Source organism: Odocoileus virginianus, chromosome 3 (assembly GCF_023699985.2).
Source record: "Odocoileus virginianus isolate 20LAN1187 ecotype Illinois chromosome 3, Ovbor_1.2, whole genome shotgun sequence".
Taxonomy (NCBI): Eukaryota; Metazoa; Chordata; class Mammalia; order Artiodactyla; family Cervidae; genus Odocoileus; species Odocoileus virginianus.
In genome coordinates, this window is record NC_069676.1 from 11,847,156 (window position 1) to 11,919,244 (window position 72,089).

The 72,089-nt window shown below is 39.1% G+C and overlaps 2 protein-coding genes, 1 long non-coding RNA gene and 4 pseudogenes across 4 annotated transcripts; 1 reads left to right on the plus strand and 6 right to left on the minus strand.

Annotated features, from left to right (window-relative positions):
* Positions 1-12,181: 12,181 nt before the first annotated feature.
* On the minus strand, positions 12,182-25,482 carry LOC139029624 (olfactory receptor 7E178-like). Its single transcript, XM_070458616.1, has 2 exons — positions 25,252-25,482; positions 12,182-14,048 (listed from the first exon to the last, which is right to left on the minus strand). The coding sequence occupies exon 2, from the start codon at positions 13,914-13,916 to the stop codon at positions 13,080-13,082; it is 837 nt and encodes a 278-aa protein (XP_070314717.1). The 5' UTR covers positions 13,917-14,048; positions 25,252-25,482; the 3' UTR covers positions 12,182-13,079.
* Positions 25,483-30,114: 4,632 nt separating this feature from the next.
* LOC110130933 (uncharacterized) lies at positions 30,115-53,153 on the minus strand. 2 transcript variants are annotated; one of them, XR_002312028.2, is made up of 5 exons: positions 53,085-53,153; positions 52,914-52,988; positions 52,679-52,822; positions 39,886-40,030; positions 30,115-30,253 (listed from the first exon to the last, which is right to left on the minus strand). It is a non-coding gene; the product is annotated as an uncharacterized lncRNA (long non-coding RNA). The 2 variants fall into 2 exon arrangements; XR_011484702.1 differs by having other exon boundaries at positions 53,072-53,145.
* LOC110130934 (olfactory receptor 7E24-like) lies at positions 34,085-35,317 on the minus strand (annotated as a pseudogene).
* LOC139034587 (U2 spliceosomal RNA) lies at positions 40,230-40,439 on the plus strand (annotated as a pseudogene).
* On the minus strand, positions 47,694-48,791 carry LOC139032572 (olfactory receptor 7E178-like; annotated as a pseudogene).
* Positions 53,154-57,322: 4,169 nt separating the features above from the next.
* LOC139034437 (olfactory receptor 7E24-like) lies at positions 57,323-58,342 on the minus strand. Its single transcript, XM_070465681.1, has one exon. It carries the CDS (start codon positions 58,340-58,342, stop codon positions 57,323-57,325), a length of 1,020 nt encoding a protein of 339 aa, XP_070321782.1.
* A 9,427-nt stretch (positions 58,343-67,769) lies between these two features.
* LOC139034445 (olfactory receptor 7E178-like) lies at positions 67,770-68,639 on the minus strand (annotated as a pseudogene).
* Between the last annotated feature and the right edge of the window lie 3,450 nt (positions 68,640-72,089).

Sequence of the window (72,089 nt, forward strand, 5' to 3'; positions counted from 1 at the left end):
TCTATATTTCTGTCTTTGTGCCAGTACCATACTTTCTTGATGACTGTGGCTTTGTAGTAGAGCCTGAAGTCAGGCAGGTTGATTCCTTCAGTTTGATTCTTCTTTCTCAAGATTGCTTTGGCTATTCACGGTTTCTTGTATTTCCATACAAATTGTGAAATTATTTGTTCTAGTGAAAAATACTGTTGGTAGCTTGATAGGGATTGCATTGAATCTATAGATTGCTTTGGGTAGTATAGTCATTTTCACAATATTGATTCTTCCAATCCATGAACACAGTATATTTCTCCATCTGTTTGTGTCCTCTTTGATATCTTTCATCAGTGTTTATAATTTTGTATATATAGGTCTTTTGTTTCTTTAGGTAGATATATTCCTAAGTATTTTATTCTTTTCATTGCATTAGTGAATAGTATTGTTTCCTTAATTTCATTTTCTGTTTTCTCATAATTAGTGTATAGGAATGCAATGGATTTATGTGTGTTAATTTTATAGCCTGCAACTTTACTATATTCATTGATTAGCTCTAGTAATTTTCTGCTAGTGTCTTTAGGGTTTTCTACATAGAGGATCATGTCATCTGCAAACAGTGAGAGTTTTAATTCTTCTTTTCCAATCTGGATTCCTTTTATTTCTTTTTCTGCTCTGATTGCTGTGGCCAAAACTTCCAAAACTATGTTGAATAGTAGTGGTGAGAGTGGGCACCCTTGACTTTCCTGACTTTAGGGGAAATGCTTTCAATGTTTCACCAATGAGGACAATGTTTGCTCATCAAGAAACAAAGGGAGAAGAATCAAATCAACAAAGTTAGAAATGAAAATGGAGAGATCTCAACAGACAACACAGAAATTCAATGGATCATAAGAGACTACTATCAGCAGCTATATGCCAATAAAATGGACAACTTGGAAGAAATGGACAAATTCTTAGAAAAGTATAACTTTCCAAAACTGTGTCAGGAAGAAATAGAAGATCTTAACAGACCCATCACAAGCACGGAAATCGAAACTGTAGTCAGAAATCTTCCAGTAAACAAAAGCCCAGGACCAGATGGCTTCACAGCTGAATTCTACCAAATTTTAGAGAAGAGCTAACACCTATCTTACTCAAACTCTTCTAGAAAGTTTCAGAACCTAAACTCCCAAACTCATCCTATGAAGCCACCATCACTGTAATACCAAAACCGGACAAAGATGCCACAAAAAAAGAAAACTGCAGGCCAATATCACTGATGAACATAGATGCAAAAATCCTTAACAAAATTCTAGCAAACAGAATCCAACAACATATTAAAAAGATCATACATCACGACCAAGTGGTCTTTATCCCAAGAATGCAAGGATTCTTTAATATCCACAAATCAATCAATGTAATACACCACATTAACAAATTGAAAGATAAAACCATATGATTATCTCAATAGATGCAGAGAAAACCTTTGACAAAATTCAACGTCCATTTATGATAAAAAACTCTCCAGAAAGCAGGAATAGAAGGAACATACCTCAACATAATAAAGGGCATTTTATTTTAAATAGTTTTCATTTTCCTAAGTAGAAACGGACCACAAGACAGACTTTGTGTCTCCTTTCATGACTGAGTCAGCTGACGATAAGTATGGAGGAGGAGTGGACAGAGGAAGTGAAAGCCAGGAGGAGCATCAACAGAGACATCTCTAAAATTTCAGGTCCCAATTATTTCTATGGTTGTCTGTGATCTCAAATGTTCTTTCCATAGTTGATGCAGCAGGTGCTACCTAGTAACCTCCACTGTGTCCTCCAGAAAACTGAAAGGGGAAGGGCACAGTGAGCAGGGAGTCTCTGACAGGACTGACAGGGAAGGGACAGGACTGTTCAGGTGGCAGGGAGTAGTCTTCCCAGACGCCCTGTGTCTGGAGTCATTCTGCCAAGAATGACCGGCTTCAAACTTGGCTTTAACATCTTCTAACTCATGACCTGGTACATGTGACATAAAATGTTTCACTTCTCTGATAATGAGTGATGTTGAGCATCTTTTCATGTGTTTGTTAGCCATCTGTATGTCTTCCTTGGAGAAATGTCTGTTGAGTTCTTTGGCCCATTTTTTGATTGGGTCATTTATTTTTCTGGAGTTGAGCTGGAGGAGTTGCTTGTATATTTTTGAGATTAATCCTTTGTCTGTTGCTTCGTTTGCTATTATTTTCTCCCAATCTGAGGGCTGTCTTTTTTCATCTTATTAAAATAATAGAAATATGTGTACATACATTTGGGGAGAAATTCTGCAGATGTAATCAAGCAAAAAATATAGAACTTATACTTCAGAGCCTGACATTTAGACAGCCTTCCATAGCAGTACATGATTTTATGGCTCATGTCATTTTCCTCATCCTCAGTACCTCTCTCATAATGAACTGAAGTGCTCAGGGGAAAGGTTACAGAAACCCATTTGCTGCTCTGGTGGGAGAGATGCTAGTCAGAGCCAGACCACTGAGGGTGGAAGCAGGACTCTGAATGAGAGTTCTCACTCCCCAACCAGAACTAAGAACATAAACTTCAAAGGGCTCTATTCCAAACCCGTGTAGATTGGTGCCCTCTCATCTTTCTATACCAACCGTGATGTTCATTCTGCTTGAGGAGGAAATCATGCTCCCAACACTCCCTTCATCCCTTTCTGTCCCCCTTAGCACTTACTGGGCTGGGCTGCATCCCTGCTAGAGCATGACCAAGAAGCACAGACTCACTCCCCGTCTCCTTCCTGGAGTGTGATGAAGTTTCAGGGTCCTTCCTTAGCACAGGCAGGAAGACAGACTCAGGATGAAAACCTCTGATGCAGATTCCTACAAAGGATGGAAACATTTTTGTGGAGCCACAAATTCAGAATTGCCAAACTAAAGAAACAATAGAAGCAAATTAGTCATTTTAGTGATGAACATTTAACAGAGTTGGTTAACACATTATTGTAGGATGAAAGGCAAGAAAGAACAAAGAGGTAACAGCAATCACAACTGACTGAAGAAGCTATTCCACCAATAGCTTGAGGGGTGTAAAGGGATCAAGTGAGTTTTTAAAGCAAGGAGACATTGCCAGACCACTGTTGAAAGTATGTAAGTTGAATGCAAGATGCAACATAGAGCAGTGATTTCAAGCACTTCACTTGGAATTGAAGCCCATGCATACGATGTAGAGAAGCTATGTAAAGAAATTTATCAGAAATAATGGGAAAAACACATCACTTGTTGCTACATCAGGGTCTTCATATCGTCCCCCTTTGCCCTCTGATCTCTTCTGGATCTTCAACAATTGTACATGAGCAGTTAGGACCCAAGGCATAAAGTTCACCTTTGAAGGAAAGATCTGACCTGGATCAGTAGTTGACAACCTTGGCCACACACTAGAACCACATGAGCGCTTTTCAAAATCCTCATGCTCAGAACATGCCTTGTGCTTAGTCACTCAGTCATGTCCAACTCTTTGCCACCCCATGGACTGTAGCCTTCCAGGCTCCTCTGTCCATGGGGATTCTACAGGCAAGAATACTGGAGTGGGTTGCCATGCCCACCTCCAGGGTGTCTTCTGAACCCAAGGGTCAAACCCAGGTCTCCCTCATTGCAGGAAGAGTCTTTACCAGCTGAGCCACCAGGGAAACTCCAAAACACACCCAGATCCAGTTAAATCAGGATATCTGGTGGTTAGAACCAATGGTCAGTATTTTTAAGCTTCCCAGATGATTGCAATAAAACCCAAGGTTGAGAAGCAGTAGCATGCCTCCTCACACAAAACTTCAATGCAGACATTTGAAAAATAGAACTTACTGTGAAAAATATGTAAGGACTGTGACAAACTTGCAAATTTTCAATGTATTAAAAGGGGACATGAGTGTACCTATGACTGCTTCTTGTCGCTGTATAACATAAAACCACAAAATTCTGTAAAGCAAATATCCTTCAATTTAAAAAAATAACATGGCAGGGAGAGAACAAGATGGCAGAGAAGTAGGTGGACATGGAGTATATTTCTCTCCACAAATACATCAGGAATACACCTTCAGACACAGAAGTGCATGCAGAAAACCAGCTGAGAGTGGACAGAAGTACCTGACCAATGGAAAAGAATATATAGAACCATGCAAAATTTGGTAGGATGAAGGAATTAGGGGGAAAAAACAGGAGCATTAATAGGACTGGACCTGCCCTAGGTGGGTGGGGGAACTGAAGCAGGGCTCTGATCACCACATCAGGGCAACTGGCTAAGTCAGAGGAGAAACATTTAAGGCTGTGAGTGAAACAGCTGATCTGTGGCAGCCTAAGTGGAATGAGAATCAGGCTGTCCTTGCCACAGCTGTACATACCCTGGACAGGGCTGCAGGTCCCCTGGAAGATGTAGAGACTGGGAGCTGGAGTTTAAGGACTGTGGAGCAATCCCAGGGGGATTGAGGGAATATAAGGGAGGAGACTGTGGTAGGAAATGCCCATGGAAGAAAACCGGGCAGCCATGGAAGCAATGTGATACTGCTGAATCATGCATAGTGGGTGGAGCCATCATCATAGCCTCTCTCCCCTCATGCCAGCACTGACAGCTGAACAACAGAGAGGATGGCCCATCAAACGCCTGATTCACTGTTACAGAGTAGGACCCCACCCACGGTGCTCCTTTAAGTGCCTGACATGCTGATCTGCAGAGTAAGACGCCAGCTTGGGGGGGCCCCTCTATGTGTCTGATGTGCCAGATGATGAAGAAGGACCCCAGGCAATGGGAGCCCTCTAAATACCAGAATGGGCAGAGCTACAGAGAAGGACTGGCCCAAGAGGCCTTCTGATCACCAGCTACAAAAGGCTTGAAAAAAGACTGATATGGCCTTAACACCTGCAGTGGAGGCAGTCTGTGTCCCTGAACACTTGGCACTACCAGGGTCCCTGCAAGCCAAGCAGCTGTGCCACCTTCACACTCAATTCTCACTGGGGCGGAGCTGCCACAGGCAAAAAAAAAAAAGTCTTGTGTCTACACATACAGAGTTGCTTCGGTCATGTCCAGCTTTTTGTGATCCTGTAGACTGGCCTGCCAGACTTCTCTGTCAGGGGAGTTCACCAGGCAGGAATATGGGAGTGTATTGACCAATACTGGTTGCCATACCCTTCTAGAGCACTATATTTCCTGCTGTCCTAGCCGCTGACTCCCCTGAGTACCTGGTGCTGCCAGGATCCCTGCGACCCAAGCAGCTGCACCACCTCCACACCTGGCCCTCACAGGGGTAGACCCAAGTCCTCCAGGGGAGCCTCAGGAGCAAACCCCAGTGGATGACCCACATGCAGAGGTGAAAATAAAACAATTGAAATCCAGGGGCAGTGTTGCTAAGGAAAAAGAACCAAAACCTTTCCACTAGATGTACAAGCTACAAATTCTACATGATCAACTAAGCAGACTCTGTGTCTATGGACTATGTAAAAGGACATTGAGAACTCCCAGAAAAGAAAATGCACTAGTTCTGATAGCTGCGGACATTGGAGGCAAGAACACACAAGAGTAGGACTAGATTAGAATCTGAGCTGTCCCCGCAGCAGGTCCAGAGACCAGCATAGTGTTGGAGGACATCCTAGGGAGGTGAGGTGGACTGTGACTCCCAGTGAGGGAAAGGACTCTGACAGCAGTGACTCAAGAAAAACATTTATTATTCTTATGTTTTGACTTATTCTGTAGATTCTTTGTGAATTTTTTTTCTTTCTTTTATTACTTATTTTCCTCCCTCTGTTGTAGTTGATTTTACTGGCACTAAGAAATATAATTAAGTTTTTGAGCTTTTTTTTTTGTCTTAGTCACATTTTTTATTGTTGTTATAAACCTCTGCCTCTATGTTGGGTTTTTGCAGTTTTGTGGAATTTTCCTTTTTCTGTCTGTCTCTTTTTTTGTTTTAAATTTTTTAAATGTATTTTTATTTTTTCTACATTTGTTCCTTTGTTTGCTTTTCCTACTGTTCTTTTCCCCTTGCAGTTAATCTTTAATGTATATAAATCTTCATCTACCTCTATTTAACTTTGAATTTCTATTCTTTCTTTCTTTTCACTCATTCCTTTCCTTTCAACATATTTGTTAGTTTTGTTTGCATTAATTTATTCCCCAATTAGCACATTGCTTTAGTTTTGCTTTCCAGTTTGTGCTTAAGTTAGTTTTGTTCTTAAATGGTAAATATAATTTTTTATTTCCTTTGCTCACCAGGCCAATCTACTGTATTTTTGTTGAACTGCTTGACTTTGCTAGTGGCTGTATATGTGTATGTTCAACATTTTCATCATTATTTGCCTGATTTTGTAACTGCCGTTTGTCTGGGGTTCATTTTTTGTTTCTCATTTTTTGGCATTTGTTTTAATCCCACTTAAGGCCATAACAAACCACTTGTGGAATCTTTGTTCCTGACCAGAAATCAAGCCCTGAGCCTGTGGAGTGCAAGCACTGATGCCAAGACGCTAGACTACCAGAGAACTGACTCTAGGGAGTATCAAAGAGAGAGAACTCACACAAAGGAAACCACTTGAATAGAAGACCCGGCATCACCCAACCACCAGTAGCACCCTGTGCAGGACGCCTTATCTAAACAACAAACAATAAAAAAAGTACAAACCCACTCATCAGCAGACAGGATTACCACCTCACTCAACCTTGCCCATCAGAGGAAAAACAAACAAGCAAAAAACTCAGCACAAGTCTCACCCTATATGAAGCTTGTACAAACAACTGGACCAAGCTTATGAGGGCAGAAACCTAAAGGAAGAAAAAAATCAACCTTGAAGCCTGGGAAATGGACACCTCAAACACACTAAGTTAAAAAAAATAATGAAAAGGCAGAGAAATACTACACAAATGAGGGATCACACTAGAAACACAGATGTCCAAATAAATCAAGAGGAAATAGGCAAAATACCTGAAAAAGAATTCAGAATGATGATAGTAAAGATGATCAAAAACTTTGAAAACAAAATGAAGAAAATGTAAGAATCAATTAACAAAGACTTGGAAAAATTAAAGAATAAACATACAGAGACAAACAACACAATTACTGAAATTAAAAATACTCTGGAAGGAAACAATAGCAGAATATCTGAAGCAGAAGAATGAATCCGTGATCTGTAAGATAAAATGGCGGGAAAAACTTCTGAAGAGCAGAGTAAAATAAAAAGAATGAAAAGAACTGAGGATAGACTCAGAGACCTCTGGGAAAATATCAAATGCACTATCATTCAAATTATATGGGTCCCAGAAAAAGAAGAGAAAAAGAAAGGGTGTGAGAAAATTCTTGACGAGATTATAGTTGAAAATTACCCCAACATAAACAAGTAAATAGTCAATCAAATCCAAGAGGTGCGAAGAGTCCCATACAGGATAAACCCAAGGAGAAACACACCAAGATACATACTAATCAAATTAACAAAGATTAAATACAAAGAAAGAATATTAAAAGCAACAAGTGGAAAGCAACAAGTAACATACAAGGGAAACCCCATATGCTTAGCAGCTGATCTTTCAGCAGAAACTCTGCAGGACAGAAGGGAATGGCAGAATATATTTAAAGTACTGAAAAGGAAAAATCTACAACCAACATTATCATACCCAGCAAGGATCTCATTCAAAATTGATGGAGAAATAAAAAGCTCTTTGGACAAGCAAAAGTTAAGAGAATTCAGTGCCACGAAACCAGCTTTAAAACAAATGTTAAAGGGACTTACATAGTCAAAAAATACAGGAGAAGGGAAAAGTTCTACAAAATCAACCCCAAACAATGAAGAAAATGACAATAGGAACATATATATCAATAATTACTTTAAATGTAAACATATTAAATGCTCCAACCAAAAGACACAGACTGGCTGAATGGATACAAAAACAAGACCCATATATATGCTGTCTACAAGAAACCCACTTCAGACCTAAAGACACATATAGACTGAAAGTGAGAGGATGGAAAAATATATTCCATGCAAATAAGAAGGAAAAGAAAGCTGGAGCAGCAATCCTCATATCAGACAAAATAGACCTTACAACAAAGAAGATTACAAGAAATAAGGATTACAAGAGATCAAATTACATACTGATTAAGGAGTCAATCCAAAAGGAAGACATAACAATTGTAAATATCTATGCACCCAAAATAGGAGCACCTTAATACATAAGACAAACACTAACAGACATAAAAGGAGAAACTGACAGTAACACAATAATAATAGGAGACTTTAACACCCCCACTCACACCAATGGACAGATCATCAAAAGAGAAAGTTAATAAGGAAACACAAGTCTTAAATGATAGATTAGATGAGGTGGATCTCATTGATATCTTCAGGACATTTCATCCAAATGTGGAAGAATACACCTTCTTCTCAAGTTCACGTGAAACATTCTCCAGGATAGACCACATCTTGGATCACAAATCAAACCTCAGTAAATTTTAAAAAATTGAAATCATATTAGGCATCTTTTCTGAACACAAGGCTTTGAGACTAGATATCAATTTCAAGGGGAAAAAAACTGCAAGAAACACAAACACATGGAGATTAAACAATACGTTTCTAAATAATCAACAGGTTACTGAAGAAATCAAAAAGGAAATAAAAAAACTTCTAGAAACAAAGGAAAATGAAAACACGACAACTCATAACCTATAGGGTGCAGCAAAAGAAGTTCTAAGAAGGAAGTTTATAGCAATACAATCCTACCTTAAGAAACAAGAAAAACATGGAATAGACAACCTAACTTTACACCTAAAACAACTGCAAAAAGAAGAAGAGAAAAAAAACCAAAATTAGTAAAAGGAAATAATTTATAAAGATTCAAGCAGAAATAAATGAAAAAGAAATCAAAGGAACAATAGTAAAGATTAATAAGACTAAGAGCTGCTTCTTTGAGAAGATAAACAAAATTGACAAACTTTTAGCCAGACTCATCAAGAAAAAAGGAGAGAAGAATCAAATCAACAAAATTAGAAATGAAAAAGGAGAAGTTACAGCAGACAATACAGAAATACAAAGGATTATAAGAGACTAATATGAACAACTATATGGCAATAAAATGGGTAACCTGGAAGAAACGGACAGATTCTTAGAAAAGTTCAATCTTCCAAGACTGAACCAGGAAGAAATAGGAATTATGAACAACTCAATTACAAGCACTGAAATTGAAGCTGTGATCCAAAATCTCCCAGAAAACAAAAGCACAGGATCAGATGGCTTCACAGGAGAATTCTAACATTTCGAGAAGAGATAATGCCTATCCTTCTAAAACTCTTTCCAAAAATTGCAGAAGAAGGAACACTTCCAAACTCCTCATTCTACAAGGCCACCATCACCCTGATACGAAAACCATACAACGACAACAGACAAAAAAGAAAACTACAGGCCAATATCACTGATGAACATAGATACACAAATCCTCAACAAAATTTTAGCAAACAGAATTCAGCAACACATCAAAAAATTCACACACCATGATCAACTTGGGTTTATTCCAGGGATGCAAGGGTTCTTCAACATACACAAATCACTCAGGGTGATACACCATGTTAATAAATTGAAAGATAAAAATTGTATGATAATCTCAATAGATGCATAAAAATCCTTTGACGAAATTCAGCACCCATTTATGATTAAAACTCTTCAAAAAATGGGCATAGAACCTACCTCAGTATAATAAAGGCCATATATGATAAACCTACGGAAAACATTATTTTCAAGGGTGAAAAACTTAAAAGCATTCCCCTTAAGATCAGGAACAAGACAAGGGTGTCCACTTTCACCACTATTATTCAACCTAGTTTTGGAAATCTAGTACATCATTCAGAGAAGAAAAAGAAAGAAAAGGAATCCAGATTGGAAAAGAAGTAAAGTTCTCATTGCCTACAGATGACATGATACAGTACACAGAAAACTCTAAAGATACCATCAGAAAATTACTAGAGCTAATCAGTGAATTTAGTGAAGTTGCAGGATACAAAATCAATACACAGAAATCACTTGCATTTCTATATACTAACAATGAAAGAGAAATTAAGGAATCAATCCCCTTCACCATTGCAGCAAAAAGAACTAAATATCTATGAATAAACTTATCTAAGAAGACAAAAAAACTGTACAGATAAAATTATAAGACACTGATGAAAGAAATCAAAGACAACATAAACAAATGGAGAGAGAGTCTATGTCCCTGGGTCAGAAGAATCAATATTGTGAAAATACTATACTACCGAATGCAATCTACAGATTCAATGTGATCCCTATCAAACTACCAATGACATTTTTCACAGAACTATATAAAAAATTTTCACAATGTATATGGAAACACAAAAGACCCTGAATAGCCAAAGCAGTCTTGAGAAAGAAGAATGGAGCTGGAGTAATCAACCTTCCTGACTTCAGATTACCCTACAAAGCTACAGTCATTAAGACAGTCTGGTACTGGCACAAAAACAGAAATATAGAACAACGGAACAAAACAGAGAGCCCAGAAATTAACCTATGCACATATGGCTACCTTAGTTTTGTAAAGGAGGCAAGAATATACAATGGGGCAAAGACAGCCTCTTCAATAAATGGTGCTGGGAAAACTGGACAGCTACATATAAAAGAATGAAATTGGAACACTTCCTAACACCATATACAAAGATAAACTCAAAATTTATTAAAGACCTAAATGCAAGACCAGAAACTATAAAACTCTTAGAGGAAAACATAGACAGGACACTTGATGACATAAATCAAAGCAGGATACTCTATGACCCACCTCCTACAGTAAAGGAAATAAAAACAAAAGCAAACAAGTGGGACCTGATTAAATTTCAAAGCTTTTTCACAGCAAAGGAAACTATAAGTGAGGTGAAAAGACAACCCTCAGAATGGGAGAAAATAATAGCAAATGAAACAACTGACAAACGTTTAATTTCCAAAATTTACAAGTAGCTCATACAACTCAGTACCAGAAAAACAAACAACCCAATCAAAAAGTGGAAAAAGAAACCTAAACAGACATTTCCCCAAAGAAGACATAAGATGGCTAAACACATGAAACAAACATATGAAAAATGCTCAATGTTGCTCATTATTAGAGAAATGAAAATCAAAACTACAATGAAATATCACCTCACACCTGTCAGAATGGCCATCATCAAAAAGTCTACAAACAATAAATACTGGAGAGGGTGTGGAGAGAAGGGAACAAACACTATTGCACTGCTGGTTGGAATGTAAATTGATACAGCCACTATGGAAGACAGTATGGACATTCCTTAAAAAAAACTAGGAATAAAACCACCATATGACCCAGCAATCCCACTCCTAGGCATATACCCTGAGGAAACCAAAATTGAGAAAGACACATGTATCCCACTGGTCATTGCAGCACTATTTACAATAGCTAGAACATGAAAGCAACCTAGATGCCCATCAACAAATGAATGGATAAAGAAGTGTGGTACATATACACAATGGGATATTACTCAGCCATGAAAAGGGATGCATTTGAATCAGTTCTAATGACATGGATGAACCTAGAGCCTATTATACAGAGTGAAGTAAATCAGAAATAGAAAGATAAATATTGTATTCTAACACATATATATGGAATCTAGAAAAATGGTTCTGAAGAGTTTATTTGCAGGGCAGCAATGGAGAAACAGACATAGAGAATAGACTTATGGAAATGGGGAGAGGGGAGGAGAGGGTGAGATGTATGGAAAGAGTAACATGGAAACTTTCATTACCATATGTAAAATAGATAGCCAATGGGAATTTGCTGTATGGCTCAGGAAACTCAAACAGGGGTTCTGTATCAACCTAGGGGTGTGGGATGGGAAGCGAGATGGGAGGGATGTTCAAAAGGGAGGGGATATATGTATACCTATGGCTGATTCATGTTGAGGTTTGACAGAAAACAACAAAATTCTGTAAAGCAATTACCCTTCAATAAAATAATTAATTAATTTTTTTAATGTTTTAAAAAAGAAACAAAACCCAAAATAAAATAAAAAAAGAAAGAAAGAATCATGTGGTCTTGCGTTGTCCTGGTTTTAAGTAAAAATAAAAGACAATTTTCACTTTCATCAAAGAGTTTTATTGAACAACATATTCAATGCTTTGTTCTACTAATTTCTGCCATATTCCAGGCAACTTCATAATTAATAGTTGAATGATTATGAGTTTTCTGTTGACTAATTCTGGAGGCTTTTCATGGAGTACTGCTTTCAGTTGGTCTAACTGGGAGCATTAATTGTTGGAATTAATTATTTGGTTTTCTAGGAGGAGCTCATATTAATAACAGAGGACTCCTTTCAAATTCCACCATATACAACATCACCTTCTTTGGGTGACCACCACCCTTTGGTGTGGCTGGTGGTGATTCACTTCACTTGCACCATGATCTCTTCCATTCCACATGATTACAGTATCCACTGTACATTGCCTGTCACAATTTGTTTTAAAAACAACATTTTCACTACATTTAAGTAGAGAATCACAAGCAGAAATATGGCCAAGAGGTTTTTTCACTTATGTGAAATCCAGATATCAAAGCAGTAAACATAATCAAGCTGGTGCAAATTATATTCTCACCTAATATCTTGATTTGATCGCTATCAACTTCAACTCGTCTACCTAACCATGGAGCATCATCCAGTGAGTAATCTCCAGTACAGAACTTCACAAACCACTTTGGACATGTTCAATCAGTCACAGCACCTTCTACACAAATCCTTTTTCGTCTTTCAGTTGAGATTTTACCTTTCTTGAAATAATAAAGCACAATATGCCAAAAAATAAAAATAAAAAATAAAGTGGCCAAAAAAAGGAAATGATTCATCTTTCAAGGATGCTTGCACCACCAAAGAAAATTATTGAATCTCCATAGATATAATGAGATTCAGTCAAGGAGTGATTATGATACACAAAAGGTCCTCAGTGTCCCTACTGTCATGTTAAACCATGGAAGAGAAGCAATATTCAGGTGAAAAGCAAAGAAAGGCAAGGGGATCATAAGACTTACAAAAAACATGAGAGAGGTAGAATTTTTATATCTCCAGGTTTAGTTTTGCTACATTCTCAAGACTACACTCAAATGGGTGGCCAGGTCCTAAGAAGAGATTGTTCTTCTAAGGAGCCTCCACAAGGCCCTTTTGATGTCTTTGTTCCTCAGGCTGTAGATGAAGGGGTTCAGCATGGGAGTGACCACAGAGTACATCACCGAGGCTGCTACATTCTTCCTGGGAGATTGTGAAACAGCTGAGCTGAGATACTCACCTAGGGCTGTTCCATAAAATAAGCAAACAACTGTCAGGTGAGAACCACAGGTGGAGAAGGCTTTATACCTCCCACCTGATGAGGGGGCTCTCAGAATGGAGACAAGAATTTTATAGTAAGAGAAAAAGATTCCTGAGGTAGGGAGAAAACCAGACATGGCACCAATAATATACCTGACTGTACTATTTGTGAGTATGTCAGAACAGGCAAGGTTGAGGAGTTGAGAAGGGCCACAGAAGAAACTAGAAATTTCTACATTCTCGAAGCAGGGAAGTTGTAGCACAATCACATTGTGCACCTGGGAGTCCAAAAGACTAACCATAAAAGACACCAAAACTAAGCAGGAACAGGTGCGTGGGTTCATGATGACCATGTAATGCAGTGGGTGACAGATGGCCACAAACCTGTCATAGGCCATCACTGTAAGAAGAGTACAATCCATATACCCAAAAAGGATAAAAGTAGACATCTGTGTCAGGCAGCCTGTGTAGGAGATGACTCTGCTGTGACTTTGGATGTTCAAAATCATCTTAGGGATGGTGGTGGAGACGAAACTGATGTCAGCCAAGGACAGGTTGGAGAGGAAGAAGTACATGGGAGTGTGGAGGTGGGGATCAGAGGTGACAGCCAGGATGATGAACAGGTTCCCCAGCATGGTGACCAGGTACATGGACAGGAACAGGACGCAGAGCAAAGGTTGAAGTTCTGGATCATCTGAGAGTCCCAGGAGGAAAAATTCTGAGACACTTGTTAGATTTCTGATTCTATGTAGGTTGGATATCTTTGGAAAAAGAAAAGAGGACTGGAAAAATAGGAAATACACAAATGGTCATGAAGCACTGTGTCCACATTTTGGATTCAACTAACTTATTTATAAGTTTATATATCCCTGTTCCTTCAACAATATTTCTCACTGTGACAAATTTTATTTGCTTAGAATTTTTCCTCCTTGATTTCCTTGTTATACATGTCTGTCTATAAACTCTTCGATTATAAAACTTCACAGAAAAGTGAAAGGGAACAAGAACATTAGAGGTAATACATCCATGATCTCAGTTAAATACAGCCTACTTCTTTAGAAATAACCAGATCTGTTCTCAAGAGACACTTGTACCCCAATGTTCATCGCAGCACTGTTTATGATAGCCAGGACATGGAAGCAACCTAGAATCCCATCAGCAGATGAATGGATAAGGAAGCTGTGGTACATATACACTATGGAATATTGTTCAGCCATTGAAAATAATACATTTGAATCAGTTCTAATGAGATGGATGAAACTGGAGCCCATTATACAGAGTGAAGTAAGCCAGAAAGATAAACACCAGTATGGTATACTAATGCATATATATGGAATTTAGAAAGATGGTAATGATAACTTTATATGCAAGATAGAAAAAGAGACACAGATGTATAGAACAGACTTTTGGACTATATGGTAGAAGGCGAGGGTGGGATGATCTGGGAGAACAGCATGTATATTATCAATTATGAAACAGGTCGCCAGTGAAACAGATGCATGAGACATGTGCTCTGGGCTGGTGCACTGGGATGACCCAGAGGGATGGGATGGGGAGGGAGCAGGGAGTGGGGATCAGGATGGGAACACATGTAAATGTATGGCAAAAAACACTACAATATTGTAAAGTAATTAGCCTCCAACTAATAAGAATAAATGGAAAAAATAAATAATACAGAAAGAGAAATTCCCTTCCATTTAAGAAAAATTATACTTCAAAGAAATGAAATATTTGTATAAATCTTATTTTATTTAAATTCTATTCTAGATATTTCCTTCATTTGGAATAGTTTTTAAATCTCTATGATATGAAGGACTTGGTCATCTGGATTCTAAATTAAAAATGAATTTTCACAGTCAGAAAACATTTTTAGGTGATATTCAGAGTTTTATTGGTTTCTCTGTCTTCCCTCCTTCATGAAATAAGTGATTACTCAATTATCAGGGTTCTGTTTTAAAAATCACTTAGTATATACTTCAATTGACTTTGGTGGACTGAAAACTTTGATCAGCATGGTTTAATTAAGTGCACATGATCATAGAGCATCAGTGACTATAATTAGAGCTTTAGTGTACAGAGCATTGTCAATGAATAAATAATAATGAAATTTTAGAAATGCTCTTGAAATTTTATTTTTATCTTATACAGTGTTATTTGTTTCCATACCATCTCAGTTAAATGTCTAATGTGTGAGACCACTTTAGATTTTTTGGACTCTATTCTGTGTTGGTGAAATAATACTACCTTATTGTTTTGCTTTTTAGTTTTCAGTTTGTTGTGATTGACAAAATTGCATATATTTGTGTTGTGCCACATGAAGGTTTTGAAAAGATGTTTTGAAAAATGAAAATCATCATTAAAATGATGATTTAATAGAATACAAATCGTGAATAACTACCACAATCAAATTAATTAATGTGTATGTCACCTTACATAGCTTCTATTTGTGCTCACGCACCTATGTGGTAAGTTAGACAGACCTCTCATAGCAGATTTCAAGAACGCAATACAAAATTATTAGCTATAGTCATCAGACTGCATATTAGAGCCCCAGAATGTATTCATTTTATAACAAAAGTTTATATCCTTTGACCAACATTTCTCCACCTTCTCCACTAACAGTTCTCACAACTACAGCTCTTTTTTTTAACTTCTTATTTTATATTAGAGTATAGCCAGTTAACAATGTTGTGTTAGTTTCAGGCGAACAGCAAAGGAACTCAGCCATACATATAAATGTATCCATTCTGTCTCAAAATCCCCTTCCCTCCACACTGCCATGTAACATTGATCAGAGTTCGCTGTGCTATACAGTAAGTCCTTGTTGGTTGTACATGTGTACCTCTGGCCAAATCATGTTGATGCATGGCAAAAACCATCACAATATTTTAATTATCTTCCAGTAAAATAAATAAATCAGTTAAAAATATAAATGTAACAAAGAACAAAAAAAGCATATAGCAGAGTGTACATGTTGATTCCCTTCCTAACTATATCTCCCCTCATGGCTGAGTATTATCTCATTGTTTATATACACACCACATTTTCTTTACCTGTTCATCTGTCAACAGACATGTATTCATATTTTCACTATTTCAAATAATATTGCAATGACAAGTGAATGCACTGAAAAGATTTAAATAGAATAATCCCAACACATCTAGCAGTTTCCTTATCCATGAAATTATGATAGTAATTGAACCTACCGAATAGGACCATTCAAGAAAGCTTTTAAAAATCATTTATATAGATTTGACCAATGATTCTCACTTCCATTTCATCCGTTACTTATATGTGCTCATTTAAAAATGGTTAGTTACCCCAACTTCAGCCCAGAACCAATTTCAGGATCTCTAGTGGTGAGTATCTTGGTCTCCCTTCTGTGAACCAGGGCTTGATCAACACTGCCTTAGAATGAATATTGCCCAACACTTAGAAAAATCTCCATGAATATTATTGATTAATACTGTCATGAATACCCCATCTATTCTTTTTTTGTCATTTATTTTTATTAGTTGGAGGCTAATTACTTTACAATATTGTAGTGGTTTTTGTCATACACTGACATGAATCAGCCATGGATTTACATGTATTCCCCATCCCAATCCCCCCTCCCACCTCCCTCTCTGCCCGATCCCTCTGGGTCTTACTAGTGCACCAGCCCTGAGCACTTGTCTCATGCATCCAACCTGGGCTGGTGATCTGTTTCACCATAGGTAATATACATGTTTCTATGCTGTTCTCTCTGAACATCCCACCCTCGCCTTCTCCCAGAGTCTAAAAGTCTGTTCTGTACATCTGTGTCTCTTTTTCTGTTTTGCATATAGGGTTATCGTTACAATCTTTCTAAATTCCATATATATGCGTTAGTATACTGTATTGGTCTTTATCTTTCTGGCTTACTTCACTCTGTATAATGGGCTCCAGTTTCATCCATCTCATTAGAACTGATTCAAATGAATTCTTTTTAATGGTTGAGTAATATTTCATGGTGTATATGTACCACAGCTTCCTTATCCATGCATCTGCTGATGGGCATCTAGGTTGCTTCTATGTCCTGGCTATTATAAACAGTGCTGCAATGAACATTGGGGGTACACGTGTCTCTTTCAGATCTGGTTTCCTTAGTGTGTATGCCAAGCAGTGGGATTGCTGGGTCATATGGCAGTTCTATTTCCAGCTTTTTAAGGAATCTCCACACTGTTCTCCATAGCGGCTGTATTAGTTTGCACACCCAGCAACAGTGTAAGGGTTCTCTTCTCTCCACACCCTCTCCAGCATTTATTGCTTGTAGACTTTTGGATAGCAGCCATTCCAACTGGCATGTAATGGTATCTCATTGAGGTTTTGATTTGCATTTCTCTGATAATGAGTGATGTTGAGCATCTTTTCATGTGTTTGTTAGCCATCTGTATATCTTCTTTGGAGAGATGTCTGTTTATATCTTTGGCCCATTTTTTTGATTGGGTCATCTATTTTTCTGAAATTGAGCTGCAGGAGTTGCTTGTATATTTTTGAGATTAGTCCTTCATCTGTTTCTTCATTTGCTATTATTTTCTCCCATTCTGAAGGCTGTCTTTTCACTTTGCTTATAGTTTCCTTTGTTGTGCAAAAACTTTTAAGTTTCATTAGGTCCCATTTGTTTATCTTTGCTTTTATTTCCAATATTCTTGGAGGTGGCTCATAGAGGATCCTGCTGTGATTTATGTCAGATAGTGTTTTGCCTATGTTCTCCTCTAGGAGTTTTATAGTTTCTGGTCTTACATTTAGATCTTTAATCCATTTTGAGTTTATTTTTGTGTATGGTGTTAGAGAGTGTTCTAGTTTCATTCTTTTACAAGTGGTTGGCCAGTTTTCCCAGCACCACTCGTTAAAGAGGTTGTCTTTTATCCACTGTATATTCTTGCCTCCTTTGTCGAAGATAAGGTGTCCATAGGTACGTGGATTTATCTCTGGGCTTTCTATTTTGTTCCATTGATCTATATTTCTGTCTTTGTGCCAGTACCATACTGTCTTGATGACTGTGGCTTTGTAGTAGAGCCTGAAGTCAGGCAGGTTGATTCCTCCAGTTCCATTCTTCTTTCTCAAGATTGCTTTGGCTATTCGAGGTTTTTTGTATTTCCATACAAATTGTGAAATTATTTGTTCTAGTTCTGTGAAGAATACCGTTAGTAGCTTGATGGGGATTTCATTGAATCTATGGATTGCTTTAGGTAGTATACTCATTTTCACAATATTGATTCTCCCAATCCATGAACACGGTATCCACCTATTCTTAAAATATAGGCTTTTAATAGTATTGCTTCAGATCCCACATATTATAGAGATTTGAAACATTAATGATAAAATTCAACTTCTCTTGGAATCTCAGTTCTATCCCATTCCTGTGCATCAGTTCAGTTCAGTTCAGTTGCTCAGTCGAGTCCTTCTCTTTGTTACCCCATGAATCGCTGCACGCCAGGTATCCCTGTCCATCACCAACTCCCGGAGTTTACTCAAACTAATGTCCATCGAGTTGGTGATGCCATCCAACCATCTCATCCTCTGTCGTCCCCTTCTCCTCCTGCCCCCAATCCATCCCAGCATCAGGGTCTCTTCCAATGAGTCAACTCTTCGTTTGAGGTGGCCAAAGTACTGGAGTTCCTCTGCATACATGTCCCCAAAAGCAACTGGTGTGATGAACTTGATAGATGTTTCCTTGTAAATGTTTCCATAATGTCAATATTCATTTGACATTATGCATAACCAGCTTTAAAAACTTTTCCCTAAATAGAATACTATCCATATTGCCTCTGAATGTACTTCTTTACACAACATTTTGGTTAAGTATCTTGTGAAGTACATATAACTACATCAAACAATTTCCTGACACATGTTATTACATAAGGAAAGATACCATTTTATTCGGTTAGTAAATTTATATAAATTAATTTCACTTTAACAAATTTTACACATTTAAATGCAGTAATATATAATTTATTTTATATATTAAATAAGTATTCAGTTTACATTACATATATTATTTTTTATTTATATCAGTTTTTGCTTACAACAATCCTATGAAAGTTCTTGTACATCTCTCTGTTTCAGACAAATGGAAATTAGTATATAACATGTGAGTGGTGATTAGTTAAGTTCTCAAAATGGGTGCATAACCAGTTTGGTGTGTGCGTGTGCTCAGTCATGTCTGACTCTTTGTGATCCCATGGACTGGAGCCAGCCAGGCTCCTCTGTCCATGGGATTCTCCAGGCAAGAATACTGGAATGGGTTGCCATTTCCTTCTCCAGGGGATCTTCCTGACCCAGGGATTGAACCCGGGCCTTCTGCATCACAGGTAGATTCTATGTTGTCTGAGCCTCCAAGGAAGCTAATTCCCTATATTTGTTTCAGTGCAAAAATAACATTCTGTCAACTGCATGCATACCATTTTCACCTTATATAGGAAATCTTTTCAACCTTAAATTTCAAAGCTGTACTTCAATGCATGATTATTCATTGAAAACCTTACAGTCATCCATGTTAGTGCCATTATGACCTCTGTAAACTGTGGCCTCAGTCCAATGATTCACAGATACTCACTGAATGAAAAGAGGATGAAACAATTCTCTACCTTCCTTTCACCTCTGGGACCCAAGTAGGTTTGAAAAGGAACACATGAGCTACAGTGGAGGTGACTGAGAGCTAGTACATGAAAAAGCAGATCAGTGATTTCAGTCCTGGGTCTTTTACCCCTGTAAGTGAAATGTGTGCAAATATCTCAAGCTCTCTGTGCTTCTCTTCTTCCTGGACATAAAGATCTACCACCCACTCTAGAATAAATGTGGCACCAAAGGGGAGTTGGAAACAATACTTGGTCATTTGTATAAAAAATTTTAATCATTATTGGGATAGTGTGTTTATTAATAGGGCTTCCCAGGAGGCACTAGTGGTAAAGAACCCACCTGCCAATGCAGGAGACATGAGATGTAGGTTTGACCCCTGAATCAGAAAGATCCCTTGGAGGAGGGCATAGCAACCCATTCCAGTATTCTTGTCTGCAAAACTCCATGGACAGAGGGGTCTGGTGGGCTACAGTCCATGGGGTTGCAAATAGTCAGACACAACTGAAGTGAGTTAGCAGGCATGCATGTTTATTAATAAAATACAATGCCCCCAAAATGTAATGATGTATCATGGAGTATATGGCAGAGAGATCAAAGCCTTTCCTGTCTCAGAGCTGGAGCACAGTTAACGTGAAATCATAAAGTAAGTCTCAGCCCATGCATTCAAATGTACATGCCCTATTCTTTTCTCTTTTATTCCCCTGTATTCATGAAAAATTCTTCAATGATTTCTCAGTGATTGAATGCTGCAGATGCTATTAAATGGAAAATAGCAACTTTCAAAGAAAGTCCACGACATAGACAGAAACTAATAGTACTTTAACTTGTCACAAGTCCTGTGGGACATTCTGAAAAGGATGAAAAAAACTGGCACAAATGGTCCACTGTGTAGAAGCCATATTGCTCACAAGTAGTTTCTATGAAAAACAGAAGAATTCAACACTTAACCGGGTTTGTTTATCCTTAGTGTCTCCTCTGTGCCAACTTATAGGTTTTAGAGAATCAGAAATAAATGAGCTTCACTCAGTTTTCTTCATCTATGAAGAATGTACTCATAGAAACAAAAATAAAATGTCCTGTCAGGGATGTGGGGAAACCACATCAGATCTCGAGATATTTAAATCTGATGACGTGAAAATTACCCTTATCATTATTAGTAACAAAATCAATTATGCATTTTTCCCTTTCTTTGTGCATCCATCACATAGTTATTGCATTGAGGGTAGGCATTATTTGCTTAGTCCCAATTCAGTGGTTCTGCATGAAAGGGGAATCACTCAGTTGATAATCTTAAGTCTCAAGATTCTAAGAAATTGCTCCACAACACACTAAGAATGAGTGGAGCAAGCATGATTCAAAATTAAGGTTTTCTTCTCTGAGTCCCATGCCCTAAATTTCATTTTCAGACTTTCTGAAAGTTTTCAGCAGAGATAGAGAGGTATAACTACAGATGCATATGGAGTATATTATTTTAAACATTTTCATTTTCCTGCATAGGACTGGACCACAGGACTGATTTTGTGTCTCCTTTCGTGATTGACTTAGCTCATTATAACTATAGAGGAGACAGTGGACGGGTGAAGTGAAATCACAGAACAGCATGAACAGAGATCTACCCTGAAGTATCAGGTGCCGATTATTTCTATGGCTTCATCTGTGATTTCAGACGTTCTTCCCATAGTTGGTGTGGAAAGTGCTACCTACTGCCCAACACTGTATCCTCCAGGAAATTCCAAGGGGAAGGGCACAGTAAGCAGGGAGTGCCAGGAAGCGACAGGACTGTTTGGGTGAAAAGGGGAAGACTGCCCAGATGCCGTGTGTCTGGAGTCAGTCTCCCCAGACTGATGGGCTTCAGACTTTAATACTTTCTAACTCATGGACTGGTAGATGAGACATAAAATGCTATGCTTCTTTCCTCTTTTTAAAATTATAATTATGTGTGCACTAACAATTTGGGAGAGATTGTGCAGACAGAATTGAACAAGAAACATAAAACATACCTCAGAGCCTGACACTTAAGAAGCCTTGAACAACAGTACATGATGTTAGGATCAGTTTTATCCTCCTCATTCTCATCACTGCTTTCATATTATTTAAATGAGTGAAGGGAAGTTTACAGACCCATTAGCTGCTCTGGTGGGAAGGATGCCAGATGGAACCAGAACCAGTAAGGCATATGAAGAACTCTGAATGAGAGTTCTCATATGCCAACCAGAACCTAATACATAAATTTCAAAAGTCTCTATTCCAAAACCATGTAGATGGGTGCCTTCCTACCTTTTTATGAAAACTATCGTGTTTGCTGCTTTTGAGGATGGAATAATGCTCAAACAGTCCCTCTGTCAATTACTGTCTCCCTCTGCACTTACTGGGCTGGGCTGCATCTCTGCTGGAGCATGACCAAGAAGCACAGACTCACTGCCCCTCTCCTGCCTGGTGTGTGATGAAGTCTCAGGGTTCCTCCTCAGAATGGGAAAGAAGACACACTCAGATTGGGCCTTCTGATGCAGGTTCCTCCAAAGGATGGAGACATAAGTGTGGATTCATAATATTAGAACAGGCAAACTAAAGAACTGGAGGCATTGGCCAATTATTTTCAGTGGTATGACCTTAGTGCTCAATGCCCAAAGCTCATCATTAGCCAGTTGGTCTGTTTTGTCCCAATCTCTGGAGACTTGTTAATACTAACAGAAAGGAAAAGGAGAAAAGTGAGTGTCCTGGGAATGTCCCTCCTCTCCTCAGGTGGTTGTGCACCTCTCCTCTTTACTTCTTACTTTCAAATTGTGGGAGGACAACATAAAATTCAGACTTTTTTCTCAATTTAATCACACAATGTGTGATTTTGAAATTTGTAAGTCCACTTTATTTATCATGAAATCTAGGTGTATTAAGACTTCTATACCAAGGATATGATACACTTTCCATTTTCTCAGTTAATAGTTGTCTGTAAGTATAAATTTTTATTTTCATTGCCTTACTCCTTGCTTTGAGTGGCATTTTATATCATGAAGATTTACATTTTGTCTCTAATTTGAATGAGTCTTTGTTTCCGAGTTTTTCTCTAATGGAATTATGTTGCCATATTAGAAAAATATTTTTATTTTTTTAAAAAATTTATTGAACATAAATGATTTACAATGGTGTGTTAGTTTCAGGTGTACAGGAAAGTGAATCATTTATACATCATATACACCTGCTCTTTTTTAGATTTCTCCCATATTAGTCACTACAGGGTATTGAAAAGAGTTCCCTATGCTATACAGTAGGCCCTTATTAGTTATATATTTTTATATATAGTTGTGTGTATATGTCAATCCCAAGCTCCCATGAAGGGTATCCCCTCATTACCCCATAGTAACTATAAGTTTAGTTTCAATATCTATAACTCTATTTCTATTTGCAGATAAATTGATTTGCACCTTCTGTTTTTTTAAAGATTCCACATATAAGTGACACCATGATATTTGTTTTTCTCTGTCTGACTTACTTCACTGAGTATGACAATCTCTAGGTCCATCCATTTTGCTGCAAATGACATTATTTCATTCTTTTTATGGATGAGTATTATTGTATTGTATATATTTAAAACACCTTCTGCATTCATTCCTATGTGGTGGACATTTAGGTTACTTCCATGCCTTGGTTATTGTAAATAGTGCTGCAATGAACATTGGGGTGCTCATGATTTTCTCCAGATATATGCTCAGGAGTGGGATTGCTGGTTCATATATGGTAGTTCTATTACTTTTTTAAAAACCTCCATATTATTCTCCACAGTGGCTGTATCACTGTGTATTGCCACCTACAGTGTAGGAGGGTTTACAGCTCTCCACACCCTGTCCAGCATTTATGATTTGTAGATTTTTTGATGATGGTCATTCTGACTGATGAGAGGTGATATTTCATTGTAGTTTTGATTTGCATTTCTCCAGTAATTAGTGATGTTGAGCCTCTTTTCATGTGCTTTCTATTTTTTTAATAATGCAAACAATAAACTTGTATCAGGAGTGATACAGCATATAATATTTTAAAAGTTAGACAAATCTTAAATTTAATAATTTCACAATTAAAATGGCTTTTTTATTCTCCCAGGTAGTAAACCATATAATAAAAGAAAAAAAAAAAAAAAGAAATTCATCATATGCTTTTTAGCCATCTGTATGGCGTCTTTGGAGAAATGTCTATTTAGATTTTCTGCTCATTTTTTTTTCCATTTATTTTTATTAGTTGGAGGCTAATTACTTTACAGCATTGCAGTGGTTTTTGTCATACATTGAATTAGCCATGGATTTACATGTATTCCCCATCCCGGTCCCCCCTCCCACCTCCCTCTCCACCCGATCCCTCTGGGTCCTCCCAGTGCACCAGGCCTGAGCACTTGTCTCATGCATCCAACCTGGGCTGGTGATCTGTTTCACCCTAGATATACATGTTTCGATGCTGTTCTCTTGAAACATCCCACCCCCGGGTTCTCCCATAGAGTCCACAAGTCTGTTCTATATATCTGAGTCTCTTTTTCTTTTTTTGCATATAGGGTTATCGTTACCATCTTTCTAAATTCCGTATATATGTGTTAGTATACTGTAATGGTCTTTATCTTTCTGGCTTACTTCGCTCTGTATAATGGGCTCCAGTTTCACCCATCTCATTAGAACTGATTCAAATGAATTCTTTTTAACGGCTGAGTAATATTCCATGGTGTATATGTACCACAGCTTCCTCATCCATTCATCTGCTGATGGGCATCTAGGTTGCTTCCATGTCCTGGCAATTATAAACAGTGCTGCGATGAACATTGGGGTGCACGTGTCTCTTTCAGATCTGGTTTCCTTGGTGTATATGCCTAGAAGTGGTATTGCTGGGTCATATGGCAGTTCTATTTCCAGTTTTTTAAGAAATCTCCACACTGTTTTCCATAGCGGCTGTACTAGTTTGCATTCCCACCAACAGTGTAAGAGGGTTCCCTTTTCTCCACACCCTCTCCAGCATTTATTAAGGGAGTCTTAATTTTCTGCTCATTTTTAAAAATTTGTTTGTTAATGTGAAATGGACTAAAGATCTAAATTTAAGACCAGTTACTATAATATAAAACTACTGGAAGAAAAATTAGGCAGAACACTCTCTGACATAAATTGCAGCAGCATCTTTTTTGATTAACCTTCTAGAGTGCTGAAAGTAAAAACAAAAATAAACAAATGGGACCTAATTAAACTCAAAAACCTTTGAGCAGCAAAGGAACCCATAAACAAACAAAAAGACAATCCTCAGAATGGAGAAAATATTTGCAAATGGAGCAACCCACAAGAGATTGATCTCCCAAATATACGAAGAGCTCATGCAGGCTCAGTATAAAAAAAACCAAAGTCTTTAGTTTTTACTTACTATTTGGTAACTGAAATTTGCTGAAATGCTTCAGAGCACCTCCAAGAAGTTTGCAGTCAAGATATTGCTTGGGGTTGCAGGCAACAGAAGTCTTGATGAACAGAGAATCACTTTCAAGCTCACTCACAGGTCTTTTGGTAGGATTCGCAAGTACCCAGGATATTATTCAGAGAATTCCAGAAATTCCTTGTTACATGGGCCCCTGAAGGAGTAGGGCACAACATGGAAGCTGGATTTCTATCAACCAAAAGAGAAAGAGAGAAGCAGTAAGAAGAAAGCCAGATTTATGTTTTTACTCTAATGCCTGTCATGACTTCCCAATATTTCTTTCTCATTGTTATAATTGAGTCACGATATGCAACTCAAGTCAATGGGCAGGAAATAAACAGTAATAACAAGAGTTGGGATCAGTGAGATCATCTCAGATCCTGCCCACCACACAGGCCTCATCCACTGTAAGGACTTTGTTCTCCAAGCAATTCAAGACTCAAATCCTGTCCATCTGCATTCCTGCATATTCCCAAATTCATTGAACCACCATGATATCAACAAAAATTCCCTGGACAGAAATGAGCATATGGGTAGACCTTTCCCTTCACTGAATACTTCTGCAGACCCCACTCTACAGCTTAAGGTTATGCAGTCTCAAGTAGACCCCTGTTTTCTGATACACTAGGAGAGCACCTCCATCATTAGACCAATATGCAGCCATTCCATTGACAGATGTAACAAATGTTCCCAGTGAATCTAATTCATTCTCACTAAAGAGGAATCAGCTCACTCCAGAACATATTTTCTTCACATTCTTTTGTGTTCTCAACTCTTGAAGACTCTAATAAAGTATGGTTTTTGCTTATGTGTTTTCTTCCAGTGGATAAAGTGAGATGTAAGTGAGTAGTAGTGTGATGTAACCTTCTAAATCCTGTCCATGCAGCCTTTCTGACTCACAGAACTCTGTGCTGAGGATTGCAGAGAATGGTTTATCATTAAACAATATGAAGAAAACTTTAATTTATACCAAATTCAAATTCAATATCCAGGAAAGGATGTTATTTACCTGTGTGGGAATAAGAAACAAAGAATATTGTTAGGGGAGTGGTTTTTCAGTCGCTCAGTCTGCTCTGACTCTTTGCAATCCCGTGGACTTAGCATGCCAGGCTTCCCTGTCCTTCACCATCTTCCACAGTTTGCTCAAACTCATGTCCCTTGAGTTGGTGATGCCATCCAACTATCTCATCCTGTCTTCTCCTCCTGTCCTCAATCTTTGCCAGCATCAGGGTCTTTTCCAATGAGTCAGCTATTCGCATCAGGTGGCCAAAGGATTGGAGCTTCAGCTTCAATACAGTCCTTTCAATGAATATTCAGGGTTGGTTTCTTTTAGGATTGAGTGGTTTGATCTCCTTGCTGTCCAAAGGATACTCAAGAGTCTTCTCCAGCACGACAGTTCAAAGACATCAGTTCTTCAGCACTCAGTCCTTTCTATTGTCCAGCTCTCACATCCATACATAACTACTGGAAAAACCATAGCTTTGACTATAAGGACCTTGGTCAGGAAAGTGATGTCTCTGCTTTTTAATACACTGTCTAGGATTGGCATTACTTTTCTTCCAAGGAGTAAGTGTCTTTTAATTTCATGTCTGCATTCACCATCTGCAGTAATTTTGGAGCCCAAGAAAATAAAGTCTGTCACTATTTCCATTGTTTCCCCATCTATTTGTCGAAAAGTGATGGGACCAATTAGTCAAGATCACACGGCAGATATGTAGAAGTGGATATGAGAGAGAGAGACTGAGTGTTGAGGCATTTAAAATAATGAGCCCAAATAAAATAAAATAAAATAATGAGTCCAGTGCAAAATATATATTATTAAACAGAAGTTATTCGATAGTGAATAGAATGGATAAGATAAGCTACTAGTTTCAGTGACAAAAGGGCATCCCAGGTGGTGTGGTGTTAAAGAATCCACCTGCCATTGCAGGAGACATGGGTTCAATTCCTGGGTTAAGAAGATCCCTTGGAGGAGGAAATGGCAAACCACCCCAGTATTCTTGCCTGGGAAATCTCATGGACAGAGTAGCCTGGCAGGCTACAGTCCATGGGGTCGCAAAGAGTCAGACACAATTGAAGCAACTGATCATCAGTAACAAACATGATTTCCAGCAGATGTGATATGAAAACCAGTAATAGTTATATTTGGGCCATAAAATGTGATATATGCTTCATACTCTTCCCAGTTCCCATGATGAGTATCCTTTACTAAGTGGTAAGTAAGCAGAGGTGGATTAGAGAAAGTGGAAGTGAGTGTTGGGGTCATTTAAATATTTGGACAGTAGCAAAAATAATATTAACCTGAACTCATGGCATGTTGTGTAGAAGGGATATGATATCAGAGTCTCTGCCAAAGATGTGTGTACAGGACATAGTGTATGAAACACACAGATACTGATGTGTATATAGTAAACTTAGTGATTACCTTTTCTCAATTCCTCTTCACAAACCTGATGAGTATCATTTCAGAAAATGGGAATGTTTTCACCATGTGAAATGAAATTGAGAAATGTCTATCCTCACTTTTCCTCCATTTGTTATTTGTAGTACTTTTCAAACCCCAACCTATATTCTGTGAGTCTTAACCTTTTGTTTTCTTTCCTTTTTTAAGTTAATTTATTTGGAGGATAATTACTTTACAATATTGTGGTAACCTCTGCCATACATCAACATGAATCAGTCATAGGCATGCATGTCCCCTCCCTCCCACCCCACTATTTCTGTTTTGTGCCTGTTTTTAAAATCCCATGTATAAGTGATACCATATGATATTTGTCTTTCTCTGAGGTACTTCACCCAGTATGACAACTTCTAGGTTCATCCACGCTGCTGAAAATAGCATTATTTATTTATTTTGTGTGGCTGAGTGGCCACTGGCCAGGAATAATGAAATTAGTTTTTTGAGTGAGAAAATTTAATAGAGTGAGTTGGTTAAAGAGTTACTGAAGGACCGAAAGGCAAGAAAGAATAAAGAAGTAACATAGGAATCCTAAGTGAAGGTTGAAGTTAATGCCCCAAGGGTTTGAAGGGTATGAAGGGACCAGCTGAACTTTAAGGGCACAGAGATTTTACTGACCACTACAGAAAGTATGTAAGATGACAACAAGATGGAGAATAGAGCAGTGATTCAAGCCCCCTAATCCTAGATAACATATTTAAAAGTAGAAACATCACTTTGCCAACAAAGGTCCATCTAGTCAAGGCTATGGTTTTTCCAGTAGTCATGGATGGATGTGAGAGTTGTATGGTGAAGAAAGCTGAGCACCAAAGAATTGATGCTTTTGAACTGTGGTGTTGGAGAAGACTCTTGAGAGTCCCTTGGACTGCAAGAAGATCCAACCAGTCCATCCTAAAGGAGACCATTCCTGGGTGTTCATTGGAAGGACTGATGTTGAAGCTGAAGAGTTGACTCATTGGAAAAGACCCTAATGCTGGGAAGGTTTGGTGGCAGGAAGAGAAGGGGACGACAGAGGATGAGATGGCTGGATGGCATCACTGACTCGATGGACATGGGTTTGGGTAGACTCTTGGCATTGGTGATGGACAGGGAGGCCTGGCGTGCTGCGATTCATGGGGTCACAAAGAGTCGGACACGACTGAGGGACTGAACTGAACTGAACTGAATCCAAAGCAAAGCCCAGGTGTATGATATAGAGAAGCTAAATGAAGAAGATTATCAGAAACAATGTGTAAACACATTGTCTAGTGCTAGAGTAGGCTCTTTATATCTTCCCCCTCCAACCTCTGATCTCTTTCAGATCTTGAACATTTGTGCATGAGCAATTAGGACCCAAGGTTTAGAGGTCACCTTTGAGTGACACATCTGACTTACCTCAGTAGTTTTCTATGTCAGCCATACAGTAGCAACACCTGAGTACTTTTTAAAATCCTCATCCTAAGACCACACCCATCAGTTAAATCGGAATATCTGGTGGTGAGACCCAGTGATCAGTATTTTTAAGCTTCCCAGATGATTTGGATAAAAGCCAAGGTTGATAAGCAGTGACATACATCCTCACACATAACTGCATACAGAGATTTGAAAAATAGAATTTACTATGGAAAATATATGGGCTTCCCTGATGGCTCAGAATCCAACTACAATGTGGTAGACCTATGTTCGATCCCTGTGTTGGAAAGATCCCCTGGAGGAGGGCATGGCAACCCACTCCAGTATTCTTGCCTGGAGAACCCCCATGGACAGAGGAGCCTGGCAGGCTACAGTCCATGGGGTCCCAAAGAGTCAGACACGACTGAAGTGACTAGGCACATACACATAGGAAATACATAAGGGCTGTAGAAAAATTGTAAATTTTCAATATATTAAAAGAAATATTTTTAAGATTTTATTTTTATTAGCCACTATACCATAATACAAAAGGTAACTACAAATCAAGAACTAAAACCTGAAGAATACTATAAAAATACATTAAAATTAATTTTTACTTGCTTATATCTCTTTGCATAGATATTTTTTCTTTTTTTCCCCGTTGGAGGATAATTGCTTTACAATATTGTGTTGGCTTCTGCTATTCATCAACATGAATCAGCCACAGGTATACATACGTCCACTCCCTCTGCAGTCCCCCTCCCATCTCCCATCCCATCCTATCCCTCAACGTTGTCACAGAGAACTGGGTTGAGTTCCCTGTGTCACATATCAAATTCTCACTTGCTATTTATTTTACATATGCTGATGTATAAATAAAAGGGAATTACTCATCTTTTGAGTATGCTTGGGCTACTAAGGATAAACTATAGAATCTCTGTAGATATAATAACATTCTACACATTCCCCTCTGCACTTACTGGGCTGGGCTGCATCTCTGCTAGAACATGACCAAGGAGCACAGACTCACTGACCCTCTCCTGCCTGGTATGTGATGAAGTCTCAGGGTCCCTCCTCAGGATGGGCAGGAAGACAGAATCAGGCTGAACCTTATCATGCAGGCTCCTGCAAAGGATAAAGATGTAGGTGTGGAGTCACAATATTAAAACTGGCAAACTAAAGAGCTCTAGGCACAGGCCAATTATTTAAAATGATTTGACCTTAGGGCTCAATGCCCAAAGCTCATCATTAGCCAGTGGGACAGTGTTGTCTCTATCTCTGGGGACTTGTTAATATTAACAGAAAAGAAAAAGGAGAAAAGTGAAAGTCCTGGGCAGGGACTCAGTCCCTCTTCGCCTCAGAAGGAAATTCACCTGTACTCTTGCTTCTTACTTCTAATTTACAGGTTCTTAACATAAAATTCAGACTTTATTTCACAATCTAAACACTCAGTATGGTCTTGATATCTGCAAATTTATTGTATCAATCATGAGGTCTATGAAGCATTAGATTCATACCAAGGATATGATACACTTTCCATTTTCACAGTTAATATTTGTTTCTAAGGATAACTTCTTATTTTCCTTTCCCCACCCTGGCTCAGCTGGTATTAGAAATGGTGGACATCACTTTTTTGCTAATTTGAATGAATCTTCAGCTCTGTGTTTTCTCTAAATGAATTACATTGGCATATTAGAAAACTATTGATCTTTACTTATTATTTTGTTACTGATACTTTAAATATTTCTTTTTCTGTGTGCCTCCCAGAAGGTTGCATTCAAGGTGATAGCCAGGGCTGCAGGCATCTCAAGATTGAGTCAGCAGATGTCCACTTTCTAGCACATTCATGAACCTGTTGACAGGATTCACCTGTTCACACAATATTGTCCAAAGAATTCCTTCAGTTCCTTGACACTTGACCTCCTTGCCTGGTGGGGCAGTTGGGTTTTATTAGTGTGAACTATCAATAAAACAAGAGAGAAATGCAGCAAAAAGAAAGCCAGATTATTTTACTCGCTTCTCAGAATTGACTTCCCAACATTCTTCCACATTCTCATTGTTGGAAGAAGTGGGTCTCTATGTACATGTCACACTTAGCGGGAAGGGAAATACACAAAGCAATGAAAACCAAGAGTTGGGACATTGGGAGCATCTCAGATACTGCCCACCACACAATCCTCATTCTCTGTAAGGACTTTGTCCTCCAAACAATTCAAGACTCAGGGCGTGTCTATCTGCTTTCCAGCATATCCCCAAATTCTTCACACCACCATGATCTCAACAAAAAATTTCCTGGACACAGCTAGTATATGGGTAGAACTTCCTGTCCTCTGGATACTTCTGCAGATTCCACTCTACTGCTTCACATATACAGTCTGAAGTAGACCCCTGGTTTCTGATATACTAGGAGAGCACCTCCATCAACATCAGGACAACCTGCAGCCATTTTATGGACGAATGTAATAAATGTTCCATGCGCTTCCAATTTCTGCTAACTACATTGGAATCTACTCACTCCAGAATATGTTTTCTTTAGGTTTTTTTGTGGTCTCAGTGCTTGAAGACTTTTATAAAATGTGGTTTGGGCTCATCTGTTTTTTAATAATGGATAAAGTGGGATGTTTGTGGATAGTGGTATGATGTAATTTATTTTTCTTCTTTTTTTTAAATTTTACTTTACAATATTGAATTGGTTTTGCCATACATGTACTCTCATGGCGGATTCAAGTCGATGATGTAATTTTTAAAATTCTATCTACAACTATGGAGAACAGCATGGAAGTTCCTTCAGAAACTAGGATACAACTGTCATATGACCCAACAATTCTACTATTGGGCATATTCCTTGAGAAAACCATAATTCAAAAAGACATATGTATACCAACATTCATCAGCGCACTAGTTGCAATAGCCGAGACATGAAAGCAACCTAGATGTCCAACCACAGATGAATGGATAAAGAAGATGTACATATATACAATGGAATACTACTCAGCCATAAAAGAAATGAAACTGAGTCTATTGTAGTGAGATGGATGAACCTATAGTCTGTCATACAGAGTGACATGTCAGAAAAAGAAAACAAATATCATATATCAATGCATATTATATATATATATGAAATCTAGAAAAATGGTATTGATGAACCTATTTGCAGGGTAGGAATGGAGCACCTGATGTAGAGAATGGATTTGTGGATATAGTGAATGAAGGAGAAAATGGGAAGAAAGGAGAATGTAGCATTGACATATATACAGTATCATGTGTAAAATGGATACCTGGTGAGAAGTTGCTATAGACCACAAGGAGCCCTGAATGGTGCTCTTTGATGACCTAGATGGGTGGGATCAGGGGAGAGGAGGAAGGCTCAATAGGAAGGTGATATATATATAAGTATGACTGATTCATGTTGTATAGCAGATACCAACATAACATTGTAAATCAATTTTCTTCCAATTACAAGACAATATAAAAATTAAAAATCAAAAAAATACCCATGCATATTGATTGTAATTTCAGACTGATATGTATGGAACACCCCTATTCTTTGTAAAAGGTAAACAAAAAATAACTCCTTGCATTTGCTTATGCCTATCTGAATATAGAGAAGTGGATGAAAGAAATCCTGGATGCAATCCTCAATTAATCCAGCAAGTGAGGTTGGAGAAAGGAGGGAAAGGATGATTTTCTTTATAACTCTATCACTGGCTTGTCACAATGAGTGGATGTTGTTTTTGCAAAAAAACAATTGAGGAAAAATAAGTGATTGATGAATGAGTAAAAAAGAAAAATAAAAGTGAAGGTAGCTACAACTCCAAGGCCTTGAGGGATATAAAGGAAGGATAGAAGTTGAGGATTTAGGGTAAAGAGAATTTTACTGACCATGATTGAATGCATATAAGATGACCACAAGATGGGAAATAGAGCAGGGATTTTAGAGCTCCACCCCAAAGTGAAGTATATAAATGTGAGTTTGGAGCAAAGATGATAGCTTCACAACCAGCACACAGACCCAATTGTATGGTGTGAAGAGATACCATATGTGCAAATCATTTTCAGGAATAATGGGGGAAATAAACTGCCAGTTGGCTTTTCATATTGTCCCCTACTGAGCTCTGATCTCTTTAGCATCTTTGTCCATGAGCAGTTAGGACCCAAGGCATAAAGGTCACCTTTGAATGAAAGTATTGATTCACATCAGTAGTTCTCAGCAGGACCATTGAGTGCTTTTAATAATCCTCATCCTCAGGGCACAACCAAGTCCAGGTAAATCAGAATCTCTGTTGTTGAGAACCAATTGTGAGTATTTTTATGTTTCCTGGATGATTTTCATAAAAACCAGGACTTAGAAGATTATATGTATCCTCCCACATAAACTCCATATGCAGAATTGATAAATAGAAGCTAATATGGCAAATATCAATGCAACGGTGAGGATGCAGAACAATGAGAACTCCTCTGTTCTTTCATGGAAGTGGAAGGGCTTAGTGGCTCAGTCGTGTCCAACTCTTTGAAACCGTTTAGACAGTAACCCACTGGGCTCCTCTGTCTATTGCTTTTGGGCTTTCTAGGTGGTGCTAGTGGTAAAGAATTCATCTGCAAATATAGAAAACATAAGAGACACAGGCTCGATCCCTGGGTTGGGAAAATTCCCTGGAGGAGGAAATGGCAACCCACTTTAGTATTCTTGCCTGGAAAACTCTATGGACAGAGGGGCCTGGAAGGTTACTATCCATGAGGTCACAAAAAGTCAGACACAACTGAGCAACTGAGCACACACATGGAAAATATACAAGAACTATGGGAAAGATGTAAATTGTAAATATGTAAAAACGTTGTTCATCTTACCAGGATGCTTGGGCCGCTAACAATAAAATGAAGCAATCACCACAGTAAAATAATATTCAATCCTGCATTTATTAAGCTATACAAAGGATCCCAGAATACTCCCACAGTCTCATTAAAGACAGATCAAACTCAGCAACACTCAGGTGTTAAGCAAGGAGAAGTGTTGAAGGCCAGAAGAACTACAAAAGCAAGGTGATAAGACAGGTAGAATTTGAGGTCCACATGCATAGTTTTGTTGCATTTTCTAACCTACATTCTAAATGAAAGACACAAGTACTGAGATTAGATTGTTTTGCTGAGGAACCTAAATGTGGCCCTTTTGATGTCTCTATTCCTGAGACTGTAGATGAAGGGGTTCAGCATGGGGGTGGCCACAGTGTACACCACCGAGGCCACTGCATCCTTCCTGGGAGATTGTGAGATAGTTGAGCTGAGGTACACACCAAGGCCTGTCCCATAATATAAGCAAACAACTACCAAGTGAGAACCACAGGTGGAGAAGGCTTTATATCTCCCACCCAATGAGGGGACTCTCAGAATGGAGGAAAAAATTTTATAGTAAGAGAAAAAGATACCTGAGATAGGGAGAAATCCAAAGATGGCACCAGAAAAATACATGACTATGTTATTGGTGAAAGTGTCAGAACAGGCAAGCTTGAGGAGTAGAGAAGGGTCACAGAAGAAATTAGAAATTTCTACATCCTTGAAGCAGGAGACTTGTAACATAATCCAATTGTGCACCTGGGACTCCAAAAGGCTAACAAAAGCGGACACCAAAACTAAGGAGCAGCACAGGCATGGGTTCATGATGAGCTGGTAGTGCAGTGGCTGACAGATGGCCACAAACCTGTCATAGGCCATCACAAGCAGAAGCATATCATCCAAACAACCAAAAAGGGTAAAAGCAGACATCTGTGTCAGGCAGCCCACATAGGAAATGACTCTGCTGTGAGTCTGGATGTTCACAATCATATTGGGGACAGTGCTGGAGATGAAACCAATGTCCACCAAGGACAGGTTGAAGAGGAAGAAGTACATGGGGGTGTGGAGATGGGAGTCAGAGATGACAGCCAGGATGATGAGCAGGTTCCCAAGCACAGTGACCAGGTACATGGACAGAAACAGGACACAGAGCAAAGGCTGCAGTTCTGGATCATCTGAGAGGTCCAAGAGAAAGAATTCTGAGACTCTTGTTAGATTTCCAGCTCTGTGTTGCTTGGACACCTTTGAAAGAAGAAGAGGGCTTGAAAAATAGGATATAAGTAAATGGTCATTGAGCACTGTGTCCATATTTTGGATTCAAGCAATTCATTTTTAAGACCATATACCCCAGTACCTTCAGCAATATTTCTCAGTGTGACAAATTCTATCTGTTTAGAACTGTTTCCTACTTGGTTTATGTGTTATTCACCTCTGTCGATATACCCTTACTTTATAAAACTTCACTGAAAAGTGAAAGGGAAGGAGGACATTAGAGGTAATACCTCCAGGATCTCAGTAAAATACAGCCTTCTTTTTTTAGTGTATATGTTTCCATGCTACTCTCTCCATTAGCCTGAATGAGAAATTCTCTTCCTCCTTTAAGAAAAATTAAACTCCAATTTAAAGAAATGAAGCCATTAAACCTTGTTTTATTCAAATACAATTCTAGATAACTCTTTCATTTAGAATATCTACAGATCTCTATAAAATACATGACTATGCCATCTGGATTCTAAATTTAAAATGGATGTTCATAATCAGAACACATTATATATGATATGCAGGGTTTTATCCTTTATTTTTCTGTCTTCCCTCCTTCATGAAATAAGTGATTACTCAAATGTCAAGGTTTTCTTTTGAAGGCCATTTAGTATATACTTGTTACCTTTGATGGACTCTACAGTCCATGAAATTCTCCAGGCTAGAATACTGAAGTGAGTAGCCTTTCTCTTCTCCAGAGGATCTTCCCAGGGATTGAACCCAGGTCTCCCACATTGCAGGAGGATTCTTTACCAGCTGAACCACAAGGGAGGCCCCATTGGTGGACTTCAAATTTCAGTTAATATGGTTTAATTAAGTGCACATAATCATAATGCATTGGTGACTACAAGATGGTGTTAGTTTACAGGGGACTGTTAATGATTAAATGACAATGAAAGTTAAGAAAGTCTCTTGAAATCTTTTCTTTTATATGGTGTTATTTGTTTCAATTCTGTCTCAGTAAAATATCTGATGTGTGATGCCACTTACATTTTTGGACTCTATTCTGTACTGGTGGGATAATACTACATCATTGTTTTTCTTTCTTTTTTTTTTTTTTTTTTTTTGTTTTTTGAAGTTTGACAAAATTGCATATATTTGGGTTATGCAATGACGTATTTTAAAAGATGTCCAAAATGATTTAATATACATCAACATTGTGAACGATTACCACAATCAAGTTAATTAGCATGTCTGTCACCTCACAGAATTTCTATTTGTGTGTGTGTGTGTGTGTGTGTGTGTAGTAATGGTTAAGCAGATCTTTCTTAGCAGATTTCAAGAATATAATATATTATTATTAACTATAATCAACAGACTGTATTTAGATCCCCAGAACTTATTCATTGCATAACTAAAAGTTTCTCCACCACTAGTTCTCACAAATAGAGTTCTAATCCACGATTCTAAGATTTTTACTTTCTTAGCTTCCACACATAAATGAGATCATACAGTATCTGACTCTCTACATCTGGTATATGGTTTTATTAAGCATATTATTTTCCAGGTCTATCCCTGTTTTCACAAATGGCAGGATTTCCTTGTTTTTATGGTTGAGTAACATCTAATTGTTTACATGCACACAACATGCTTTCTTTATTTATTCATCTGTCAACAGACACATACCCATATTTTCACTATTTAAAATAATAATGCCATGACATGGGAATGCAGATATCTCTTTAAGGTTCTGATTTCATTCCTTTGGCATCTACCCTGAAGTAGGGTTGTTGGATCCTAAGGTAGTTCTACTTCAATTTGTTGCAGTTTTAAATTTCTTAAGGAACCTCCATTTTATTTTCTGTAACAGCTGTACAAATATTCATTCCCACCAACCAAATACAAGTGTTCCCTTAAACTCCACATCCTACCCAATATTTGTTGTCTTTTTGTATACAATAGCCATCCTAACAGATGTGAGGTGATATTTGATTTACATTTGGTCTTGCATGTCCTAATCTTACCTGATGTTGAGCACCTTTTACCCAATGGTCTTGTTCTCCCGATCATAAACCCTCTTATTTACTGTTGAGGAGGTTAACGCTAGGGAAGGTCCCACTCCCAAGTCAGGACCTAGCCTTCTTTTGCCAAGGTAACAAATTTTCCTGTCAATCAGTCCTGATTTAAGGTTGAGGCTGGAGTAAGTGAGTATTTTTAAAGTAAGCACATGTAAATAATCAATCAACTGGAATGGAAAACCACTTGTTTAAGCAATATTAATGATTTTTTTAAAACTGTCTTGCAATAGTCCTATTCAGTAGGTTCAATTACTATCAAAATTTCATAGATAAGGAAACTGTCCAGATGTGTTTGCGTTATTCTAATCTTCTTTTTACACTATTAAGTCATAGTTTGAATGCCAAAATAAAGAACTTGAATTGCCCATAAAAAGCAGAATTAGAAGAATTACAATCCCTCTATCAGGACTGATTGACAGGAAAATTTAACTTCTCTTGATGTCTCAGCTCAAATCCATCTCTCTGCATACACCTCCCTCTCATGATACACCAGTGTCATGAACTTGTGTGCACATTTTGTTTCTATGAAAAATGGAAGGGTTTAAACAAAATTTAACTGGGTTTATTTTATTCTTGTTGCTGCCTCTGTTCAACAAGATAGAGTCTCTGGGGAATCAAAAATTAATGAGTCCAAGTCATTTCTCTTCACCTATGAAGAATGTACTTGTGTAAACAAAAACAAAATATCCTGTCAGGGATCAGGACATCAGATCAACAGATATTTAAATTTGATAACATAAAAATTAGCATAGTCATTATTAGTAAAAAAAAAAATATCAAAACCATATTTTGCCCTTCTTATATGCCCATCATACAATTATTACACAAAGCACTATTATTAATTTAGTCCAACTTCAGTGGGTTTCTGTCTGTGAACAATCAGCTCAGTTGACACTGCTAAATCTCACAGATTCTAAAAAATTTCCCATAATACACTGAGAATGAGTGCAGCATAGAGGATTCAAAACTAAGTTTTTCTTCTCTGAGTCCAATACCCTAAACTTCACTCTTTTCAGACTTCCTGAAAATGTTTGGCAGAGATTTAACAACACATAATCTGGGATACATTATTTTGAACTGTTTTCATTTTTCTGAGTGGGAACGGACCACGAGACTCTGATTCTGTGTCTCCTTTAATGATTGAGGAAACTGATTTCAAGCACAGAGGAGAAAGTGGGCAGGTGAACTGAAACCCAGAAACAGAGTCAACAGAGATCTATGCTGAAGTGCTGTGCTGCGCTTAGTCACCACTCAGTCATGCCTGCCTCTTTGCAACCCCATAGACTGTAGCCCACCAGACTCCTCTGTCCTGTGGGTTCTCCCGGCAAGAATATTGGAGTGGATTACCATGTCCTCTTCCAGGGGATCTTCCCTGCCCTGGGATCAAACCCAGGCCTCTCTCACTGCAGGGTGATTCTTTACTGTCTGGGCCACCAGGGAAGCCCACCCTGAAGTATCAGGTGCCAAATATTTCTATGACTTTAGTCTATGATTTCAGACCTCCTTCCTATAGTTGATGCAGCAAGTGCGACCTAGTAACCTCCAATGTGTCCTCCAGAAAACTCCAGGGGGAAGGGCACAGTGAGCAGGGAGTTTCTGCCCAGACTCACAGAGAAGTGACTAACTGACTGGGTGGCAAGAGAAAGACTGCTCAGATTCCCTGTGTCTTGAGTCATTCTCTCCAGAATGACTGGCTTCAACTTGGCTTTAGTGCTTTCTAACTCATGACCTGATACATATGACACAAAATGTTGTGCTTCTTTTCTCTTATTAATAATAATGTAGGCAGTTATAATTTTGTGCATGGCTGTGTGCTAAGTCACTTCAATTGAATCTGACTCTTTGTGACCCCCCCCCCCTCAATGGATTGTAGCTGGCCAGGATCCTCTGTCCATGGTATTCTCCAGGCTAAAATATTGGAGTGGGTTGCCATGACCTCCCTCGGGGGATCTTTCCTACCCAGTGATTGAATCCAAGTCTCTCATGTCTCCTGCATTAGCAGGCAAGTTCTTTACCTCCAGCACCACCTGGAAAGACCATAATTTGGTGTAGATGCAAAAAAAATGAAACATAAAACATATACCTCAGAGCCCGACACTTATGAAGTCTTAAGTAACAGTACCTGATATTATGGTTAATGTCATCCTCCTCACCATCTTCATCAGCATTTGCAGAATTATTTGATGTGCTCACAGGGAACTTTGAAAGTGAAAGTGAAGTCACTGGGTTGTGTTCAACTCTTTGCAACCCCATGGACTGTAGCCTACGAGGCTTCTCCGTCCATGGGATTTTCCAGGCAAGAGTCCTGGATTGCCATTTCCTTCCCCAGGGGATGTTCCTCCCCAGGGATCGAACCTGGGTTTCCCGCATTGCAGGCAGACCTCTGAGCCACCAGGGTGGGGAAGTGGGAAACTTTACAGAGACCTATTTACTACTCTGGTGGGAAGCACACTAGTGATGGTGAAAGCAGAACTCTGAATCAGAGTTCTCACACACCAGAACATAAGTGTCATAGGACTCTAATCCGAAATTTGTACACTGGTGCCCTCCCATCTCTCTATCCCAACTGTCATGTTTGCCATGTTCTGCATAAAATCATGCTCCCCAAATTCCTTCCATTCATCAATCACTGTCTCCCTCAGGACTTACTGGGCTGGGTTGCATCTCTGCTGGAACATGACTAAGGAGCACAGATTCACTGCCCCTCTCCTGCCTGGTGTGTGATGAAGTCTCAGGGTCCCTCCTCAGGATGAGAAGGAAGATACACTCAGGCTGGACCTTCTAATGCAGGTTCCTACAAAGGATGGAGAAACAGGTGTGGACTCACAATATTAGAACTGGCAACATAACAAGCTAGAGACACTGACCAATTATTGACAAAGGTATGACCTTAGGGCTCAATGCCCAAAGCTCATCATTAGCCAGTTGGTCCATGTTGTCCCACTCTCTGGTGACTTGTTAATATTAACAAAACAGGAAAAGGAGAAAAGTGAATCACTTCTCGGCCTTTTGGCTAAGATCAAGTGTAGTCCTGGGAAGGGTCTGGGTCCTTCTTCATCTCAAGAGGAAATTCCATGTTCTCTTGCTTCTTACCTCCAACTTGAAGGATCTTAACATAATGTCAGACATTTTTTTCTCAATTTTATCCACTCAATGTGTGGGTTTGATATGTTGAAATCCATTGTATCAATTATGAAATCTCTGTAGCAAGCAGTCTAGCCAATGATGTGATGCACTTTCCATTTTCAGAGTTAATAATTGTCTGTAAAGATAATATGCTTTCATCTCTTTACTTTAGTTCACAGTTGATGGGAGGAAACATACAATGGAATGAAAACCAAGAGGTGGGATAAGTGAGAGCATCTCAGATCCTGTCCACCACACAGGCCTCCTCCTTAGGGACTTTGTGCACCAAACCCTTCCAAGATTAAGTCTTGCCCATCTGCTTTTCAGTATATTCCCAGATTCACTGCACCAACATGATCTCAACAAGAATTCCCTGGAAACAAACTAGAAATGGGTAGACCTTCCTCTCCCCTGGATATTTCTACAACTTCAGGTCATGCAGTCTCAAGTAGACCCCTGGTTTCTGATACACTAGGAGAACCCCTCCATCAATGTCGGGACAACCTGCAGCTGTTCCATGAAGTGATGTAACAAATGTCCACATGTTATGTTCCACATGTTTCTGATTTCTGGTAATTCAAATGGAATCCACTCAAACCTGGATATATTTTCTCTTGGTTTCTTTGTGGTCTCAGCTGTTGAGGATTTTAATAAAATATGGATTTGGCTTACCCATTTTTGCTACTGGATAAAGTGGGATGTACGTGGAGAGTGTTGGGATGTAATCTTCTCAATCCTGTCTATGCAATCTTCCTGACAGAGAGTGCTCTCCTGATGAATGCAGAGGTTGGTTTGTCCTTAAGTGACATGAAGAAAACTTTAACTTAAACCATATCAGATTGGATATGGAGGAAAGAATGTTATACAACTGTGTATAACTAAGTGACAGAGGATATTTTTAAGGGAAATCACGTAGCAGATATGCACAGGTGGATATGAGAGGAAGTCACTGGGTGTTGTAGCATTTAAATATTTAGTTCATGGCAAAAATGTGTCACTAAACTGAAATGTTTTCATACTGAGATCTAGGAATAAGATTCTAGGGTCAAACACAAGGACAAATTTATAGGACATGAGACAAGGAAACCAAGGTAGTTATGTTTGTACCAAAAATGTGACATACGTCATGTTCTTTTCCCACTTCCCAATGCCCACTATCATGATGACCAAATAGCAACTCAGTAGATTTGATTACGGGCTTCCCAGGTGGTGGTGTTGTTCAGTCGCCCAGTCATGTTCAACTCTTTGTGACCCCGTGGACTACAGCACACCAGGCTTCCCTGTGCTTCACCATCTCCTGGAGCTTGCTCAAACTCATGTCCATTGACTTGGTGATGACATCCAACCATCTCATCCTCTGTCATTCCCTTCTGCTGCCTTCAATCTTTTCCAGTATCAAGGTACTTTCTAATGAGTCAGCTCTTCACATCAGGTGGCCAAAGTATTGAAGCTTCAGCTTCAGTGTTAGTCCTTCCAATAAATATTCAGGGTTAATTTCCTTTAAGATTGACTGGTTTGATCTCCTTGCTGTCCAAAGGACTCTCAAAAGTCTTCTCCAACACCACACCTTGAAAGTATCAATTTTTCAGTGCTCAGCCTTCTTTTACAGTCCAACTCTCACATCCATACATGACTACTGGAAAAACCATAGCTTTGACTATATGGACGTTTGTTGGCAAAGTGATGTCTCTGTTTTTCAATATACTATCTGTTTGTCATAGCTTTCCTTCCAAGAAACAAGTATCTTTTAATCTCATAACTGCAGTCACTGTAGGGAGTGATTTTAAGGCCCAAGAAAAGAAAATCTGTCACTGTTTCCGTTATTTCCCCATTTATTTGCCATGAAGTGATGGGACCAGATGCCATGATCTTAGTTTTTTCATGTTTTGTTTTAAGCCAGCTTTTTCACTTTCCTCTTCTTTAACCTTCATCAAGAGGCTCTTTGCTTTCTGCATTTAGGGTGGTGTCAGGTTGTTGTCACATCTGAGGTTGCTGATATTTCTCCAGGCAATCTTGTTTCCAGCTTGTGAGTCAACCAACCTGAAATTTAGCATGATGTTCACAGTGCATATAAGTTAAATAAACAGGGTGACCATCTACAACCTTGATATACTCCTTCCCCAATTTTGAAACAGTCCATTGTTCCATATCCAGTTCTAGCTATTGCTTCTTGTCCTGCATTCAGGTTTCTCAAGAGATGGGTAAGGTGGTCTGGCATTTCCATCACTTTAAGAATTTTTAGCAGTTTGTTGTGATCCATGGAGTCAAAGACTTTAGTGTAGTCAATGAAGCAGAAGTAGATAGTTTTCTAGAATTCTTTTTCTTTTTCTATAATGGGTGTTGACTACTTGATCTCTGGTTCCTCTGCCTATTCTAAATCCAGCTTGTCCATCTGGAAGTTCTCAGTTCACATACTATTGAAGCCTAGCTTGAAGGATTTTGAGCATTACCTTACTAGCATGTGAAATGAGCACAACTGTGCAGTGGTTTGAACATCCTTTGGCATTGCCCTTCTTTGCAATTGGAATGAAAACTGAAATTTTCCAGTCCTGTGGCCATTGCTGAGTTTTCCAAATTTGTTGGCACATAGAGTGTAGCATTTTAACAGTGTCATCTTTTAGGATTTGAAATAACTCAGCTGAAATTCCATCAGTTCCACTAACTTTGTTTATCATATTACTTCCTAAGGCCCATTTGACTTCACACTACAGGATATCTGGCTCTAGGTGAGTGACCACACCATCGTGACTATCCGGGTCATTAAGAACTTTTTTTACACAATTCTTCTATGTATTCTTGCCACCTCTTCTTAATTTCTTCTGTTTCTGTTAGGTCATTATGCTAAGTGAAATAAGTCAGACAGTGAAAGACATGGAATATAGGATTTCTCTTTTCTGTGAAATGTAATATATTAAACTCATACAATCAGAATGTATTTTCTGACATATTATCAATTGTGAACATTGCAGAAAATCATTCCATGAATACTGTAGAACACCTAGGATTACTATTCAAGTGTATATTTCTCTTGTAATATTTATGGATTTAAAATGCCTTATATTCATTTGCTATGAGAATTTAACATGATCTAAAAAGAAACCAAGTGATAGAAGTTTAATAGAACATAAACAGAAAATTAAACCACAGAACCACATACACACACTCACACACACATACACACACACACACACACACACACACACACACACACACACAAAGTAGCATTACTTTGGCTTCTTTCAAGATTCTTTGACCGTCACTTCAGTTCAGTTCAGTTCAATCGCTCAGTCATGTCCGACTCTTTGAGACCCCATGAATCGCAGCAGGCCAGGCCTCTGTCCATCACCAACTCCCAGAGTTTACTCAAACTCATGTCCATCGAGTCGGTGATGCCATCCAGCCATCTCATCCTCTGTCATCCCCTTCTCCTCCTGCCCCCGATCCCTCCCAGAATCAGGGTCTTTTCCAGTGAGTCAACTCTTTGCAAGAGGTGGCCAAAGTATTGGAGTTTCAGCTTCAGCATCAGTCCTTCCAATGAACACTCAGGATTGATTTACTTTAGGATGGACTGGTTGGCTCTCCTTGCAGTCCAAGGGACTCTCAAGAGTCTTCTCCAACACCACAGTTCAAAAGCATCAATTTTTCAGCACTCAGCTTTCTTCACAGTCCAACTCTCACATCCATACATGACCACTGGAAAAACGTCACTTAGGTTAACTTAAATGGATATGCAGATATAGTATTTTAGTGATTTTAGTAACTTTTGGGGGGTGATATCCCTTTCCCTAAACTAGTAAGACTGTATCTTTTTTCAAGTATATTCTTTCTTTTAATATCAAAGTCTCTCATCAGTAGAGTTGGTTGGTGATTTTCTTAAGTGGTAAAATGGAAAGTAACTAAAGTAGTTCTGCACAGATTTCAGTCAGCCAAGATTACTGTCACAAAAACAATATGTGACATCCCAATTTGTGATGGATACTTATCTTGCAGAATGCAATAGGAGCCCTAAAATGTAAATATTCTGACAGAGGCATGGTAATAAAGTGGGAAAGGAGGACATCAAGGCTGTATATTGTTACCTTGTTTATATAACTTATATGCAGAGTACATTATGCAAAATGCCAGGCTGCATGAATCACAAGCTGAAATCAAGATTGCCAGGAGAAATATCAATAACCTCAGATATGCAGATGACACCATCCTTTTGGCAGAAAGGGAAGAGGAGCTAAAGAGCCTCTTGATGAAAGTGAAAGAGGAGAGTGAAAAAGCTGGCTTAAAGATCAACATTCAGGAAATTAAGATCATGGCATCTGGTCTCATCACTTCATGGCAAATAGATGGTGGAACAAGGAAACAGTGGCAGACCTTATTTTCCTGGGCTCCAGAATCACTGCAGATGGTGACTGGAGTCATGAAATTAAAAGACACTTGTTCCTTGGAAGAAAAGCTGTGACAAACCTAGACAGCATACTAAAAAGCAGAGACATTACTTTGCCAATGAAGGTCCATATAGTCAAAGTTATGCTTTTTCCAATAGTCATGTACAGATGTGAGAGTTGAACCATAAAGAAAGCTGAGCACTGAAGAATTGATGCTTTCAAATTATGGTATTCAAGATAACTCTTGAGAGCCCTTTGGAATGCTAAGAGATCAAACCAGTCCATCCTAAGGGAAATCATTCCTGAATATTCATTGGAAGAACTGGTGCTGAAGCTGAAGCTCCAATACTTTGACCACCTGATGTGAAGAACCGACTCATTGGAAAAAATCCTGAGGCTGGGAAAGACTGAAGGCAGGAGGAATGGGGATGACAGAGGATGAAAGGGTTGGATGGCATCACCAATTCAATGGACATGAGTTTGAGCAAGCTCCAGGAGTTGGTGATGGACAGGGAAGCCTAGTGTGCTGCAGCCCATCATGTCACAAAGAGTCAGACACTATTGAGTGACTGAACTGAACTGATTTGTCTTACAGAACTCAATAAGCAACCTAAGATGTAATTATTGAGACAGAGAACAGGAAGGCATGGTGATCAAGTGAAGTCCTAACCAGGCTGTTTCTAGTAAAAGGAAAAGTCCTCCCTTGAAAGAAGGTAAACTTATTATGAAGACTTGGGTGACTCAATGTACTTCAGGCATCATTGGAGTCACATAGAAATTGGAATATGTTACCACCTATTCTCCAGCTGCATACCCAAAGCTAAGACATACCCTCGACTTCCACCTGTCTTTCCTGGGCACATTCTGCATCTTCCAATTGCAGGAAGATACATAACTGCAAACATTTATACCCAGTGCTATAGTATCAGTCAAGAGTCAGTCAAGTAAAGAAAAACCAATTAGTGTTTTTTCAAAAACTTTTTTATTGGAGTAGAGTTGATTTACGTTGTGTTAGTTTCAGGTGTACACTGCAGTGAATTAATTGTACACATATCCATTCTTTTTCAGAATGTTTTCTATATAATTCCCTACAGTGTATTGAGTAGAATTCATTTTGCTATGCAGTAGGTTATCTATTTGGGTATAGTTGTGTTTATATGTCAGTTCCAACCTTCCAATTTATCCCTTACTACCCCTTACTCACTGATAAGCATAAATTTGTTTTCTACATCTGTAACACTATTTCTGCTTTGTAGATAAGTTCATTTGTACCCTTTTATAGATCCCACATATAAGTGATATCATATGATATTTGTTTTTCTCTGACATACCTCATGCAGTATGACAATCTCTAGGTCCATTCAGGTTGCTACAAATGGCACTATTTTGTTACTTTTTATGGCTGAGTGGCAGTCAACCAGGAATAATGCAGTTAATCATTTTAATGAAAAGCTTTAAAACAGAGAGTTAGTTAAATAGTGATTGAAGGGCTGAAAGGTAAAAAAAGAAAGAAAAAGAAGTAACATAGCCATCATAAGTGAAGGAAGAAGCTACTCCACCAAGGGTTTGAGGGGTTTAAAGGGATCACCTGAACATTTAGGGCAAAGAGATGTTTACAGATCATGTTGAAAGTATGTAAGATCAACCCAAGATGCAACATAGAACAGTGATTCTGAGCATCCCACCCCAGAGCAAGGTCCATGCATATATGTAGATACACTATGTGAAGATTATTGGAAATAATGGGGGAAATGCATTGCTTGTTACTACAGCAGAATCTTCATATCTTCCACCCTTTGACCTCTGATCTCTTCTGGATCTTAAGCATTTGCCCATGAGCAGTTAGGACCCAAAGTATAAAGGTCACTTTTGAGGAAAATTCTAACTTATATCAGTAGTTTCAATCTTGGCCACACACTAGAACCACCTGAGTGCTTTAAAAAATCCTCATATTTAGGCCATAACCAAGTACAGTTAGAGTGTCTGGTGGTGCAACACAAGGTCAGTATCTTTAATCTTCCTAGATATTTTCAATAAAAGCCTAGGTTGAGAAGCAGTGACATACCTCCTCACCCATAACTGCATGTGCAGATTTAAAACATAGATACAGAATTTACTATGGAAATGATATAACAGCTGTGCAAAACTCATAAATTTTCAATATTTTGAAAGGGAAGTATTCATTCTTCGAGGATGTTTGTGCCACCAAAGATAAATTATAGAATCTCCATAGATATAAAGAAATTCAGGTAAGAAGTGATTATGACACACAAAGGATCCTCGATCTCCCACCGTCATGTTAAACCAGAAACAGAAACAATATTCAGGTGGAAAGCAAAGAAAGACATGAAGGTCATAAGAGTTGCAAAACTGATGACATGAGTCCCAAAGCAATCTATAGATTCAATGCAATCCCTATCAAACTACCAACGGTATTTTTCACAGAACTAGAACAAATAATTTCACAATTTGTATGGAAATACAAGAAACCTCGAATAGCCAAAGTAACCTTGAGAAAGAAGAATGGAACTGGAGGAATCAATCTGCCTGACTTCAGACTATACTACAAAGCCACAGTCATCAAGACAGTATGGTACTGGCACAAAGACAGAAATATAGATCAATGGAACAGAATAGAAAGCCCAGAGATAAATCCACGAACCTATGGTCACCTTATCTTCGACAAAGGAGGCAAGGATATACAATGGAAAAAAGACAACCTCTTTAACAAGTGGTGCTGGGAAAACTGGTCAACCACCTGTAAAAGAATGAAACTAGAACACTTTCTAACACCATACACAAAAATAAACTCAAAATGGATTAAAGATCTAAATGTAAGACCAGAAACTATAAAACTCCTAGAGGAGAACATAGGCAAAACACTCTCCGACATAAATCACAGCAGGACCCTCTATGACCCACATCCCAGAATTTTAGAGAATGGTAGAATTTTAAATCTCCAGGTTTTGTTTTGCTACATTTTCTAGCCTACACTCAAATGGGTGGCCAGGTCCTAAGATGAGATTGTTCTGCTGAGGAACCTCCACATGGCCTTTTTGATGTCTTTGTTCCTAAGACTATAGATGAAGGGGTTTAGCATGGGAGTGACCACAGTGTACACCACTGAGGCTGCTACATCCTTCCTTGGAGAAAGGGAGATGGCTGAGCTGAGATACACACCCAGGGCTGTTCCATAAAACAAGCAAACCACTGTCAGGTGAGAGCCACAGGTGGCAAAGGCCTTATACATCCCACTTGATGAGGGGACTTTCAGAATGGAGACAAGAATTTTATAGTAAGAGAAAAAGATTCCTGAGGTAGGGAGAAAACCAGAGATGGCAACGATAATATAGCTGACTATATTATTCATGAAAGTATCAGAACAGCCAAGGTTGAGCAGCTGAGAAGGGTCACAGAAGAAACTAGAAATTTCTACATCCTTGAAGCAGGTAAGTTGTAACACAGTCACATTATGCATCTGGGAGTCCAAAAGGCTAACAAAAAAAGACAACAAAATGAAGATGCAACAGGTGCGTGGGTTCATGATGATGGTATAGTGCAGTGGGTGACAGATGGCCACAAACCTGTCATAAGCCATCACAGACAGAAGCATACTATCCATACACCCAAAAAGGATAATGAGAGACATCTGTGTCAGGCAGCCTTCATAGGAGATGACTCTGCTGTGAGTTTGGATGTCCACAATCATCTTGGGAACAGTGGTGGAGATGAAACTGATGTCAGCCAAAGACAGGTTGGTGAGGAAGAAGTACATGGGGGTGTGGAGGTGGGGGTCAGAGGTGACGGCCAGAATGATGAGTAGATTCCCCAGCATGGTGACCAGGTACATGGACAGAAACAGGACACAGAGCAAAGGCTGCAGTTCTGGATCATCTGAGAGGCCCAGGAGAAAGAATTCTGAGACACTTGTTAGATTTCCAGTTCTATGTAGCTTGGACACTCTGGAGAAAGAAAAGAGGGCTGGAAACAAAGGAAATAAGTAAATGGGCATTGAGCACTATGCCCATATTTTGGATTCAAGCAATTCATTTTAAGGTTATACACCCCAGTGTCTTCAGCAATATTTCTCAATTTGACAAATTCTACCTGCTTAGAAATGTTTTTTCCTTGGTTTCTATGTTATTCATCTCTGCCTATACACTCTTACTTTGTAAAACTTCATAGAAAAGTGAAAGGGAACAAGAACATTGGAGTTAATACATCCATGATCTCAGCTAAATATAGCCAACTTCTTTAGACATAATGTAAAAAGAGAAGTTCCCTTCCTCTCTAATAATATATAAAATTTGATTTAAAGAAATAAAGACATACATAGTTATACAAATCTTAATTCAGTCAAAAGCAATTCTAGATATTTTCCTCATTTTCAATATTGACAAATCTATGAAATGCAGAATTAGGTCCTCTTGATTCTTAATTAAAAATGAATGTTGACAGTGAGAACACATTTTATATGATATTCAGAGTTTTATCATTCTTTGTTTTCTGCCTTCCCTTCTTCATGAAATTAGTCATTACTCAAACATCAGAGTAGTCTTTTAAAAGTTTTTAGTATATTCTTCATATCTTTGACTTCAGTGGAATTCAAATTTTGATCAGTATGGTTTAATAAATGCAGGATCATAATGCATTGATGACTACAAAGGTGGTACTACTGTACAGAACAGTGTTAATGATTAAATGGTAATAAAATTTAAGAAATTCTCTTGAAATTTTGATTCATGATGATGTATGGCAAAAACCATCCCAACACTGTAATCATCCTCCAATTAAAACAAATTAATTTTTTAAATAGGCATAATATTCTCCAGATCATTCCAACATGGCACAAATGGCAGGATTTCCTTGTTTTTAAGGCTGAGTAATATCCCATTATTTATATAAACACACAATATTTTTTACCTATTCAACAGTCAATAAACACAGTTTCACTATTTAAAATAATATGACAATGACAAGGGAATGCAAATATCTCTTAGAAGTTCTGAGTTCAGTTCTTTTGCCCCTACCCTGAACTGGGTTGCTAGATCCTATGGTAGTTCTATTCAATTAGTTGCAGCTTTTAATTTTTTTTTTTTAAACTCCTAGAGTAGAACATAGGCAAAACACTCTCCGACATAAATCACAGCAGGATCCTCTATGACCCACATCCCAGAATTTTAGAAACAAAAGCAAAAATAAACAAATGGGACCTAATGAAACTTAAAAGCTTTTGCACAACCAAGGAAACTATAAGCAAGGTGAAAAGACAGCCCTCAGATTGGGAGAAAATAATAGCAAATGAAGCAACAGACAAAGGATTAATCTCAAAAATATACAAGCAACTCCTGCAGCTCAATTCCAGAAAAATAAATGACCCAATCAAAAAATGGGCCAAAGAACTCAACAGACATTTCTCCAAGGAAGACATATGGATGGCAAAAAAACACATGAAAAGATGCTCAACATCACTCATTATCAGAGAAGTGCAAATCAAAACCACAATGAGGTACCATTACACGCCAGTCAGGATGGCTGCTATCCAAAAGTCTACAAGCAATAAATGCTGGAGAGGGTGTGGAGAAAAGGGAACCCTCTTACACTGTTGGTGGGAATGCAAATTAGTACAGCCACTATGGAAAACAGTGTGGAGATTCCTTAAAAAGCTGGAAATAGAACTGCCATATGACCCAGCAATCCCACTTCTGGGCATACACACCAAGGAAACCAGATCTGAAAGAGACACGTGCACCCCAATGTTCATCGCAGCACTGTTTATAATAGCCAGGACATGGAAGCAACCTAGATGCCCATCAGCAGACGAATGGATGAGGAAGCTGTGGTACACATACACCATGGAATATTACTCAGCCATTAAAAAGAATTCATTTGAATCAGTTCTAATGAGATGGATGAAACTGGAGCCCATTATACAGAGCGAAGTAAGCCAGAAAGATAAAGACCATTACAGTATACTAACACATATATATGGAATTTAGAAAGATGGTAATGATAACCCTATATGCAAAACAGAAAAAGAGACTCAGATGTATAGAACAGACTTGTGGACTCTGTGGGAGAAGGCGAGGGTGGGATGTTTCAAGAGAACAGCATCAAAACATGTATATCTAGGGTGAAACAGATCACCAGCCCAGGCTGGATGCATGAGACAAGTGCTCGGGCCTGGTGCACTGGGAAGACCCAGAGGGATGGGGTGGAGAGGGAGGTGGGAGGGGGGACCGGGATAGGGAATACATGTAAATCCATGCCTAATTCATTTCAATGTATGACAAAAACCACTGCAATGTTGTAAAGTAATTAGCCTCCAACTAATAAAAATAAATGGAAAAAAAAAAGCTTTTAATTTTTTTAAGGAAACTCCATTCTGTTTTCTGTAATGGCTGTACCAATATTCATTCCCACCAACAAACTCCAAGTGATCCCATAACAGTGAACAGAGATCAGGGAGTCTCTGCCAGGACTGATAGGGAAGTGACATGATGGTTTGGGGTGGTAGAGGCATTGCCCACATACCTTGCATCTGGAATCAGTCTGTCTAAAATGACTGACTTCAAACATGATTTTATCATTCTTTAATTCATGATCTGGTTGCTGTTGTTTAGTCCCAGAGTTGTGTCTGACTCTTTACGATACCAAGGACTGTAGCCCGCCAGGCTCCTCTGTCCATGGGATTTCCCAGGCAAGAACACTGGGGTGGGTTGCCATTTCCTTCTGCAGGGGATCTTGATGACACAGGGATAAAACTTGAGTCTCCTGCGTTGGCAGGCAGATCCTTTACCACTTGAGCCACCAGGGAAGCCTCAAGAACTGGCACATGTTACATAAAATGCTTCATTTCTTTCCTCGCATTAAAATAATAGTAATGTTATGTACATACAATTGGGGATAAATTATGCACATGTAATCAAGCAGAAAATACAAAATTTATACTTCAGAGCCCGACACTTAGGAGACCTTCAATAACACAGGATGGTATGGTTCATGTCATTCTCATCATGTGTGTTCTCATCCTCATCATGATCCCATAATGAACTGAACTGCTGGAAGGAAGGGGGACAGAGGATGAGATGTTTGTATGACATCATCGACTCAGCCGACATGAGTTTGAGCAAACTCCGGGAGATGGTGAAGGACAGGGAAATGAGAGAGTCATTTCCTAGGCAGGTTGATAAGAAGTCTAGGGGTCCCCAAGGAAAGAGGGGTCTGGAATTCTCAAGGAGGAAGAAAGGACAAACTTTTTTGTTCCTCTACATTCCTTAGGATTATATAACAATAATCTATCCTGCTTGAGGACAGTCTCTGGAAAAAACCTTCTGGCTAATCCTATTATCTCAATATGTAAATTATGGGAGTAGGTCTAGTGAGGTCTTTACAACCTCCAGACATTCTTTTGATTCACTGCAATAACTAATTGGAGAGTGTATAACTCCATTGCTAACACTAGCAAGCGGGTACTCTTTCTGCCCGCTTCTGATGCCTATGTCAGAAGCCTTCTCTATCTCCTTTATACTTTAATAAAACTTTATTACACAAAAACTCTGAGTGATCAAGCCGCATCTCTGGCCCCAGATTGATTCTTCTCCTCCAGAGGCCAAGAATCCAGGCGTCTTTTTGTGGGTCAGCAACAACCTTTCAGAAGCCTGGTGTGTTGCAGTCCGTGGGGTTGGAAAGAGTTGGACATGACTGAGCGACTGAACCGCAACTGAACAAGGGGAAAGTTTACAGAGGCGCATTTGCTCCTCTAGTGGGAGGGATGCCAGCCAGAGCCAAGCCAGTGAGGGTGAAATCAGAACTCTGAATGAGAGTTTTCACATCTCAACCAAAACTAAGAATATGAACTTCAAAACATTCTATTCCAAACCCATGTAGATTGCTCCCATCACCCCTTCACCATCCCTGTCTCCCTCAGCACTTACTAGGTTGGCTGTATCTCTGCTGGAGCATGACCAAGAAGCACAGACTCACTGCCTCTCTCCTACCTGGTGTGTGATGAAGTCTCAGAGTCCCTCCTCAGGATGGGCAGGAAGACAGACTCAGGCTGGACATTCTGATACAAGTTCCTACAAAGGATGGAGACATAGGTGTGGATTCACAATATTAGAAAAGGCAAAGTAATGATCTTGGAGGCACTAGCCAATTATTTTCAATGACCTTAGAGCTCAATGCCCAAAGCTCATCATTAGCCACTTGGTCCATGTTGTCCTCATCTCTGGGGACTTGTTAATACTAAAAGAACAGGAAAAGGAGAAGAGTGAATGTCCTGGGAAGAGTCTGGGTCCCTTTTCATCTCAGGAGGAAATTCCACATACTCTTGCTTCTTACTGTGGGGCTGCTGGGGCTGGCAGGCGGCCCGGACCTGGGTTTCGGTTTCCCCTGAAATGGTGGGATTCCTCGCTCCCATCAGGTAACCTGGAGCCAGCCAATCAATTCGCACCTAGCAAGAAAAAGGGAACCTATCAGGGGAAAGCTGAAAAGCCCGCGAACGCTCAAGTTTGAAAAAAGCCCGCAAAGGTTTGGGCCAATAAGATTACTTTCCAAACATGTAACCAATCGGCTTAAGCCAGCTACCAACTGCTTATGCACACCTTATAAATTGGGTAACAGCTTGAGCTCAGCGCTCTCTGACCCCGTACCACTGCGTTGGACGCACGGCGGGAGCCCTGACTCGAGTCAGCAATAAACTTCCTTTTTTGGCGAGTTGCATTGTCTTGGAAGCCTTCTCTCTTCCCACTCGGGGATTCGGACATCGGGCATAACACTTACTACCAAGTTGCAGGGTCTTAACATAACATCAGAACTTTTTTCCTCAATTTACCACTCAATGTGTGATTTTGATATGTTGAAATCCATTGTATCAATCATGAAATCTTTGCAGCATGAGGTCTAGACCAACGATGTGATAAACTATCCATTTTCAGAGTTTTCCATTTTCCGTAGGACTGGAAAGGGTCAGTTTTCATTCCAACTGCAAAGAAGGGCAATGCCAAAGATTGTCCAAACCACTACACAGTTGTGCTCATTTCACACACTAGTAAGGTAATGCTCAAAATCCTTCAAGCAAAGTTTTAACAGTACTTGGTTCAACAGTGAACCAAGAACTTCCAGATGGACAAGCTGGATTTAGAAAAGGCAGAGGAACCAGAGATCAAGTAGTCATAGAAAAAGCAAGGGAATTCCAGAAAACTGTCTACTTCTTCTTCATTGAGTATGCTAGTCATTGACTGTGTGATCATAACAAACTGTGGAAAAATTCTTAGAGAGATGGGAATACCAGACTACCTTACCTTCCTCCTGAGAATTCTGTGTGCAGGTCAAGAAGTAACAGACCCAACATGGAACAAAGGACTGGCTCCAAATTGGGAAAGGAATACGTCAAAGCTATATATTATCACCCTGCTTTTTTAACTTATATGCAACTTATATGAAATGCCAGGCTGGATATCAAGATTGCAGGGAGGAGTATCAATAACCTCAGATATGCAGATGACACTTCCCTATGGCCAAAAGCAAAGAGGAACTTAAGAGCCTCTCGAGGAATGTGAAAGGGGAGAGTGAAAAAGCTGGCTTAAACTCAACATTCAAAAAACAAAGATCATGGCTTCTGGTTCCATCACTTTGTGGCAAATAGACTGGGGAAACAATGGAAACAGTGACAGACCTTATCTTCTTAGGCTCCAAAATCACTGCACATGGTGGTTGCAGCCATGAAATTAAAAGATGCTTCCTCTTTGAAAGAAGAGCTGTGACAAACCTAGACAGCATATTGAAAAGTAGAGACATAACTTTGCTGACAAAGGTCCATCTAGTCAAAGCTACGGTTTTTCCAGCAATCATGTATGGATGTGAAAGTTGGACTATAAAGAAAGCTGAGCACTGAAGAATTGATGTTTTGGAACTGTGGAATTGGAGAAGACTCTTGAGAGTCCCTTGGACAGCAAAGATATCAAACCAGCCAATACGAAAGGAAATCAGTCCTGAATATTCATTGGAAGGACTAATGCTGAAGCTGAAGCTCCAATATTTTGGCCACCTGATGTGAAAAACTGACTCACTGAAAAAGATCCTGAGGCTGGGAAAGATTGAAGGCAGGAGGAGAAGGGGGTGACAGAGGATGAGATGGTTGGATGGCATCACTGACTCGATCAAAGTAAGTTTGAGCAAACTCTGGGAGTTGGTGATGGACAGGGAAGCCTGGCATGCTGTAGTCCAAGGCATCACAAAGAGTCAGACACAACTGAGCAACTGAACTAAACTAAACTGAAACTGGGAGTTGGTTTAAAAGATATTGAAAGGCTAACAGGCAAAAAATAACATAGCAGTAACAGTAACATTAGCAATAGCAGTAACATAGCACTCATGAGCGAAGAAAGATGTTACTCCACCAAGGGCTTGAGGAGTATAAAATGAACAGCTGAGCATTTAGGGCAAAGAGAATTTACTGACCACTACTGAATGTATGTAAGATAAAAAATAGAGCAATCATTTCAAGAGCCACACCCCCAAAGCAGCATATACCAGGTATACTGTATGCAACACATACAATGTATACTGACCACTATTGAATGTATGTAAGTTAGAAAATGGAACAAACATCTCAAGAGCCACACCCCAAAGCAATGTACATAAGTGTGAGTTTGGAGTAGAGACAATAGCTTTATAAACAGCACATAGGCTATAGAGACCAAACTATATGGTGTAGAGAGGCAATATGTGAAGAATCATTATCAGCAATAATGGGGAAAACACACTGCCTGTTGGGCTTCTCAGTAGTAAAGAAACTGCCTTCCAAATCAAGAGATATGGGTTCCATCCTTGGGTCAGGAAGACTCCTTGGAGAAGGAAAAGGCAACTCCAGTATTTTTGCCTGGAAAATATCATGGACAGAGGAGCCTGGGAGACTACAGCCCATGGGGTCGCTAAAGAGTCAGACACAACTTACTGACCAAGTATGCATGCAGGCACATTGTCTGTTACTACAGCAGGCTCTTCATATTTTCCCCCATGAGCACAGATCTCTTTAGGATCTGGGACATTTGTCCATGAGCAGTTAGAACACATGACATAAAGGTCACATTTGACTGAAAGATCTGACTTAGATCAGAAGTTCCAACCTTGGCTACATGCTAGAACCAGCCTCAGTGTGTTTAAAAATCCTCATGCTGACAAATGCTGGGCCTGGTGCACTGGGAAGACCCAGAGGGATCGGGTGGAGAGAGAGGTGGGAGGGGGGACCGGGATGAGGAATGCATGTAAATCCATGGCTAATTCATTTCAATGTATGACAAAAACTACTGTAATGATGTAAAGTAATTAGCCTCCAACTAATAAAAATAAATGGAAAAAAAAAAATCCTCATGCTGGGACTTCCCTGGTGGTCCAGTGGATTAGATTCCACCTTTCAATGCAGGAGGCATGAGTCCCTGGTCTGGGACTTAAGACCCCACATGCTGCATGGTATGACCAAAAATAAAAGCAAGCAATTTTTTAAAATCTTCAGTTCAGGACACCATAAGTCTAACATTGTGAAGGAATTATCCTCCTTTAAAATAAGTAAATAAAATAAAATAAGTAGATAAATTTAAAAATAAATAAATAAGAATAAAATAATATACATGTTGCAATGCTATTCTCTCAGGTCATCCCACCCTCACCTTCTCCCACAGAGTCCAAAAGTCTGTTCTATACATCTGTGTCTCTTTTTCTGTCCTTCATATAGGGTTATCGTTACCATCTTTTTAAATTCCATATATATGTGTTAGTATACTGTATTGCTATTTATCTTTCTGACTTACTTCACTCTGTATAATGGGCTCCAGTTTCATCCACCTCATTAGAACTGATTCAAATGTATTCTTTTTAATGGCTGAATAATATTCCATTGTGTATATGTACCATAGTTTGGCAGTGAGACTCAGTTGTCAGTTTATTTTTTAGTTCATTTTATTGTAGTATAGTTGACTCATGATGTTGCAAAACAGTATTTTTAAGCCTCCCAGATGATTTTGAGAAAAGCCATGGCTTAGAAGCAGTGACGTGTATCCTCACACACAGACTGCATGCATGCATGCGTGCTCAGTCACTTCAGTCATGTCTGACTCTCTGCGACCCCATGAACCATGGCCCGCCAGGCTCCCCTGTCCATGGGATTTTACAGACAAGAGTACTGGAGTGGGTTGCCATTGCCTTCTCCACATAGACTGCATACACAGATTTAAAACATAGTAATCAGCTGGAAAATAAACAACAGCTTCCCAAAAACTATACTAACTAAATGTGTAAAAATGGAGCTGTTCATCTTTCTAATATGTAGGTCACCACAATAAATGAGACTCCTCCTTAGATACAATAAGATTCAGTTAGGTGGTATTTTTGGCATCTACAGAATCCCAGAAGACCCTCCCAGCCCCATAAAAAACATAAATAAAGAAGCAAGATTCAGGTATAAAACAAGGAGAGGTAAGAAGGCCCTAAGGGCTACAAATGATGTCATGAGAGAGGTAGAATTTTCAGATCCAGGTGTTAATTTTGCTACATTTTCCAACCCACACTCCAAATGGAGGTTAGATTGTTTTGTTGAGGAATCTGCACAAGGCCCTTTTGATGTCTCGGTTCCTCAGGCTGTAGATGAAGGGGTTCAGCATGGGGGTGACCACAGTGTACATAACTGAGGCCAGTGCATCCTTCCTGGGAGATTGTGAGATGGCTGAGCTTAGGTACACACCAAGGCCTGTCCCATAATATAAGCAAACAACTATCAGGTGAGAGCCACAGGTGGAGAATGCTTTATGCCTCCCACCTGATGACGGGACTCTAAGAATGGAGGAAAGAATTTTGTAATAAGAGAAAAAGATCCCTGAGAAAAGGACAAAAGCAAAAATGGCACCAGTCAAATACAGGATTATGTTATTGGTGAAAGTGTCAAAACAGGCAAGTTTAAGGAGCAGAGAAGGGTCACAGAAGTAATTAGAAATTTCTACATCTTTGAAGCAGGTAAGTTGTAGCACAATCAAATTGTGTACCTGGGAGTCCATAAGGCTACCAAAAAAAGACACCAAAACTAAACAGAAACAGAGGTGTGGGTTCATGATGACCAGGTAGTGCAGTGGGTGACAGATGGCCACAAACCTGTCGTAGGACATCATAGACAGAAGCATACCATCCATACATCCGAAAAGGATAAAAGAAGACATCTGCATCAGGCAGCCCCCATAGGAAATGACTCTGCTGTGAGTTAGGATGTTCACAATCATCTTGGGGACTGTGGTGGGGACGAAACCAATGTCAGCCAAGGACAGGTTGGAGAGGAAGAAGTACATGGGGGTGTGGAGGTGGGGGTCAGAGATGATGGCCAGGATGATGAGCAGGTTTCCCAGCACGGTGACCAGGTATGTGGACAGAAACAGGACACAGAGCAAAGGCTGCAGTTCTGGATCATCTGAGAGGCCCAGGAGGAAGAATTCTGAGACACTTGTTAGATTCTGTGTTAGATTTTGTGGTTGTATGTACCTTGGACACCTTTGAAAAAGAAACAACATTTGGAAGAAAGAAAACAAGTAAATGACATGCAGTACTGTGCCCATATTTTGGATTCAAGCAATTCATTTCTAAGATCATATACCCCAGTTCCTTCAGCAATATTTCTCAGTGTGACAAATACTATCTGCTTAGAATTCTTTATTCATTGGTTTCTGTGTTATTCACACCTGTCTATGCACTCTTACTTTATAAAACTTCACTGAAAAGTGAAAGGAATAAGAACGTTAGAGGTAATATATCCATGATCTCGGTTAAATACAGCCTACTTCTTTAGAGATGATGTAGAATAAGAGATGCCCTTCCCCGTCTAAGAAAATATATAATAATTCAAATATAAAAAATTTAAGTAATTTATATAAATCTTATTTTTTCAAATACAATTCTAGATATTTCTCTCACTTTTCTATTTACAAATCTCTATGAAATTCAAGACTATGTCACCTGGATTCTAAATCAAAGATGAATGTTCATAATCGGAAACATTTTGTTTGATCTTCAGAGTTTTATTCATCCTTTGTTTTTCTGTCTTCCTTCCTTCATGAAATAGAGATTACTCAAATATCAGAGCTGTCTTTTAGAAGCCACATAGTATATACTCCATATCTTTGACTTTGGTGGACTTCAAATTTTAATCAACTTTGTTTAATTAAGAGCATGAGATCTAATGTATTGATGACTACAAAGATAGTGTTCATTGCACAGTATTGTCAATGATTAAATGGTAATGAAATTTAAGTAACCCTCTTGAAATTTTTTATCTTATACAGGATTATTTGTTTCAAACCATCTCAGTAAAATGTCTGAAGTATGAAACTACTTTACATCCTTGGACTCTGTTCTGTACTGACAGGATAATACTATTTCATTGTTTTTCTTTTTTCAGTTTATTGAAGTGATTGACAAAATGGCATATATTTGGGTTGTGCGAGATGAAACTTTTTAAATATATACAAAAGGACTATTTAAATACATATACACATAGGAAATGATTACCACAGTCAAGTTAATTACATATCCGTCACCTCACATAGTTTCTTTGCGTGTGTGTGAGTGTGTTTGTGTGTGTATTAACAGTGAAGCCAAACTCTCTTAGCAAATCTCAACAACACAGTACAGAATTATTAGCTATAATCACTAGGCTTTACATTAGATCCACAGAACTTATTCATTTTATAACTGAAAGTTTGTACCCTTTGACCAACATCTCCTCACTTTCTCCACCACCAATCCTCACAACTACAGTTTAAACTATGGTTCTAAGAGTTTGATATTCTCCGCTTCCACATGTAAGTGAGATCATACAGTATTTGACTGTCTATGTCTAGTGTATATATTTTAGTATATGTGCTGCTTAAGCAAGTACTGTCTAGTGTATACATTTTATTAAGCATAATATTAAGCAACAATATTCCATGTTGTCACAAATGGGAAGATTTCCTTGTTTTATGGCTGAATAATAGCCCATCATTTATATATACACAGCACATTTTCTTTATTTATTCATCTGTCAACAGACACTTATCCATATTTCCCTATTTAAAATAATATCACAAGGACAAGGGAACACATATACCTCTTAAAGGTTTTGAGTTCATTTTGTTAGCATGTACTCTGAAGTGCAGTTGCTGGGTCCTGTGGTAGTTCTATTTCAGTTCATTGCAGTTTTTTCTTTTTTAGGGAACCTCCATTCTGTTTTTTCTAGTGTCTATAAATATTCATTCCCACCAACCAAGTACAAAGATTCACTTACCTCCACATCCTCACCAACATTTGTTGCATTTTTTATATACTAGCCATCCTAACAGATATAAGATGATATTTAATTTACATTTGGACTTGCATGTCTTCATATTAACTGATATTGAGTGCCTTTTACCTGGTGATCTTGTTCTCCTGATCATAAACTCTCTTACTTATAGTTGAGGAGTTTCAGGGGAGGTTTCACAGTCAGGTCAGAACTCAACCTTCTTATCATGACGTAACAAATTTCCATGTCAGTCCCTGATACAGCGATTGCAGTTCTTACACTTCTGCCTTTAAAAGGTAATTCTGGTTCATTATTTTGGCATTCAAACTATAACTTAATTGTGTAAAAGATCAAAATAGAATAATGAAAATGCATCTGGGCAGTTTCCTTATCCATGAAATTATTATAGTAATTAAACCTACATAATAGGACTATTGCAAGAAATTTTAAAGAAAAATCATTATTGTTGCTTAGACCAGTGGTTTTCAGGTCCAGTTGATCTATTATTTATATGTGCATATTTTAAAAATACTCAGTTACCCCAGCCTCAGTCTAGAACTGGTTCCAGGATCTCTACATGTGAATTTCTTGGTCTCCCTTCTGTGAAGCTGGGCTTGATAAACACCACCTTAGAATATTGCATAACACTGAGAAGAAGGTCCATGACTATTTTATCTATTAATACTATCATGAATACTTCACCTACTTTGAAAATATGGACATTAATAATATTTGCTTCAGATGTCATATTTTACAAAAATTTAAAGCACTGAAATTTTCATGGCCTCTCAATTCAATCCCATTCTTCTCCATGCACAACCCTGAAAGCAACCAGTGTTGTGAAGTTCATGGGTTTGTTTCCTTGTAAATGTTTCCATAATGTCAGTATTCACTTATGTATCCAAAACCAGCTTTCATAAAATCTTCTCTAAACAGAATACTATCCATATTGCCCCTGAAATGCACTTCTTTACACGACGTTTTGGTTCCATCTCTCTGTGAAGTACATACAACTACATTTTTCTGACACACATTTTTGAATAAGGAAAGACAACATTTCATCAGTTCATAAATGTACATTTATAGAAAGCAATATAAATTTAACAAATGTAAAATATATCTTTGACATATATATTAAAGGCAATAATACATACTTTAATATAGTTTATATATTAAATGAATATTTAATTTATATTATATGTATTATATTTTTATTCATCTCAGTTTCTGCTTACAACAATCCTATGAAAATTCTTGTACCTCTCTCTATATCAAGCAAATGAAGATTTGTATGTAATATGTGAGTGGTAATTAGTCACTCAAGTTCTAACAATTGATTCACAATCAGTTTTACTAATTAATATTAGTAATTGCTAATATTTGTTTCAATGAAAAAATCATTTTTGACAACTACATCATCTTTTGATAAGGTATCTTTTGAAAAGATCTTTGAAGTCTGTCTTGTGATAATTTCACATTAGCTGCACATGTTCATCTTATATAGGAAATCTTCTCAGCCTTAGATTTCAAAACTGGACAGCAAAATGCATGGCTAATCATTGAAAACCCTATAATCCTCCATGTTAGGGTCATTATGGCCTCTGTAAACTGCTGTGTCACTTTCATAATTCACAGATACACCCCCTGAACCAAGAGAAGATGAAACAATTTATCTTCCCTGTCACTTCTGGGACCCAAGTAGACCTGAAAAGAAACTCTTACTAGGCACAGTAGAGGTGATTGAGAACTCATGTAAGAATGAGCATATCAGTGTTTGAGTCCTGGGTTTTTCACACCCTGTAAGTAGAGTATGTGCAAATCTCTCCATCTCTCTGTGTTTCTGTTCCTTCCTAGAAATTCAGTCCAATATTTGCCTCTACAGTATATATCACACCTAAAGGAAAGTTTGGAACTTAATAAATAATTAATCATTTGTATAAAGAATTTCAATCATTATTGGGAGATCGTACTCATTAATAAAATAAACTCCCCCCCCCAGTTTAATGACTTTTCATGGGTTATAAGGCAAAGGGATCAAAGCCTTTCCTGTCTCAGAGCTGGAGCATAGAAAACATGAAATCCTAAAATATGTCTTGGCCCATGCATTAAGATGTGCATGTCCTCTTCTTTTCTGACTCTTTTTTTCCCCCATATTCATGAAAATTTCTTCAATGGCTTCTCAGTGATTGAATGCTGTAGAGGCTATTGAATAGAAAATGATAGGTCCCAAAGAAACTCCCATGATACAGGAAAAAACAAGCAGTATTTTAACTTGTCTCTGGTCCTATGGGACATTCTGAAAAGGATGAAAACATTAGCGTGAATGGTCCACTGTGTGGAAGCTATATTGCCCACACACTGTTTCTGTGAAAAATCGAAGGGTTTATTCAACACTAAAATGGGTGTTTCATCCTTGTTGCCTCCACTGTGCTACCAAGATATAGGCTCTGAGGAATCAGAAATAAATACACCTCAGTCATCTCTCTTCATTATGAAGAATGTACTTGTGTGAACAAAAATCACAATAAACTAAACAATAAAATAAGCAAAAATCTCCTGTCAGGGATGTGAGGAAACCATAGCATCAGATGAAGAGATAATTAAATCTGATGACAGGAGAACTAGCCTTATCATTATTAGTAACAAAATATCAAAAATGTATTTTGCCCTCTCTTCATCCATCATATAGTTATTGCACAGAGAGCTACCATTATTTGTTTAGTCCTAATTCAGTGGGTTTGTATCAATGAAGAATCAAGTCTGTTGACAATCCTAAGTCTCACAGATTCTAAGAAATTTCCTCATAACACACTACGAATTAGTGGAGCATAAAAGATTCAAAATAAAGTTTTTCTTCTCTGAGTCTCATGCCCCAAAGTTCACTGTTTTCAGACTTTCTGAAAGTTTTCAGCAAAAGTACAGAGATATAGCAACATACACATCTGGGGTATATTATTTTAAACTATTTTCATTTACCTGAGTAGGAATGGACCATAAGACTCTGATTTTGTGTCTGCTTTCAAGATTGAGTCAGCTGATCATCAGAGCAGAGGAGAAAGTGGACAGATGAAGTGAAATCCAGAAACAATGTCAACAGAGAGATCTACCCTGGAGTATCAGGTGGCAATCATTTCTCTGGTCTTTGCCTGTGATCTCATATGTTCTTCCTAAAGCTGACATAGCAAGAACTACCTACTTCTCTCCTCTGTGCCCTCCAGAAAACTCCAAGGGAAAGGGCACAGTAAGCAGGGAATCTCTGCCAGGACTGACAGGGAAGTGGCAGGATGGTTTGGGATGGCAGGGAGACTTCCCTACCTTGCATCTGCCATCAGTCTGTCTAAAATCACTGGCTTCAAACTTGGTTTTAACATTGTCTAATTCATGATCTGGTTGCTGTTGTTTAGTCCTTAAGTTGCGTCTGACTCTTTGAGACCCCATGAATTGTAGCCTGCCAGTCTCCTCTGTCCATGGGATTTCTCAGGGAAGAATACTGGAGTGGGTTGCCATTTCCTTCTCCAGGGAATCTTCTTGACCCATGATTCGAACCCACATCTCCTGCATTGGCAGGCAGGTTCTTTACCACTAAGCCACAAGGAAAGCCCCTTGAATTGGTACATGTTGCATAAAATATTTCACTTCTCTCTTCTTATTAAAATAATAGTAATGTGTGTACATATAATTGGGGAGAAATTATGCAGATGTACTCAAGCAATAAATATAAAACAATCCACACCCATGTAGATTGCTCCCAAACTCCCTTCATCACCACTATCTCCCTCTGCACTTACTGGGCTGGGCTGCATCTCTGCTGGAACATACCAAGGAGCACAGACTCACTGCCCCTCTCCTGCCTGGTGTGTGATGAAGTCTCAGGGTTCCTTCTCAGGATGGACAGAAAGACTCAGGTTGGACATTCCGATGTAGGTTCCTACAAAGGATGGAGACAAAGGTGTGGATTCACAATATGAGAACAGGCAAACTAAAGAGCTGGAGGCACTGGCCAATTATTTACAGTGATATGACTTTAGGGCTCAATGCATAAAGCTCATCACTAGCCAGTTAGTCTATATTATTCTAATCTCTGGGGACTTGTTAATATTAACAGAACAGGAAAATGAGAAAAGTGAATGTCCTAGGTTGAGTCTGGATCCCTCTTCTTCTAAGGAGAAAATTTCCTATACTCTTGCTCCTTACTTCCAAGTCACAGGATTTTAACATAAAGTCAGATTTTTTTTTTTCATTTTGCCACTCAATGTGTGGTTTTGAGAGCTGAAAATCCATGTATCAATCATGAAATCTATGCAGCATGAGGTCCATGCCAAGGATGTGTACACTTTCCATTTTCAGAGTTAATAATTGTTTCTAAGGATAACTTGCTTTCATTTCCTTACTTTAGCTCACACTCAATGGAAAGAAATACAAAATGGAATGAAAACCAGGAGTTGAGATCAGTGAGAGCATCTCAGATCCTGCCCACCACACAGGCCTCATCCTCTATAAAGATTTTGTGCTTCAAGCCATTCAAGGCTCAGGTCCTGCCCATCTGCTTTGTAATATGTCCCCAGATTCACTGCACCAACATGATCTCAACAAAAATTCCCTGGAAACAAACTAGAAACGGGTAGACTTTCCTCTCTACTGGGTACTGCAGACCCCACTGTACAGCTCAGGTCATCCAGTCTCAAGTAGACCCCTGGTTTGTGATACACAGGAGAGCCCCTCCATCAGCATCAAGGCAGGTGTGGAGCCACAATATTAGAACTGGCAAACTAATGAGCTAGAGGTACTAGCCAATTATTTACAATGATATGACCTTAGGGTTCAGTGTCCGAAGCTCATCATGAGCCAGTTGGTCCATGTTGTCCCAATCTCTGGAGACTTATTAATATTAATGGAACATGAAAAGGAGAAAAGTGAATGTCCTGGGAAGCATCTAGGTCCCTCTTCTCCTCAGGAGAAAATTTTCCTATATTCTTGCTTATTACTTCTCACTTGCAGGATCTTAACACAAAATGCAGACTTTTCCCCTCAATTTAGCCATGCAATGTGTTATTTTGATATCTATAAATCAAGAGTATCAATCATGATATCTACAAAGCATTAGGTCTATAACATAGATGTGACATACTTTCCATTTTCACAGTCTCTAAGGGTAGTTTCTCTTTTTTTGGCCAATTTTAATGAAACTTCACATGGGGTTACAAGAGTTAGACATGATTTAGCAACTAAACCACCACCAAACCAATGAGTCTTTAGTTCTAAGGTTTTTTCTTTATTGACATTGACATATTAGAAAACTATTGATCTTTACTTACAATTTACTAACTGATACTTTAATTAAATATTTCAGTGGATCTCCCAGAAGGTCACAATCAAGGTGTCAGCCAGGGCTACAGGCATTTCAAGGCTGGATCAGCAAGTGTCCACTTTTAAGCACATTCATGAGGTTATTGGTAAGATTCACCTGTTCACACAATATTATCCAGAAAATTCCTTCAGTTCCTTGACACACGGCCTCCTGGTGGGGCAGCTGGGTTTTATCAATGTGAGCCATCAAGAATACCAGAGAGAGGCACCAGGAAAATAGCCAGATTATTGTACTCTGTTCACTATTACTTCCCAACATTTCTTCCTCATTCTCGTTGCAAGTGAATCTCTAAGTACATCTCACACTCAGTGGCAGGGAAACACACAGGGGTAGGAAAACCAGGAGTTTAGATCCGTGAGAGGATCTCAGATAGTGTCCACCACACAGAAACCTCACTGTCTATGAGGGGAAGACACTGGGTGTTGGGACATCAAAAATAAATCATCCACAGCCAAATGTATTACTATGCATGTGGGCTATGCACGTGTGCTAAGTCGCTTCAGTTGTCCGAGTCTTTTCAACCCTTTGAACTGTAGCCCACTAGGCTCCTCTGTCCATGAGATTCCCCAGGCAAGAGTCCTGGAGTGGGTTGCCATGCTCTCCGCCAGGGGATCTTCCCAACCCAGGGATTGAACCCAAGTGTCCCTCATTGCAGGTAGAGTCTTTACCAGCTGAGCTACCTGGGAAGCCGAGTATCCTTGAAGTGAAGTGAAGTAAAATTCACTCAGTCATGTCTGACTCTTTGCGACCCCATGAACTATACAGTTCATGGGATTCTCCAGTCCAGAATACTGGAGTGGGTAGCCTTTCCCTTCTCCAGGGGATCTTCCCAACCTGGGATCCAACCCAGGTCTCCCGCACTGCAGGCGGATTCTTTACTAGCTGAGCCACAAGGGAAGCCCAAATGGCAGTTGAGTAGAGTCGATTAAAGAGAGATGAGGGGAGTATTGGGGCCCTTTAAAATATGTGAGCAGTGGTAAAAGTGTTAAACTGAAGTAACAGTATTGTGGGGAGAGGGAATCAGACATTAGAGTCAGTGCTAAGGATGAGTGTAGAAGACATAGTGTATATAAAAGATAGGTCTCTATGTAGTAAATTAGCAATTTGCTTTGCACTCACCTTGGTTTTCCTTACATGATGACTATCTGTAAGGAAAACAAGAATCTTCTCATGTTCAGTGTTTGATGTGTCATTGGGAAATTTCTGTCCTCACTTTTTATCCCTTTACTACGTGCAGAAATAGTCAAACCCCACTGTTGGTTCTATGAGTCTTAATCTTGCAGTTACCATTAGAGAAAAACAGATTCTATTGAATGTCCTGATAGTAAATGCAAACCATATTTTTATGATTTTAAAGCAAACCATATTTTTTTTCTCTTTTTGCAATTCTTCTTAGAGATGTCTATAGAAGTTTTAAGACAGAAGAAAAATACTGGATGTATAATTGTTAAATTGACTTTACTCTTTCTTATGAGGTAGTGGGTAATTTAGTCAATGCTGTACAAAGTAGAGCTGTGCCTAATCTCTGCCTTCGCTGTGCTACACTAGAGTACAAATAGACAAATTTCAGTTTCTGTCCTCAACCTAATGAGAACCTACTGCATAGCACAGGGAACTCTACTCAATGCACTGTGGAGACCTAAATGGGAAGGATATCCAAAAAAGAAGGGATACATGCAAACATATAGCTGATTCACTTTGCTGTACAGCAGAAGCTAACACAACATTGTAAAGCAAACATACTCCAATAAAAATTAATTTACAAAAATCTTAGAGTGCTTTAAGCTCCGTGTGGTTAACAAAGAAAAATTAGAATGAATGAGAATTTTTTTAAATGAGATGGATGAAACTGGAGCCCATCATACAGAGTGAAGTAAGCCAGAAAGATAAAGACCAATACAATATACTAACGCATATATATGGAATTTAGAAAGATGGTAATGATAACTCTATATGCAAAACAGAAAAAGAGACACAGATGAACAGAACAGACTTTTAGTCTCCCACAGACTTCTCTGTGGGAGAAGGCGAGGGTGGGATGTTTCGAGAGAACAGCATCAAAACATGTATATTATCTAGGGTGAAACAGATCACCAGCCCAGGCTGGATGCATGAGACAAGTGCTTGGGCCTGGTGCACTGGGAAGACCCAGAGGAATCGGGTGGGGAGGGAGGTGGGAGGTGGGATCGGGATGGGGAATACATGTAAATCCATGGCTGATTCATGTCAATGTATGACAAAAACCACTACAATATTGTAAAGTAATTAGCCTCCAACTAATAAAAGTAAATGGAAAAAAAAATTTTTTTAAACAGTTTGTTTTGCTGAGGAACCTCCACATGGCCCTTTTGCTATCTCAGTTCCTCAGGCTGTAGATGGAGAAGTTCAGCATGGGGGTGACCACAGTGTACACCACTGAGGCCACAATCCTTCCTGGGAGACTGTGAGATGGCTGAGGTGAGGTACACACCAAGGCCTGTTCCATAAAATAAGTAAACAGATGCCAGGTGAGAGCCACAGGTCAAGAAAGCTTTATACCTCCCACCTGATGAGGGGACACTTAGAATAGAGGAAACAATTTTATAATAAGAGAAAAAGATCCCCAAGATAGGGAGAAAATGAGAGATGGCACCGACAAAAATACATGAAAAGGGTCAGAACAGGCAAGGTTGAAGAGTTGAGAAGTGTCACAGAAGAAATGAGAAATTTCCACATCTTTCAAGTAGGTGAGTTTTATCACCATGGAATTGTGCATCTGGGAAACCAAGAGACTGATGAAAAGTGATACCAAAACCAGTGAGCCACGGAGACGTGGGTTCATAATGTCCACGTAACATAGAGGGTGACAGATGGCTACAAACTGTTCATAGGGCATCACAGTCAGGAGGAGACTATCCAAACACCCAAAAAGCATAAAAAAGGACATCTGTGTCAGGCAGCCTGCATAGGAGATGACCCTGCTGTGAGTCTGAATGTCCAGAATCATTTTCAGGATTGTGGTGGAGGTGAAATCGATGTCAGTCAAGGATGGGTTGGAGAGGAAAAAGTACCTGGGAGTGTGGAGGTGGGGGTCAGAGGTGATTGCCAGGATGAGGAGCAGGTTCACCAACATGGTGACCAGGTATGTGGACAGGAACAGGATAAAGAGCAAAGGCTGCAGATCTGGGTCATCTGAGAGTTCCATGAAAAGGAATTCTGAGTCGTTTCTTAGATTCTGTGGCTCCATATAGCTTTGAACCCTTTTGAAAAAGAATAGAATATTGAAAGAAAGGAAACAAGTAAATGGGCATGCAGCACTATGTCCACATTTTGGATTCAAGCAATTCACAAACAAAATATTCACACTTGGTTCGATAACCCTATATGCAAAACAGAAAAAGAGACTCAGATGTATGGAACAGACTTGTGGACTCTGGGAGAAGGAGAGGGTGGGATGTTTCAGGAGAACAGCATTGAAACATGTATATTATCTAGGGTGAAACGGATAACCAGCTCAGGTTGGGTACATGAGACAAGTGCTCGGGCCTGGTGCACTGGGAAGACCCAGAGGGATCGGGTGGAGAGGGAGGTGGGAGGGGGGACTGGGATGGGGAATACATGTAAATCCAGGGCTAATTCATATCAATGTATAACAAAAACTACTGTAATGATGTAAAGTAATTAGCCTCCAACTAATAAAAATTTAAAAAAAAAAAAAAAAAAAGTCTGTTCTTTACGTCTGTGTCTCCTTTGCTGCCCTTCATGTAGGAGTGTCGGTACCATCTTTCTAAATTCCATATATATTCATTAATATACAGTATTTGTCTTTCTCTTTCTTTCACTCTGTGTAATAGGCTCTGGGTTCATCCATGCCAATAGAACTGACCCAAATATGTTCCATTTTATAACTGAGTATTGAGGTAATATGCCCTGGTACCTCAGCAATATTTCTAAGTGTCTCAAATCCAGTTTGTTGATTTTTTCCCCCCTAGGAACTGTTTTTTCACTGGTTTCTATGTTATTCGCTTTTTTCTTTTTTTTTTAATTCTTACTTCATTTTTTAATTTTTTATATAAATTTATTTATTTTAATTGGAGGATAATTACTTTACAATATTGTAGTGGTTTTGCCATACGTTGGCACCTTTTTCATCACACTAGCCTGAAGAATGTTAGGAAAGTAAGGAACTTTTGTGATAACAATCTATGATCACAGAAATAAACTTCTCTGGTGGCTCAGATAGTAGAAAAAGAAAAATCCACGTGCAATGTGGGAGACCAAGGTTTAATACCTGGGTCAGGAAGACCCCCCACCCCCTGGAGAAGAACATGACAACTTACTCCAGTATTCTTGCCTGGAGAATCCTCAGAAACAGATGAGCCTGATGGGCTGCAGTCTGTTGCAGGAAGGGGAACCCCTTCCAGGGCCTGAAAGCGGGCTCTTGTCTAACACTCAGAAATGAATTATCCAAGGAGACACATTTACTGACAAAGCAAGAGATTTCATTGGGAAGGGATGCCCGGGCAGAGAGCAGCAGGGTAACTACCCTGCCACATGGCTTGCAGTCTTGGGTTTTATGGTGAATGGATAAGTTTCCGGGTTGTTTTTGGTCATTCATTCTGAGTCTTCCCTGGTGGCGCATGCATTGCTCAACCAAGATGGATGCCAGTGAGATGTATTCTGGGAGGTGATTGGACACAGGACATCACCTTTTGACCTTTCCCAAACTCTTCCAGTTGGTGGTGGCTTATCAGTTCTGTGTTCCTTACCAGCACCTCCTGTTGTTTAAAACAACTCATGCAAATGGTTACTATGGTGCCTGGCCAAGGTGGGCGGTTTCAGTCAGTGTGCTTCCCCTAACAGTTCATGGAGTCACAAAGAGTCAGACACAACTGAGTGACCAAGCACAAGCACTCTTAATGAAATAGATTGAATAAGAAAAAGACTTCTCCCTCAGAAATGAAAACATCTCTTGGCATATCAATAAACCATAAATGGCACAGACATCAGCAATTTCTGGTCCCCAAATGTGGACGAGGGCTCCCAAAACTGTGATACGCCACCACCAACACCCCACAGTGATTGCTGAGGAGCCGGGAAAGGTTCTGTGCTGTGCTTAGTCTCTCAGTCTTGTCCAACTCTTTGCAACCCCAAGTACTGTAACCCACCAGGCTTCTCTGTCCATGGGATTTCACAGGCAAGAATACTGGAGTGAGAGGGGAGGGGAATGCAAGAAGCAGCCTTCTGCCACATTGCCACTCCTTAAAGTGAACAAAGAAACAAGATTTGGCCCCAGAGAGGTGAGGTGCATATGAAAGGAATGAATTCACTGATCCTGGGGGCTTGCATCTTCCCATACATAGAATGCTAAATTCCTTAATTTGCTGTCTGACCTTTGATGTTCAGACTGCCTGCTCCTTTTGTTGCAGACTTGTATATAGCCTGCAAACTTGTATTTAGCCTTCCCATAACAATAAACTGTGGAAAATTCTGAAAGAGATGGCAATACCAGACCACCTGAACTGCCTCTTGAGAAACCTGTATGCAGGTCAGGAAGCAACAGTTAGAACTGGACATGAAACAACAGACTGGCTCCAAATAGGAAAAGGAGTAAGTCAAGGTGTGTATTGTCACCCTGCGTATTTTACTTATATGCAGAGTACATCATGAGAAACTCTGGGCTGGAGGAAGCCCAACCTGGAATCAAGACTGCCGGGAGAAATATCAATAACCTCAGATATGCGATGACACCACCCTTCTGGCAGAAAGTGAAGAGGAACTACAAAGCCTCTTGATGAAAGTGAAAGAGGAGAGTGAAAAAATTGGCTTAAAGCTCAACATTCAGAGAACTAAAATCATGGCATCTGGTCCCATCACTTCATGGCAAATAGATGGGGAAACAGTGGAAACAGTGGCTGACTTTATTTTTCTGGGCTCCAAAATCACTGCAGATGGTGATTGCAGCCATGAAATTAAGACTCTTACTCCTTGGAAGGAAAGTTATGACCAACCTAGAAAGCATATTAAAAAGCAGAGACTTTAATTTGTCAACAAAGGTCAGTCTAGTCAAGGCTATGGTTTCTCCAGTGGTCATGTATGGATGTGAGAGTTGGACTATAAAGAAAGCTGAGCGCCAAAGAATTGATGCTTTTGAACTGTGGTGTTGGAGAAGACTCTTGAGAGTCCCTTGACCTGCAAGGAGATCCAACCATTCCATCCTAAAGGAGATCAGTCCTGGGTTTTCATTGGAAGGACTGATGTTGAAGCTGAAAATCCAATACTTTGGCCACCTCATGCGAAGAGCTGACTCATTGGAAAAGACCCTGATGCTTAGAAAGATTGAAAGCAGAAGGAGAAGGGGATGACAGAGGATGAGATGGTTGGATGGCATCACTGACTTAATGGACATGGGTTTGGCTGGACTCTGGTAGTTGGTGATGGACAGGGAGGCCTGGTGTGCTTCAGTTTATGGGGTCGCAAAGAGTCGAACACGACTGAGTGATGAAACTGAACTAAACTTGCCTCCTTGGAGCAGTTTTCTCAAGTTACTGAGATGCTGTTGCCCACATTCAAATTCCTAAACATTCACACCAAATATAACTCTCTGCTTTCAGGTTGTGACTATATTTTTTAGTTTACAGCACAAACAAGTGCTGTCTGACCTTGTCTTTTGTTCTATGGGACACCCCATAAGCAT

Bases quoted from the DNA above. Each gene is read 5' to 3' on its own strand.
- LOC139034437 (XM_070465681.1), bottom strand. From the start codon at position 58,342: ATGGGCACAGTACTGCATGTCATTTACTTGTTTTCTTTCTTCCAAATG.
- LOC139029624 (XM_070458616.1), bottom strand. From the start codon at position 13,916: ATGTACCTGGTCACCATGCTGGGGAACCTGTTCATCATCCTGGCTGTC.